At 36.9% G+C, this 72,089-nt stretch overlaps 1 protein-coding gene, 3 non-coding genes and 1 pseudogene across 4 annotated transcripts in view; 3 read left to right on the top strand and 2 right to left on the bottom strand.

Moving 5' to 3' along the window:
- The window catches only part of LOC112785693 (uncharacterized), a 7,104-nt gene extending 706 nt beyond the window's left edge, over positions 1-6,398 (top strand). Inside the window, 3 exon segments of the mRNA XM_025829134.1 lie at positions 29-548; positions 5,725-6,016; positions 6,060-6,398. Coding sequence (XP_025684919.1) covers positions 29-548; positions 5,725-6,016; positions 6,060-6,398 — 1,151 coding nt within the window.
- Positions 6,399-31,732: 25,334 nt separating this feature from the next.
- LOC112785692 (uncharacterized) lies at positions 31,733-42,939 on the bottom strand (annotated as a pseudogene).
- Positions 42,940-52,654: 9,715 nt separating this feature from the next.
- On the top strand, positions 52,655-52,758 carry LOC112788758 (small nucleolar RNA R71). Its single transcript, XR_003196107.1, has one exon. It is a non-coding gene; the product is annotated as a small nucleolar RNA R71 (small nucleolar RNA).
- A 4,898-nt stretch (positions 52,759-57,656) lies between these two features.
- Positions 57,657-57,765, top strand: LOC112787125 (small nucleolar RNA R71). Its single transcript, XR_003194556.1, has one exon. It is a non-coding gene; the product is annotated as a small nucleolar RNA R71 (small nucleolar RNA).
- A 10,612-nt stretch (positions 57,766-68,377) lies between these two features.
- LOC112787339 (small nucleolar RNA R71) lies at positions 68,378-68,485 on the bottom strand. The gene has a single exon (XR_003194757.1). It is a non-coding gene; the product is annotated as a small nucleolar RNA R71 (small nucleolar RNA).
- Positions 68,486-72,089: the final 3,604 nt, after the last annotated feature.

Raw genomic sequence — 72,089 nt, 5'->3', positions numbered from 1 at the left:
TTCTTATCATCTATGGTAACTTAATCAGGCTCACTTGAAAAAGCTGGTAAGGATGATGCATTGAAGAAAACTCTCCAAGTTAGCAATCTGAGTCCACTTCTCGCTGTTGAACAGCTAAAACAACTCTTTGGCTTCTGTAGCACAGTTGTTGAATACACAATTGCTAATTCAAAGCATTTTGCTTATATAGAATATTCAAAACCTAAAGAGGCAACTGCTGCTCTGGCATTAAATAACATAGATGTCAGTCGCCGGCCTTTGAATGTTGAGATGGCAAAATTTCTTCTGCAAAAACTATTTGTTGTGAATTCTTCCCTTGCTTTATCATCTCTTCCTTTGATAATGCAGTAAGCTGTGACAATGCAACAGATGTAATTCCAGCAAGCTCTGCTTATGCAACAAACCATGACTGCACAGCAGACTGCCAGTAAAGCCGCCACCATGAAGCCTGCAATAGAGTTAGCGACAGCCCGAGCTGCTAAAATAAGTAAGAAACTGAAAGCTGATGGACCTGAAATTGAAGAGAAAGAAACAAAACAGAAATCTAGGTTTGTTTACTTTGTCAATTTTTCCTAGTGTAATTGTTTTACGGGTGCTTCTTGACTATTCATTTTCAATATTGTTGAAACTAATTCATTTTAGGGTGCCTTATGTAATACCCGGTCTAACCGAAATTTAGTAAATAATAAGTTAAATAGGAGCGAATATGGTTGGAAGATTTGGCAATTGGAATTTGATAATTTAAATATGATATTTGGATTCAGTGAATTTTTCCGAGTCGGAAAATATAGTTTTCTGCGTAAAAGTGCGCAGTGGAATTTTGACCGGCAGTACCGGCTGAGATCTGTCTGGTACTACAACTGAGGAAATTGATTATGGATAAATAAGATTAAGAAATGAGGAATTATAATTAGGGAAGGTAGAAATAGTTAAAGTGCGATTTAGAGCGCTAATCTTAAAGGTTTTGGCCCAAAATTGGGCCAATGGGCAAAAATAAGTGAACCGGGCCTAAGTGGGCCCAAGACCCAACATATATAAACATTAGTTGTGAGCATTTCAGCTCATTTTACCCTAAAAAGAAGGGTTGGGGCGCTGATTTGAGAAGAGAGAAGAGAAGAGAGAAAACCTAACTCTCTTTGATCTTCAAACCACCATAACTTGAGCTACGGAGCTCCGATTGACGAGCCGTTTGTGGCCACGCGTTGCTCTTCTCATTCTCTACAATTCTATCTAAGTTTGGTGGTGAGTATTTCATTCATCTCTGCTCAGTTTTCGAAATTCCCCACTGTTACACGTTTTTGGGTAGTTAGTGTTGAAATCTTGTGATTTTGGGTGTTTAGGAATACTCCAACATGGATTCTAAGTGGGTTCTATCCCTACTTCATATGGGCTGAGGTAAGAAGTGCTCAAACCCTTGTGATTTGTCATTTTTATGAGCCCTAGGTTGATGTATGTATGTGACATTGGTTATGTTAGTGTATTTGGTGATGTTGGGCACAATTGGGAGATTGGTATTGCTTGAGGAGCTTTGGTAAGACTTGGAGCTAAGGTTGATGAAGAATTCCAAAGAAGAGGCTCAATTGGTTTGGCTACAAGAGGTACGGTTTATGTTTCATTTAAGTACCGTGTGTTGTGATGAGAATTCCTAGGCTAGATGCCCCTAGGATTAAGTTTGGATTGTGTAAATGGTTGGTGCTAATATGCATAGTTGATATGTAATGTGAATTAATGATTGGGTTGAGAATTGTGTGACCTTGTATGCTTGGTGTATTAAGAATTTGATGTACTGGGTAATGAGTATTGATTTGTGGTTTATGCATTTAAATTGTGAAAATTGGGCCGGAGGCCGGAAATAGGTAAGAAAGGTAAGTCGATGTGTGCATTGTATGATGGCACAAGTGATTGGATGAATTTCAGATAATGAATATATGAATGATTAGGTTGGTTATTGAATAATAAGGTTTGAGAAGTTGAAGTGTGGAATTTGGTAATTTTGGGTGAAATTATGTAGACGAGGTATGTTTGGTTTTGTTGAGATATATTATGTGATCATATATGTGATTATGATTATTGATGCCTTGATGGTATGATGATGCATTAGAGATATGTATGTTGTGATATATGCTTGGGGAATGATTAAGGTTGATTTGTGGGTGAAATCACGTGATAGTGAGTATGATATTGATTACGTATAATGATGGTGGATTGGAAATGGTATTATTGGAAATTGGGATGAGGAAGGATGTATGACATGATATTGTGTTTGTCCTTTAGCCATTTGATTGAGAAGTGTTAAAATGGTTAGATGTGGTTTTGGAAATTTTTGGTAAAGTGTCAATGTGTGAGTTGAGGATGGCTTGATGTGGATTTTGGTACATTTTGATTGATTTCAAAAAGGGTTGAAATTGGCATGTTTTGGTTGATTTTGAAAAGAGTTGAAAATGGCTTGTTTTGAAAATGGCACCTAGTGGTTTTGTATGAAAACATGGTTTTTGGGCATACTTTGATGGGACATAACTTGGACTACGGATCTCTGTTTTGTGCCAAATCTGTTTAGAAATGAAATTCGATCCGGGATGTCCATGCCGTTTGAAGAACGGGTGAAAAATGATTTAAAATGAGAAAGTTATGTCCGTCGGAAGATTGGGGGTTGAATCTGTAAATTCTGCAGCTTTTAACTTAGAAAATTTTTAGCAGAATAACCCTCCACGCGTAGGTGCACTTAGCGCGTGCGCGTCGTTCTTCAAGAAGGCACTATCCACGCGTGCGCGTGGTGTGCGCGGGCGCGTCGATGCGCTGCACCAAATGCCCAGCTATTTTCCCGAGAGTTGTGCCAGAGTTGTGCCAGTTTTGTGCCTGGGGCGCAAGAGCACCCATGTGTACGCGTGGCTGACGCTTGCGCGTCGTTTGGCTATTTTTCAACCCGCGCGTCCGCGCGTATGACGCTTGCGCGTCGATGAGTTTTGTGGCCATCCACGCGTGCGCGTGGAGTGCGCGTACGCGTGGTCCTGTTTTCATGCCAAAGTTGATTTTTGAGTTTTAAAAGCCAAATCTCATACTTCTAAGCCTCCGATCTCACCTCTTATGTATTAAATCATTCCGATATGCCTAGCAATGAGCTAGGGGATGTGGTAACTTGCGAGTGAAGCAAGGGGAAAAGTTATGATCAATGATGATCAAAGATGATTATATGAGATATGGAGGATGACGGTGGAAGTACCGTGTATGCCATGAGCCGGAGGGCTATATTTATTGATAAATGGCCCATTCTTGATTGGACCATGAGCCGGATGGCTGAGTTATTGCCGGGTTACGGCAAAGCCATTATTGTTTATGGCTGAGTATAAATGCATATATGATTAATGAATGAATATGTTAAATGGATAATAATGAAAAAATATTGAAATGTGATGTGCGACCCCGGGTAGTAGGCAGTGGCGTTGTCCACTTGCTCCGGGTATGAGACGGGAAAGGAGGATTATGATAAACGAGTTTAATCGTGGGGTTTTGAATAAATGTGTATTTGTGATACCTGGGTAGTAGCAAGGGTCGTGGTTCGTCCCGCTTGCTCTGGGTCATTGTCTGAGGATTGATAATAATGAAGGGTGATTATGAATAAATGTTTATTTGTGATACTTGGGTAGTAGCAAGGGTTGTGGTTCGTCCCACTTGCTCCAAGTTAATGTTTGAGATTTGGTAACAATGAATGTTGATAATATGAATTGAGATTGAATGAATATATGTTTGAGATGCCTGGGCAGTAGCAAGGGTTGTGGTTCGTCCTACTTGCTCCGGGCCAATGCTTGAGATACCTGGGTAGTAGCAAGGGTTGTGGTTCGTCCCACTTGCTCCAGGTCAGAGATTGCGACGCCTAGGTAGTAGCGGCAGTAGTGGTGAATCCACTCGCTCCAGGTTGAGCTTTTAGACACCCGCCTGGGTAGTAGCCGCAGTAGTGATTATTTCACTGGCTCTGGGTTGAGCGGGCAGTAGCAAGGGGGTTGTAGCTCAAACCTACTTGCTCCGCAAGGGGTGTTTCTGTCCAATGGTTAGCTAACAGGACATGTCGGGTTGGCTATATAACCGACAGATGATATCATCAGCCATAGGGCAGGCATTCATCATTTGCATATGTTTGAATTGTTTGGGTTTGCCATTTGTCTTGGATTTCTACATCATATATGCCATGTTACCTGACTATATGCTACTTGTTCTACTTGTATCATGTTTGTGTATTACTTGCCTGTATTGCTTGTGTTTGTACAACTGAGAGGCCCCTCATGCTGGTGTCGGTGGGTGTGAGGGCTGTTCTTGATGGGATGAATTGATGATGCGATTGCATGATGATGTATTGATATAGAACTGCTGAGGCAGAACAACTGGTGATGGTTTTGCTTATGATTCTGAGTCTGATTCGTGGAAGAGTCAGGGAGTTGGGAAACATGTGAAACATGAATTGAATTTAGCACTCCCTTATGACAGTTGCCTATTCATGGATTAGCGAGAACCTAGGATGAATAATTGGTGAAGAAGTTTAGGATGCTTAGTGAGTTTTTGTTGCAGTACATTGAATTTATTTGGCACTTTTACCGTACTGGGAACCCATGGGCCCGGGGTTCTCATTCCGTATATATCTCTTATTTTTCAGATACAGGTCCAGGTGCTCAGAAGTGAATTGTGGGTCGTCTGAGAGACGGCGAAGATCTTTATTTCCTCTACTTTGTGTTTTGATTAGAATCTCTCCACCTTTATTTTGGAAAGTTTATATTATGTATTGAACTCTTTGAATTTGCCTATAGAGGCTCTCATGTTTCCTTCGGGAGAGATTAGGATATACTGTTGTCAACTAATTTCATAATGTACTCTAGCCGACCTAAACTTCGCGGGTCGCGACTAGTAGCTATTTACTTATGTTATATATATCTATCTGTTATCTATCTCTTAATCTCCTCTACGCCTTGTCCATATATCGTTTTCGGCTTCACGGTTTATCTTTTGTTGTCGAAACGTGAGAGATACGTCTTCGCGATTTTATTTCTACTCTTTTCAGGCTTCTCAATTAATACTCCTTTCGAAATTACCTATATTTATTTATTAAAAATCCACCTGAGAGTCGTACCACCGTAATATCATTGACTTATGACTCGAGCATAAGGATTCCGAATATTAGGGTGTTACACCTTACATAAGTATCATGAACCCATTAGAGTAATGCTTGAAATAGATTTATAAGTTTGGTAAAGGTGTTTGAGATTTCTGTCATTTTGATGTTTTAGGAAAAAGAAATCATAATCTTGTCCCCATTTTAAAAGTTTCCATTTGGTGGTATATGTTTTATTATATTTAATAGTTTTGGGTCTAGTGTGAGTGCAATGCATCTTTTGCTTATATATATATATATATATATATTACACAATTGCCTTTATATTATAGAAGCTTGCAATTTTATGTGCCATAGCTGTGAGGTTGAGTAGCATATCTCTTTATTATAAATATGCATTCTCATCGATCTTAAGGGTTCTCCCCACAATGTGTGCAATTACTGTGCATAGTATTTTAAAATTGGTGTATGTTGATCTATCTTTAAAATATATGGCTGAATGGTTGTGGAACAAGGAAAGTTTAGATTGTGGTGACAAAATCTTGTTTGTATATTATTTCTTTTCGTCCTTCATTTTCATATGCTAATAAAGGTCTTAAATTCATTAATTCAATTTCCATTTTCAGGTCTCCTTCTCCTCCTCATGCAAGATCTCGATCAAAGTCAAGATCTCCTGTTAGTTATCGACGAAGGAGGAGGTCTCGTTCCCACTCTCCTGCTCGCTACAATAGGGGTCATCGGTCCATATCACCAGTCAAGTCCCATTATTATTCAAGCTATGAAAGAGATCGAAGGTCCTATAGAGACATCAGAGAACACAATGATAAAAGTAGAAGACATGATTCAGATAGATACTTTGATCGACATTCATCTGCTTCAAGAAGGAATTGGAGTAGGAGCATGAGAAAGTATATCCAGGCATAATAAGCGGTCAAGATCAAAATCTGTGGATGATAAACAGTGCTTGCCTAACAAATCAGATGAAAGCAAGCATAGAAGGTCAAGGCCTAGTGATAAAAGGCATTCCAGATCAAGATCAACAGAAAGTAAGAATGAAATGGATGAAAGAGAGGATGAAAAAAAAATCAAAACTGATAGGTCAAAGCACCATCACACTAAAAGAAACAGGTCAAGATCTATTGAAGGGAAGCATCGCATTAAAGATAAATCGGGTGATAGTAAAGATAAAAAATCAGAGCATCACAATAGAAGACGTTCCATGTCAATATCATTAGAGGTTGAGCATAATAATGGAGGTAGCTCATCACATAAAGAACTGGATGAAAGCATTTTTGAATAGAAAAAACTCAGGTCTAAGTCCCCTGAAGGAAAGTGTGACACTGGTGATAAATATGGAAGTAGATACGAAACATCAGAGAAGGACTTGCTACCTTAGAGACAATGATTGCACATCTGATGGAGATGGAGGTTCGCCAAGATATTTAACTATGAAGGATAAATGCATACTATCTCCACCTTCTATTGCAATTAAAAATATTAGATGCTCAAATTCAGTTATGCAATCCATTTTAGATATGATTTCACTATGTCATCATCCTTGATTGCTGATGTCATGAATCATAACCTTTACGTTATTCATGCCATAACTTAAATATACTCGACTAAAAGTGATTCATGTCTTAATTGATATTGAAGGAAAATGTTGGAATAGAAATTATAGTAGTTTCACTATTGATGTTACTTCTAAATTTTAATTTTGGTTATTTCATGTATCTCTGATTTTTGTTGAAAACAGTTCATGTTTTTCATAATCCTTGATTTTTTTTTGCTGAACAGAATAAGTCAATTATTTATTAATTCTTAATGAAGTAGTTTGGGTGTAAAGTGAAGCCTTCATTTATTCAGATATGTCTCACTTCAGATTTAAATTAATGGGATTCATAAATTTCATCTCTATTGGAATGAGTTTTACCCTTTGCTAGTAACTTTCAATATTATTCCAAAGATGAGGACTTGCCTAGCTTACAAGGCAGTAGTGGTTCAAGGAATAGAAATGCTAGAGTAAAAATTAAGCTTCGTCTAACTATAATTGAACTACAGACAGAAACATGAATTTTCAAAAAGAGTCCACAGAAAATATAGTGCATAATAATTTTTTAAGTAAAAGAGATGAAACTATCAACTCTTAATATAAACCAAACATGACTATATGACAATTACGAATTTTTAATTTTTGTTTGAATCTTTTTGTTTATACTTATTGTAATTCCTGGTAGCAGAGTCAATAACATTATACAGCATCAAGTTGTGGGGTCTTAGACCATCTCCAATAGGGAACTCATCTCAGTTCCTATTTATGGCCCACCTGTCATAAAAAGTAACTCCACATCAGCTTTTGCGTCATAAACGGTAAATAGGAACTCAAAGCATCTCTCTCTTCTCCATTAGGAGGAACTAACTTTAGTCCTTGTTATGGTCCCACTTAATTAATTAATTAAAATACTTAAAATTAATGTAATTGATTTTTTAATAATATTATTTAAATTTATAAATTTAAAAATAATTCACTATTAAAAGATATTAATATTAAATAAATTCATATATAATAATAATACACAATATATAATTCGGGATTACACTAATTTATAGTTTTGTGTTTACAATTGTTAATTTTAATAATATCGTTAGCATTTTAAATTTTAAAAATAAAAATAACTAACTCAACTAAGAATTATTTTGTAAGGTGTAAAAATTAAATTTATTTTTTAATGTAAGTAAATTTAATTAATTATAATTTAATATAATAATATAAATAATATTCAATATTAATTATGATATAAATAATTAATATAAATCATTAATTAAATAAAAATATAATTATTTAATCTAATTAATTATTTTTTAAATAATTAATATAAATTATTAATTAAATAAAAATATAATTATTTAATATAATTTTTATTATAATTATTACTAATTTAATTATTATTTTATTATTTAATATAATTATTTAATTATTTCAGATTTTATATTATTATTTTTTTAAAATAATTTGCCAAATGGCAAGTTATTATTGGTTAACTTGAGTCCCTGTTTAGAGGGACTCCCTCACCTTGAGACCTGTGCGGGAACTCATTCCTTCTCTCCTCTAATGGTTAGAGTTCCTATGTGTCAGAAAAAAGTGAAAGAGGAACTCACCATTGTAGATGCTCTTAGAATCAAATCCAATGCAAGTCGCATCCTTGTACCATCATTAACCTAAAAATATAAATATTTTACTTTACCAACAAAACTATACGTCTTCCTATAGTTTGTCATTCATGTTGCCACGCATACCCCACAATCATTACTATGTTAAATAAGACGCGATTAGCTTATGCAGATAAATATTTCAAAGAGAAAAATACAAATACAGATATTCCTTACGAGCCAGGAGCTTGTTCTCCTATTTCTAGCGTATCCACAAATGCAAAATTAAGTATCTGTGGCCTAAATAAAATATTGTATTTATAGAACCAGTCATACTTGAGTATATCTTCCAGATATTTTGTCTATTCATATAGAAAAAAATTAAATAAATAATAATATTTAAAACCTTTAAAAAAATGTCATAAAAGTGAACATGGAAAAAGTTAATTTGCCAGCTTTACAATACTCGATCTCTTTCCCTCTTTATTTGAAATAATTGTAAGGAGTCTAGCAGAGTTGTTTGATGATTACACAAATAAAAAATAACCAGATACCAATGCGTGTTGTTCTCGTTGAAAGGTAAAAAAATCTAGTAGATAAAGGCCATTAAACAATAAAAAAATAAAAAATACAATAAATCATATACCTTTTTTAGACCTTCATCAAATTTTTTTTATGAATTCTTTTTGATAATATTTCAACAAAACTTCAATTTTGATATCACATTTCAGTATGAATTGCTGAATTTAATAATTAGGGGCTAAGTCAGGGACACCAATTATACAATAAGATAAAATAAATAAAAACTTTAACAAGCCTGAAAAAGACATGGCGTACCAAAAACACAGCTGGCAAAAACCAGTGTGTTTGACATCTTATTCCTTTCTCCTGCACGGTTAGCATAGTAGCACCAAATTCAACATCTATGTGATAATTAATAAATTTATTAAGAATGGAAAGTATGCTAAAGATAATAGTTTAATTATGCACTTACATCCCCATGCACCAATTTCTTGAAAATTAATGACTTGAAGTTGTCATGAGTTCCGCTAAACTTATTTGTTGTCGTCAACACCTCATCACTACAAACATAAAACACATTAATATTGTACCATTTTTTAAAGCTTTAATAGATAGATAGATAGATAAATGAGATACGTAACCTCATTTTAATTATTTTTTTATGATTATATGATATTTATTAATATTATTTTCTCAATAAATATATAGTATATAATAATATAATAAATATAAACTAATTAGTTAGTTATTAAAATTAAAAATAGTTACTTTAATATAAAAATAAAATTAAAAAATTTGAGGGATAAAATCACACTTTTATTATCGCCATTATCTATATATATACACTTTTACTCATTACATAAAATACCAAATACCCAAATCCTAATTAATGGACTTTAATAAGCTATATACATGAAAGTACTTAGGAGTACCTAAAAAATACCTAATTAACAAGGTCAAATACTAACTAAATTTAGATAATTACATATGCTAACTTATAATACTATTATTAATATAGAGTAAATAGTCATTTTTGACCCCTTACTTTACCTTCCTTGTTCTTCCTTTTTTAATATCTTTTCAGAAATTGGTTCTAAGTTCTAACAGAGAAATAATCCTACTGAAGTCTCCATTCATGTTTGTCGCCTCATCCTACTACTACTAAACAACCATCACTAGATTCATCATAGTCAATACCACCTCATAAAGGTTGGGAGACAGCAGAATGTCTTCGGTCGCGTTCTATCTCCATGGCAAAGAAGGTTTCTAGACGTGAAATTGTAGTATGTTGAAATAAATTATTTTATTAATTCAGATCATGCATATTGAATCATATCATAATGCGGAATGTACTTTTACTCATAGAAATTAAAAATTAGAAATCAGAACTTAATGGAAGAATAGTCTCAGTCTTTCTCAATCAAAATCTTCTGTATCCCTATCTGAATTGCAACTTCTCTGATGGAAAAAGAGTTGCTGATGTAGCTTTGGTATGTTGGGGACCAAAACCCTGAAGGCACTATTTATATTTGAGCATGGCACCCATTAAACCCTAAACCCCAAATAAAAATAGTATCTAAAGTCCAAAAGATATTATATCTAAAGTCCAAAAGATAATATCTAGTTTTATTCTCATTTAATTCTAAATCAAAAGTAATTATGACTTGTTTAATTTAGCATTTATAACAATAAATGAGATCACCATTATATAAGTCATTTAATTTGAAATAGCATAATTTGTAATTATAATTAATATATGTATTGCCCACAAACAAATTAGAAAATTAAATAATTTCCTAATAATCTCCCACTTGGGCTATACATATATTCTTTCTTGACATAATCATATCTTATAAACTTTATATCTTATAAACTTTATGCGCGCATCTGAATACTATTTCTCTTATTACTTTAACAATTTGGTCCATCTCATATATTAGATATGTAATTACTGCACCTTTTATCACATTAGTGTCATGACGAAACCACGATAATCACCATACTAATATATTTAACGACATAGATCAAATCTGGATGAGTAATATGGAAATTACATGCCAAGTGATCTCATTAGGGGTGGCAAGCAGGGAAGCCCGTCCCGTCCCGCCCCGCCCCTCCCCGCCCCGCCTAGTGAGGTGATCCTAAAATTCTACCTCGCCTCGCCTAACTGCGGGCTGGTGAGCTGGTGGGCTAAGCCCGCCAAATCTCCTCTTTTTTTTACTATTAACTATTTAATAATATATATAATTTTACAATCATTTTAATAAATTTATAATTTCTAAGATCATAAAAAAATTATAATTTTTATATTCACAAACATTAAAGTCTTTGTAATTATAAATATCTAATAAACATAATTATAAACCAAGTTTTCATCCAAAACATAATTATAAATATTGTCTCCAAAGTAAAATAAATGTAATCCACAACATAATTATAAATACTGTGTCCGAATCAAAATAAACATAATCCAAACCATTCAATTTTCATCTTCATTCTCTTGTAAGTTGGGTTGGGAGAAGTTGGATTTTGGCAAAAAAATTGCAAAGCCAAAAAAACACTAAGCCCAGCAGGGAAGCCTGCCATGCCCCGCCAAAGCCCGCGGTTTAAGCAGTGCGGGTTAGGCGAGCTTTTGTTATTTGGTGGTCCTAATTTTCCAGCCCGGCCCACCTTTCTTGACAAGATACGCAGTCCGTCCCGGCGGGTTTAGACTCGTTTGCCACCCCTAGATCTCATGCATGTCTATTTCCAGTTGGTCCAACTTTAAAATTTTATTGAGATCAAACACAAATAAATATTGCAAAATAAATATTTCACATAACATGAAATAAACCATCAACTTAATTCTGCAGAAAAATAATTCAATATCTATCATAGGACATATAGCATAAAATAAACTTCCACTAAATCAAGGCATCACAAAGATTGATGCCCATCCGAGCAGTATGCTCATTAAAGACTTTAGGGATCAATCCCTTGGTCAATGAGTCTGCTAGCATATACTATGTTCCTATATGTTTTATGAAATCTGTTTTTCTTTAACTTTCTCCTTGACAACTAAGAACTTGATGTCTATATGCTTCGATTTTGTCAAACTCTCATTGTTGGAGTATAGTACTGCTGACTTATTGTCACAAAATATCTTCAATGGCTTTTCAATGTCATCTATTATACAAAGCTCGGTGACAAAGTTTCGCAACCATATTCCATGTTTGGATGCCTCAAAGCAAGCAACGTATTCTGCCTCCATTGTTGAGAAAGCTACAAGAGTCTATTTGTTAGACTTCCATGCAATAGCTTCTCCAGCCAACATGAAGATACAGCCTGTAGTAGAGAGTCTACTATCTTGGCATCCCATAAAATCGAAATCAGAGTACGCAATGATCTCCAAATTTTCTGATCTCCGATAAGTAAGCATGTAATCCTTTGTTCTCTTCAGATAATGCATTACGCGTTTAACAGCTATCCAATGATCTATACCCGAATTGCTCAAGTATCTACCCAACACTCCCACTATAAATAATATATCAGGATGTCTGCAGACTTGAGCATATATTAAGCTCCCTAGTGCTGATGCATAAGGTTTATCATGCATCACTGTCCTCTCAAGATCATTTTTGAGGCATTGCTTGAGACTGAACTTGTCTCCTTTAACTATCAGTGTGTCCATTGGTCTACAAATTTTCATGCCATATCTACTTAAAATCTTTTCGATATAGTTCTTTTGTGATAATCCAAGAATACATTGAGAGCAATCTCTTAGTATCTCGATTTCTAATACAAAAAAGGCATCACCAAGATCTTTCATTTTGAATTTGTTCGATAGGAATTTCTTAGTTTCATGCAATAAGCCTATATCGTTACTGACAAGTAGAATGTCATCAACATATAAGACCAAAAAGATGTATTTACTCCCACTAAACTTGCGGTATACACACTAATCTATGATATTTACCTCAAAACCATATGAGGTAATGACTTGATGAAACGTATGATACCATTGACAAGAATTTTGTTTAAGACCATAGATGGATTTCTTTAACTTACAAATCATAGATTTTGAATTGCCTGATCCAAAATTTTCTGGTTGTACTATATACATCATTTTATCAATGTTACCATTGAGAAACGTTGTCTTTACATCCATCTGATGTAGCTCCAAGTCAAAATGAGTTACCAGTTCCATTATGATTCTAAAAGAGTCTTTCGATGATACCAGAGAGAAAGTCTCTTTATAGTCTATGCCTTCCTTTTGAGTAAAGCCTTTAGCGACTAGACGAGCTTTATATCTCTCGATATTACCTTTAGAATCCCTTTTGGTTTTAAATATCCATTTACAACTAATTGGTTTCACACCTTCAGGTAATTCTACGAGATCCCAAATGTTATTGTCTTTCATAGACTTCATCTCTTCTTTCATGGCATCGATCCACTTTTCAGAGTTAGAACTTTGCATGGCTTGAAGAAAATTGATTGGGTCATTTTCTATCAAACCAATACCATCCTCATGTTCTTGGAGATAGACTACATATTCATCCGAAATTACACTTCCCTTTTTTCTGTTGGATCTCCTTAATGGCACTTCTTAAGGTTGTTGAGCTTGCTGTATAGGTTGGGATTCAGGAGAATTCTCATGATTTTCCTGTGCTGTAGCAGTATCTTGAGTAACAACGATATTCACATTGTTCTCTTGTACTGTAACTGGATCTACAGTAGGATTCTCATTGTACTCTTGTACTATAACTATATCTTGAACAATAATAGGTACAAAGACCGTATCATTATCATTTATAGAATCCTCATCAAAAGCAACATTCCTAATATTTCCTTCCCCTCAAAACTCAACATCCTCAAAAAATCTCACATTTCCCGTTTCAAAAAAGACCTTGATGCAAGATTGTAAAACTTGTACCCCCGTGAACGCTCAGCATAACCAACGAAATAGCAACTAATTGTTCTTGAATCCAATTTTTTTTCATGCGGCCTATAAGGTCGCACTTTAGCTGGACATCCCCCAAATGTGCAAATGCTTTATACTGGCCTTTTCCTAATCCAAATTTCATAAGGAGTTTTGTTAACTGCTTTGCTTGGCACCCTATTAAGGATGTACACTACAGTCTTCAAGGCTTCTCCGTAGAATGATTCAGGCAAGGAAGAATGACTAATCATACTTCTCACCATGTCCTTAAGAGTTCGATCCTTTGTTCTAGAACACCATTCATGCTAGGTTTGCCTGGCGTGGTGTATTGCGGAACAATACCACACTCCTTTAGGAAAAGAGCGAAAGGCCCGGGACGTTGCTTACCTGAACTGTCATATCTTTCGTAGTATTCACCACCACGATCAGATTTGACAACTTTAATTTTCTTCCCAAGTTGAAGTTCAACTTCAGCTTTGAAAGACTTGAAAACATCCAAGGCTTAGGACTTTTCATGAATTAAATATAGATACTGGTGCACGAAATTGTGATCTCCAGGCTCAAACAAATTCTGGTAATGGCTCCAAAGCTTGGTGCTCTGATCTTAATTCATAATTGTCACAACTTCGATACAACTAACCAGCAAGTGCACTGGGTCGTCCAAGTAATACCTTACGTGAGTAAGGGTCGAATCCCACGGAGATTGTTGGTTTAAAGCAATCTATGGTTATCTTGTAAATCTTAGTCAGGAAGTCAATTATGTTTATCAATTGAATTGTGAGTAACCAGTAGAGCATAAATTAAAAGTTACTTGTTGTGCAGTAATGGAGAATATGTTGGAGTTTTGGAGATGCTTTGTCTTCTGAATCTCTGCTTTCCTCTGTTTTCTTGTTCACGCACGCATGTCCTCCTATGGCAAGCTGTGTGTTGGTGGATCACCGTTGTCAATGGCTACCTTCCATCCTTCCAGTGAAAACTACGCTCACGCGCTCTGTCACAGCACGGCTAATCACCGGTTGGTTCTCGATCCGGTTGGAATAGGATTTACTATCCTTTTGCGTCTGTCACTAACGCCCAGCCTTCAGGAGTTTGAAGCTCGTCACAGTCATTCAATCCTTGAATCCTACTCGGAATACCACAGACAAGGTTTAGACTTTCCGGATTCTCATGAATGCCGCCATCAGTTCTAGCTTATACCACGGAGATTCTGATTAAGGAATCTAAGAGATACTCATTCAATCGGATATAGAACGGAGGTGGTTGTCAGGCACACGTTCGTGGGTTGAGGAGGGTGATGAATGTCACAGATCATCACCTTCATCACAGTTAAGCGCGAATGAACATCTTAGATAGGAACAAGCGTGTTTGAATGGAAAACAGAAATACTTGCATTAATACATCGAGACACAGCAGAGCTCCTCACCCCCAACAATGGGGTTTAGAGACTCATGCCGTCAGAGAATACAAAGTTTGGATCTGAAAATGTCATGAGATACAAAATAAGTCTCTAAAAGTTGTTTAAATACTAAACTAGTAGCCTAGGGTTACAAAATATGAGTGGACTATGATGGATGATGCAGAGGTCCACTTCTGGGGCCCACTTGGTGTGTGCTGGGGCTGAGATTTAAGTGAGTCACGTGCAGAGGCCATTTGTGGAGTTGAACGCCAGTTTTTATGCCAGTTTGGGCGTTCAACTCCAGTTTTTGATCCTTTTCTGGCGCTGGACGCCAGAATTGGGCAGAGAACTGGCGTTGAACGCCAGTTTACGTCATCTATCCTTGTGCAAAGTATGGACTATTATATATTGCTGGAAAGCCCTGGATGTCTACTTTCCAACGCAATTGGAAGCATGCCATTTCGAGTTCTGTAGCTCCAGAAAATCCACTTTGAGTGCAGGGAGGTCAGAATCCAACAGCATCAGCAGTCCTTTTTCAGCCTGAATCAGATTTTTGCTCAGCTCCTTCAATTTCAGTCAGAAAAATACCTGAAATTACAGAAAAACACACAACTCATAGTAAAGTCCAGAAATATGAATTTTTCCTAAGAACTACTAGAAATAGACTAAAAACTAACTAAAATATACTCTAAACTATATGAAATTATCCCCAAAAAGCGTATAAAATATCCGCTCATCACAACACCAAACTTAAACTGTTGCTTGTCCTCAAGCAACTAGACAAATAAAATAGAAGACTAATAGGTTGAGAAGCAATAATATCTCAGAGTTTTTGATTGAAGCTCAGATTCTAATTAGATGAGCGGGACTAGTAGCTTTTTGCTTCTGAACAGTTTTGGCATCTCACTTTATCCATTGAAGCTCAGAGTGATTGGCATCTATAGGAACTTAGAATTCAGATAGTGTTATTGATTCTCTTAGTTCAGTGTGATGATTCTTGAACACAGCTTCTTTATGAGTCTTGGCCGTGGCCCTAAGCACTTTGTTTTCCAGTATTACTACCGGATACATAAATGCCACAGACACATAACTGGGTGAACCTTTTCAGATTGTGACTCAGCTTTGCTAAAGTCCCCAATTAGAGGTGTCCAGAGTTCTTAAGCACACTCTTCTTTTTGCTTTGGACCTTGACTTTAACCGCTCAGTCTCAAGTTTTCACTTGACACCTGCACGCCACAAGCACATGGTTAGGGACAGCTTGGTTTAGCCGCTTAGACCAGGATTTCAGTCCTTTAGGCCCCCCTATCCACTGATGCTCAAAGCCTTGGGATCCTTTTTATTACCCTTGCCTTTTGGTTTTAAGGGTTATTGGCTTTTTCTGCTTGCTTTTTCTTTTTCTTTCTATTGTTTTTTTTTTCCTGCAAGCTTTGTTCTTTGCTGCTTTTTCTTGCTTCAAGAATCATTTTTATGATTTTTCAGATTATCAATAACATGTCTCATGTTCATCATTCTTTCAAGAGCCAACATATTTAACAGTCTTAAGCAACAAATTCAAAAGGCATATGCACTGTTCAAGCATTCATTCAGAAGACAGAACGCATTGCCACCACATTTAACTAATCAGAATTTCTCTTATTAAAACTCGAAATTTTATTGCCTCTTATTCAAAAGATCTACTACTTTATTCATGTTTAATGATGATGAGAAAAATAGACTATAACTTAATTGGAGATAAAATCAAAATAGATACTAATTACTACTATATGACTCCTAAGGTAAAACTAAAATAAGAACAGTTATCACAGAGTTAAGGCTAAGATTAGAACTCAACAACCTTGAGGTTTGGGAAGTGGATATTCCTCTAGTCTGTGAGGTGCTTGGTCCTTCAAGAGAGAATTTCTGGCGCTTCAGTTCCTTTAAATCACGCCCTTGCTCCTCTTGGAGTGGGTTGTTTTCCTTTAGGGGCCATGATCTTAGTGATCACGGATAAACACACCAAACTTAGAGGTTTGCTTGTCCTCAAGCAAAAGAAAAGAAAGGAGATGGGTAGAAGGAGAGCTCCTCCCCACCATCCTGGCGTTTGAACGCCCAAACACTGCCTGTTTTGGGCGTTCAACGCCCAATTGCTGCACTTCTGGGCGTTCAACGCCCAGTTGCTGCCCTTTTCTGGCGTTGAACGCCAGATTGCTATCCTTCCTGGCGTTCAGCGCCCACTGGATGCCCATTTTGGGCGCTGAACGCCCAAAATGGCCTTCACTGGCGTTTTCTTGCCAGTGAGCTCCCTATCTCTGTTTTGTGTGCAGATTCCTTCTGTAACCCTGTGGATTTATGAAAATAATGATTTACCTTAGTCTCAATGAATTTTATATAAACAAATAAAAATAAAAATCGGGCAAAATGCTTAGAGGATTGTTGCCCCATGGCTGGGTTGCCTCCCAGCAAGCGCTTCTTTATTGTCTTTAGCTGGACCTTGCTGAGCTTTTAATCTAGCTTCAGCCTTGAGCATTCTTGCTCAGTGTTGCCTTCAAGATAATGCTTGATTCTCTGTCCATTGACAATGAACTTCTTATCAGAATCAATATCTTGAAGCTCCACATAACCATATGGTGACACACTTGTAATCACGTATGGTCCCCTCCACCGGGATTTCAGTTTCCCGGGGAATAGCCTGAGTCTGGAGTTAAACAACAGGACTTTTTGTCCTGGTTCAAAGATTCTAGATGACAGCTTTCTGTCATGCCATTTTTTTATTTTTCTTTATAAAGCTTGGCATTTTCGAAAGCTGTGAATCTGAATTCCTCTAGCTCATTTAGCTGGAGCAATCGTTTTTCTCCTGCTAATTTGGCATCTAAGTTTAGGAATCTGGTTGCCCAGTAGGCCTTATGTTCCAGTTCCACGGGCAAGTGGCATGCCTTACCATACACGAGTTGGTATGGAGAGGTCCCTATAGGGGTCTTGAATGCTGTTCTGTAAGCCCACAGAGCATCATCCAAGCTCCTTGCCCAATCCTTTCTACGGGTATTTACTGTCCGTTCCAAGATTCTCTTTAATTCTCTGTTAGAGACTTCAGCTTGCCCGTTGGTTTGTGGATGATATGGAGTGGCCACTTTGTGGCGAATTCCATACCGAACCATGGCAGAGTAAAGCTGTTTATTACAGAAGTGAGTGCCCCCATCGCTGATTAACACTCTAGGGACACCAAACCTGCTAAAGATATGTTTCTGGAGGAATTTCAGCACTGTTTTAGTATCATTGGAGGGTGTGGCGATAGCCTCAACCCATTTTGATACATAGTCAACTGCCACCAGAATATAAGTGTTTGAGTATGATGGTGGGAAAGGTCCCATGAAGTCAATTCCCCATACATCAAACAACTCTATTTCCAAGATCCCTTGTTGAGGCATGGCGTAACCATGAGGCAGATTACCAGCTCTTTGGCAACTGTCACAATTACGTACAAACTCTCGGTAATCTTTATAGAGTGTGGGCCAATAGAAGCCACATTGGAGAACCTTGGTGGCTGTTCGCTCACCTCCGAAATGGCCTCCATATTGAGATCCATGGCAATGCCATAGGATTCTCTGTGCTTCCTCTCTGGGGACACACCTACGGATAATTCCGTCTGCACATCTCTTAAAGAGATAGGGCTCATCCCACAAGTAGTACTTTGCATCAGTAATTAGTTTCTTTTTTTGTATTCTATTGTACTCCTTGGGTATGAACCTTGCAGCTTTATAGTTTGCAATATCGGCAAACCATGGTGCTTCCTGAATGGCAAATAGATGCTCATCAGGGAACGTCTCAGAGATCTCAAGGAAGGGGAGGGACGTCCCTCCCACTGGCTCTATCCGGGACAGATGATCAGCCACTTGGTTCTCTGTCCCTTTTCTGTCTCTTATTTCTATATCAAACTCTTGCAGAAGCAATACCCATCTGATGAGCCTGGGTTTTGAATCCTGCTTTGTGAGTAGATATTTAAGAGCAGCATGGTCAGTATACACAATCACTTTTGATCCTACTAAGTATGATCTGAACTTGTCAATGGCGTAAACCACTGCAAGTAGTTCTTTTTCTGTGGTTGTGTAATTTTTCTGGGCATCATTTAGAACGCGACTGGCATAATAAATGACATGCAGAAGCTTGTCATGCCTCTGTCCCAATACTGCACCAATGGCATGATCACTGGCATCACACATTAACTCAAATGGCAATGTCCAGTCTGGTGCAGAAATGACTGGTGCTGTGACCAGCTTAGCTTTTAGCGTTTCAAACGCCTGCAGGCATGCTGTGTCAAACACAAATGGCGTGTCAGCAGCTAGCAGATTGCTTAGAGGTTTTGCGATTTTTGAAAAATCCTTTATAAACCTCCTATAGAATCCTGCATGCCCCAGAAAGCTTCTGATTGCCTTAACATTGGCAGGTGGTGGTAATTTTTCAATTACCTCTATTTTTGCTTGATCCACCTCTATTCCCTTGTTTGAGATTTTATGCCCAAGAACAATTCCTTCAGTCACCATGAAGTGACACTTTTCCCAGTTTAAAACTAGGTTGGTTTCTTGGCATCTTTTTAGAACAAGTTTCAGGTGATCAAGACAGGAGCTGAATGAGTCTCCATATACTGAGAAGTCATCCATGAAGACTTCCAGAAATTTTTCCACCATATCAGAGAAAATAGAGAGCATGCATCTCTGGAAGGTTGCAGGTGCATTGCATAGCCCAAAGGGCATCCTTCTATAAGCAAACACTCCGGATGGACATGTGAATGCTGTTTTCTCTTGATCCTGGGGATCTACTGCAATCTGGTTATAGCCTGAGTAGCCATCCAAAAAGCAGTAATAATCACGACCTGCTAGTCTCTCTAGCATCTGGTCTATGAATGGTAAAGGAAAATGATCCTTTCTGGTGGCTGTATTGAGCCTTCTGTAGTCAATACACATGCGCCACCCTATAAACTGTTCTTGTAGGAACCAGTTCATTTTTTTCATTATGAATCACTGTCATGCCTCCCTTTTTTGGGACGACTTGAACAGGGCTCACCCAGGGGCTGTCAGAAATGGGATAAATAATCCCAGCCTCTAGTAATTTGGTGACCTCTTTCTGCACCACTTCCTTCATGGCTGGATTTAGCCGCCTCTGTGGTTGAACCACTGGTTTGGCATTATCCTCCAATGGGATTTTGTGCATTCACCTAGCTGGGCTTATGCCCTTAAGGTCACCTATGGACCATCCAAGAGCTGTCTTGTGTGTCCTTAGCACTTGAATAAGTGCTTCCTCTTCCTGTGAATTTAAAGCAGAGCTTATGATCACTGGAAAAGTGTCACCTTCTCCTAGAAATGCATATTTCAAGGATGGTGGCAGTGGCTTGAGCTCTGGTTTAGGAGGTTTTTCCTCTTTCAGAAGAAAGTTCAGAGGCTCTTTCATGTCCCCTGAATCCTCTAAATCAGGCTGAACATCTTTAAAGATGTTTTCCAACTCTGATTCGAGACTCTCAGCCATGTTGATCTCTTCTACCAAAGAGTCAATAAGGTCAACTTTCATGCAGTCTGTTGATGTGTTTGGATGCTGCATGGCTTTGACAGCGTTCAACTTGAACTCGTCATCGTTGACTCTCAGGGTTATTTCCCCTTGCTGGACGTCAATGAGGGATCGTCCAGTTGCTAGGAAGGGTCTTCCTAGAATGAGAGTAGCACTCTTGTGCTCCTCCATTTCCAGCACAACAAAGTCAGTGGGAAAGGCGAATGGCCCAACTCTGACAATCATGTCCTCAATCACGCCTGATGGGTATTTAGTGGAACCATCAGCAAGTTGGAGACATATCCGGGTTGGTTTAACCTCTTCAGTTAAGCCAAGCTTCCTGATAGTGGATGCAGGTATTAGGTTGATGCTTGCCCCAAGATCGCATAAGGCTGTCTTGGTGCAATCACCTTCCAATATGCATGGTATCAGAAAACTCCCAGGGTCTTTAAGCTTTTCAGGAAAGCTTTTTAGAATGACTGCACTGCATTCTTCAGTGAGGAGAACTCTTTCTGTTTCTCTCCACTCCTTTTTATGACTCAAGATCTCTTTCATGAACTTGGCATAAGAAGGTATTTGCTCAAGTGCCTCTGCAAAAGAAATCTTTATTTCAAGAGTCCTTAGATAATCTGCAAAGCGAGCAAATTGCTTATCCTGCTCCTCTTTCCGGAGTTTTTGAGGATAAGGTATCTTGGCTTTATATTCCTCAACCTTAGTGGTTAAAGAAGCCTTTTTAGAGGGGTTGTTATCAGCACTTGTGTGTGTCTGATCCCTCACTGGCAATTGAGTGCCAGAGTCAGAAGCTGGAGTGACGTTAAACGCCCGCTCACTGTCTGTTCCTGGCGCCTGAACGCCAGGAATGTGCCCATTTTGGGCGTTCAATGCTGGCTTCTGCCCCATTTGGGTGTTCAACGCCAGATTCTTGCCCATTTCTGGCGTTGAACGCCAATCCTGCCTTGTTTCTGGCGTTGAACGCCAGTTTTGGGCATGGTCTGGGCGTTCAGCGCCAGCCTTCCACCCATTTTCTGGTGTTTTAGTGCCAGAATTATTTTTCCCTGGGCTCTTACTGTCCTCAGGGGAATCTTTGGTGGGTTGCTCATTTCTTGAATTTTTGATGCCTTGAGGTGGGGTATTTAATGTTTTCCCACTTCTTAATTGAACTGCTTGGCATTCTTCTGCTATTTGCTTTGATAGCTGCTGCTTTGTTTGCTTAAACTGTTCTTCCATATGTATATTAGCTATCCTTGTCTCCTGTAACCCGTCTTTGAATTCAGCTAGCTGCTTTGTTAGAAAATCTAATTGCTGATTGAATTCAGCAGCTTGTTTTACAGTACTGAATTCAGCAGTTACTGTTTTAACCTCTTCATTCATGGAAGGGTTGCTGCTTAGATACAGATGCTGATTCCTGGCAACTGTATCAATGAGCTCTTGAGCTTCTTCAATTGTCTTTCTCATATGGATAGATCCTCTAGCTGAGTAATCTAAAGACATCTGAGCTCCTTCTGCAAGCCCATAGTAGAAGATGTCTAACTGAACCCACTCTGAAAACATTTCAGAGGGGCATTTCCGTAGCATCTCTCTGTACCTCTCCCAGGCATCATAAAGAGATTCATTATCTCCTTGTTTGAAGCCTTGGATGTCCAGCCTTAGCTGTGTCATCCTTTTTGGAGGGAAATATTGATTCAGGAATTTTTCTGTCAGCTGTTTCCATGTTCTTATGCTGGCCTTAGGTTGGTTATTTAACCACCTCTTGGCTTGATCTTTTACAGCAAATGGAAACAGTAATAGTCTGTAGACATCCTGATCTATTTCCTTATCATGTACTGTGTCAGCAATTTGTAAAAATTGTGCCAGAAACTCTGTAGGTTCTTCTTGTGGAAGACCGGAATACTGGCAACTTTGCTGCACCATGATAATGAGCTGAGGATTCAACTCAAAGCTACTGACTCCAATGGAGGGTATGCATATGCTACTCCCATATGAAGCAGTAGAGGGGTTAGAATATGACCCCAGAGTCCTCCTGGACTGTTCATTTCCACTTATGTCCATGATGGATCTATGGATATAACTTGGACTGATTTATCTTTTTATTTATTTTATTTTATAAGAAGTAAACACTTAAATAAAATAAAATAATTAAAAAGAATTTGAATTTTGAAATAAATTTTTTTTTCGTAAAAAAAAATTAAAAATAATTAGTTAAAAAAAAAAACGAAATTTTTGAAAAAAAGAGGGAAGATATTTTCGAAAATTAGAGAGAGAGAGTTAGTTAGGTAGTTTTGAAAAAGTTAAGAAACAAACAAAAAGTTAGTTAGTTAGTTGAAACAAATTTTGAAAAGATAAGAAGTTAGGAAGTTAGAAGAGATATTTTGAAAAGATATTTTTTTTTTGAATTTAGTGAGGAGAGAGAAAAACAATAAGATAGTACAAGATTTAAAATTTTTAGATCTAATGCTCCTTGTTTTCGAAAAATTTGGAGGGAAAACACCAAGGAACACCAAACTTAAAAATTTTAAGATGAAGACACAAGGAAACTCAAGAACACTTTGAAGACTCACAAGAACACAAGAACATGAAGGAAGAACACCAAACTTAAAATTTTTAGAAAACCAAACCAAAATTTTCGAAAATCAAAGGGGAATCAACAAGAAAACACCAAACTTAAAGTTTGGCACAAGATTTAATAGAAAAAATATTTTTGAAAAAGAAGGTTTTGAAAAGAGTATAAAAGATTCTAACCCAATCAAATTAATGCTCTAGCCAAATGAGTTATGGGACCTTATAAAAAAAATTTTAAGAAAGATTATTTTTGAAAACACCAAACTTAAAGTTTGGCACAGGATTTAATAAAAAAAATATTTTTGAAAAAGAAGGTTTTGAAAAGAGTAATAAAGATTCTAACCCAATCAAATTAATGTTCTAGCCAAATGAGTTATGGGACCTTCAAAAAATTTTAAGAAAGATTATTTTTGAAAACACCAAACTTAAAGTTTGGCACAGGTTTTAATAGAAAAATTATTTTTGAAAAAGGTTTTTAAAAATATGATAGCCAATTATCATGAACATAAACACCACGTTCTAAATAACTGAGCTATAAGTTTAAAGTATTTTAACAAGGGGTAAATAATAAAAGACTCTAAACCAAAAAAAAGAAAGATTTTTCCTAATCTAAGCAACAAAATAATCCGTCAGTTGTTCAAACACGAACAATCCCCGGCAACGGCGCCAAAAACTTAGTGCACGAAATTGTGATCTCCAGGCTCGAACAAATCCTGGTAATGGCTCCAAAGCTTGGTGCTCTGATCTTAATTCATAATTGTCACAACTTCGATACAACTAACCAGCAAGTGCACTGGGTCGTCCAAGTAATACCTTACGTGAGTAAGGGTCGAATCCCACGGAGATTGTTGGTTTAAAGCAATCTATGGTTATCTTGTAAATCTTAGTCAGGAAGTCAATTATGTTTATCAATTGAATTGTGAGTAACCAGTAGAGCATAAATTAAAAGTTACTTGTTGTGCAGTAATGGAGAATATGTTGGAGTTTTGGAGATGCTTTGTCTTCTGAATCTCTGCTTTCCTCTGTTTTCTTGTTCACGCACGCACGTCCTCCTATGGCAAGCTGTGTGTTGGTGGATCACCGTTGTCAATGGCTACCTTCCATCCTTCCAGTGAAAACTACGCTCACGCGCTCTGTCACAGCACGGCTAATCACCGGTTGGTTCTCGATCCGGTTGGAATAGGATTTACTATCCTTTTTCGTCTGTCACTAACGCCCAGCCTTCAGGAGTTTGAAACTCGTCACAGTCATTCAATCCTTGAATCCTACTCGGAATACCACAGACAAGGTTTAGACTTTCCGGATTCTCATGAATGCCGCCATCAGTTCTAGCTTATACCACGGAGATTCTGATTAAGGAATCTAAGAGATACTCATTCAATCGGATATAGAACGGAGGTGGTTGTCAGGCACACGTTCGTGGGTTGAGGAGGGTGATGAATGTCACAGATCATCACCTTCATCACAGTTAAGCGCGAATGAACATCTTAGATAGGAACAAGCGTGTTTGAATGGAAAACAGAAATACTTGCATTAATACATCGAGACACAGCAGAGCTCCTCACCCCCAACAATGGGGTTTAGAGACTCATGCCGTCAGAGAATACAAAGTTTGGATCTGAAAATGTCATGAGATACAAAATAAGTCTCTAAAAGTTGTTTAAATACTAAACTAGTAGCCTAGGGTTACAAAATATGAGTGGACTATGATGGATGATGCAGAGGTCCACTTCTGGGGCCCACTTGGTGTGTGCTGGGGCTGAGATTTAAGTGAGTCACGTGCAGAGGCCATTTGTGGAGTTGAACGCCAGTTTTTATGCCAGTTTGGGCGTTCAACTCCAGTTTTTGATCATTTTCTGGCGCTGGACGCCAGAATTGGGCAGAGAACTGGCGTTGAACGCCAGTTTACGTCATCTATCCTTGTGCAAAGTATGGACTATTATATATTGCTGGAAAGCCCTGGATGTCTACTTTCCAACGCAATTGGAAGCATGCCATTTCGAGTTCTGTAGCTCCAGAAAATCCACTTTGAGTGCAGGGAGGTCAGAATCCAACAGCATCAGCAGTCCTTTTTCAGCCTGAATCAGATTTTTGCTCAGCTCCTTCAATTTCAGTCAGAAAAATACCTGAAATTACAGAAAAACACACAACTCATAGTAAAGTCCATAAATATGAATTTTTCCTAAGAACTACTAGAAATAGACTAAAAACTAACTAAAATATACTCTAAACTATATGAAATTATCCCCAAAAAGCGTATAAAATATCCGCTCATCAGATACCCGTAACGAGAATAATCATCTATGAACATAATAAAATACCGTTGTCCATTCCAAGAGACAGTAGGGAATTGGCCACATATATCAGTATGTATCAGTTCTAAGACATCTTTAGCTCTCTCGGCACCTAATTTCCTTTTGTTTGTCCTCTTTCCCTTTATGCACTCAATGCAGACTTCAAAGTCTGTCAAATTGTAGGGTCCAAGAATTTCATCCGACACGAGATTCTGAATTCTCTATTTAGAGATTTGCCCTAGGCGTTTGTGCCATAATGATGTCGAATTTTCATTTAGTTTTCGTTTTATACCTGTTTGTAGTATTTCATTATTATAGGAATTCAAATCAAACCTATATAGATTATCCATCAAACGACCAGAGCAAATATTATTCGAATTATAAAAGAGTCTGATTTTATTATTTTTGAACGAACAAAAATAACCTGATTTAGCCAAACGAGAAACAAAAACTAAATTCCATCTAAATGACGGTACATAAGATGTCTCAAATAAATCTAAGTAAAATCCACTCGTGGAACATAATCTAAAGGTTCCAATAGCTTCGATTGCAACTATATTGCCGCCTGCCACATAGATGTATCTTTCAGCATCACTTGGTGGTTAACTCCACAGGCAATCTTGCATAGTAACACTTACATGAGTAGTAGCAGCAGAATCTATCCACCAAGTATCAATAGGTGCATAACTTAAACTAGTCTCAGAACAAACAAAAGTAAGAATCATACCCTTCTTTACACGCCAAATGGCATATTTGATACAATTCTTCTTCATGTATCCCACTTTCTTACAGAAGAAACAGGTTGAAACTTGATCCTGTTTCTTAGCCTTTTTCTGCTGAGAAGGTGCATCCACAATAGTATCACGCTTTCTTTTGTACCGAGAAGATGAAACTATGTGAGCACTTTCAGTCTTATCTTGCTATAACCTCTCTTCTTCTTGCACACAGTAAGACATAAGCTCATTTAGGGACCAAATGTCCTTCAAAGTGTTATAACTCACTTTGAATTGTCCAAAGTGTGCAGGAAGGGAGATCAAAATGAAATGCACGAGTAAATCTTCAGACAACTCTAACTTTAGTGCTTTCAATTTAGAAGCAAGATGACATATTTCCATAATGTACTCCCTTATGTTTCCTTTACCTTTATACCTCATGGAGACAAGTTTGCTCAAAAGGCTACTTGTCTCTGCCTTTTCATTCTTAACAAAAAAATTTTCAACATCTTTCAGGAACTGTTTGGCATCTTTATCCTTAGTAATTGAGCCCCAAAATGCCTAAGGAATTGAGCGTTTCATGATCATAATTCTCATTTGATTGGATCTCTCCCACTTCTCTATTTTAACCTCATTGAGATTTTCTAGAATGGAAGCGGGTTTCTTCTCTCAAAAAGCTATATCCAGATCCATACAACTGATGACAATCTCCACAGTATCCTTCTAAACCTTAACATTTGAACCATTCAGCATAGGAATATTGCTAATTTGTGCAGAAACATTGGTAGCTGAAGCCATAGTTTCTGGATTAGAACAAAAAAAAGGAAGCAAACATTAGTTAAATAATGAAAAAAAATTCATATTGAGATATCTAGAACAACATTAATTTTTAATTTTTGGATAGGAAAAAATAACTTTAAGTGATACTCTCATTGTAGTAATCAAATATTGTCAAAATTTCTGTCACACATTAAGCCTTTTTTGTTTACCGACTGAATGCGCACATGGAAACTTAAACTTCACAACCTATTTATTATCGCATATATTTTCGAATAATTGGCTAAATAATAACCTTCCTTTGGGCTGATTATTTATCACATAATTAATAGAAAATAAAAAAAAGTGTATAATGCTTATTATTTGGCCAAACAATAAACTTTCTTTGGGCCGATTACTATTTGCATAAACAATGAACATTATTTTCTGTTACTCAAATATTATCAATGTATATACATAACTTGGCCAAATATAAATCTTCCTTTGGATAGATTAATATTCACATAAGTGATATATACATAATAATCTTTATATCCTAAAAGGATAATCAATTCACTGTATACTAAATTAATGGTGCACACACTAATTAAAAGGAATCAATATAATTCAATAATACTCTATTGATTTAACAAAAGGTGGAGATCGTATATAAATCATCAATTTATGAGCATCATTTTATATATATATATAAAATAACTAAAACATGCTTAGCTTACATTATAAGCACGCAAAATATATATATATATAAATGGCCATGTCAGTACATATATAAAAGCACTACAACCCAAACGACATCCACGACGTCAAAAGGAGAATTATATATTATATATGTGCAACAATAATTGACAGGACCGTAAAAGAATATTGTGTTTATCCATAATATATATAACTTTGCGGTGCTATAATATTAATGTAAACTATGAAAATATTAACATATTCTAAATAAAAGAATAATAAAATTGAATATTTTTATGATTAAATTATGGATGGTTCTAATACCACTTGTTGAAATAAATTATTTTATTAATTCAGATTATTTATATTGAATCACTAAAAATATATCATAATGTGAAAGCATACCTTTATTTATAGAAATTAAAAATTAGACATCAGAAATTAATGGAAGAGTAGTCTCAGTCTTCCTCAACCAAAACCTTCTCTGTATCCCTAATAGGGCGACTGAATTGCAACTTCTCTAATGGAGAAAGAGTTGCTGAGGCGGTTTTGGTATGTTGGGAATCGAAACTCTGAAGGCACTATTTATATTTGAGCATAGCACCTATTAAACCCTAAAATCTAAATAAAAATAATATCTAAAGTCCAAAAGATAATATTTCTAAAGTCCAAAAGATAATATCTGGTTTTATCCTCATTTAATTCCAAATCAAAAGTAATTATGACTTATTTAATTTAACATTTATAACAATAAATGAGATCACCATTATATAAGTCATTTAATTTGAAATAACTTAATTTGTGATTATAATTAATATATATATTTCAAACAAATTAAAAAATTAAATAATTTTCTAACATAATATCCTACAATGAATGCCCAAATATTGTTCGGTTATTTTGATTGAAACAAGGTATGATTATACGAAAACAAAGTATAATAACAGTTCAAATTTCAGTTCTTAAATGCCTTTTCAAAGTGTATGACATTATGCATTTCTCTTTCCAGATTTGTTTATGAAATCTGACATTATTATTATTATTATTATTATTATTATACATTTTTACTCACTACATAAAGTATCAAATATCCAAACTCAAATAAGTTTATAATTAGATATTTTTTAAGTACTCTAATATATACAACATATTTGAGTTTGGGTATTTAGTACTCTATGTAGTGAATAATAATAATAATAATAATAATAATAATAATAATAATAATAATAATAATAATAATAATAATGTTAGATTTCATAAATAAATCTGAGGAGGAGAATATACAATGCCATACACTTTGAAAAGACATCTAAGAATTGAAATTTGAACTGCTATTATAATTTATTTTGGCATTGTCATACCTTATTTCATTCGAAATAATCCAGTCTAGGAACAAGTATTTGGGTATTCGTTGCGGAAACTACAAGTTCACATCCAAAAACTTCCTTTGTTATGGAGATAGGACGAGTCAGAAGACATTCTGCTGTCTCCCTACCTTTATGAGGTGATCTTGACTATGATGAATCTAGTAATGATTATTTAGTAGTAGTAGGACGGGGTGACAAACATGAATGGAGATTTCAGTGGGATTATTTCTCTATTAAAACTAATTCCAAAAAAGATATTGGAAAAGAAAGAATGAGGGAGGTGAAATGAGGGGTCAAAAATGACTATTTACTCTATATTAATAATAGTATTATAAATTGGCATATATAATTATCTAAATTTAGCTAGTATTTGACCTTGTTAATTATGTATTTTTTAGGTCTCCTAAGTACTCTAATGTATAATTAGGTCTTTCTATTTGACCTTTTTCAGGCTTGTTATCGTTTTTATTTATTTTATCTTATTATATAATTGGTGTCACTGATTTAGTCCCTAACTATTAAATTTAGCAATTCATACTAGAATGTGATACCAAAATTGAAGTTTTGTTGAAATATTATAAAAAAGAATTCATAAAAAAAGTTGATGAAAGTCTAAAAAAGGTATACAATTTATTGTATTTTTTAATTTTTTTATTGTTTGATGGCCTTTATCTTTATGATCTGATTTGTACTTTTTACTTTAAATTTTTTGTATCTTGTAATATTCTAATATGTGAAAGTTGGTACTAGATTTTTTTACCTGTCAACAAGAACAACACGCATTGGTATTTGGTTGTGTTTTATTTGTGCAATCATCCAACAATTTTGCTAGACTCCTTACCAATTTTTTCAAATAAATAGGGAAAGAAATCGAGTATTGTAAAGCTGGCAAATTAACTTTTCCCATCTTCATTTTTATGACATTTTTTTAATGGTTTTAAATATCATCATTTATTTAATTTTTTCTATATGAATAGGCAAAATATCTGGAAGATATGCTTAAGTATGACTGGTTCTATAAATACAACACTCCATTTAGGCCACGGATACTTGATTTTGCATTTATGGACACGCTAGAAATAGGAGAACAAGCTCCTAATTCGTAAGGAATATCTGTATTTGTATTTTCCTCTTTGAACTGTTTATCTGCATAAGCTAATCGCGTTTTATTTAACACAGTAATGATTGTGGGGGTATGGGTGGCAACGTGGATGACAAACTACAGGAAGACGTATAGTTATACAATAAATGTAATTTTTTTTTGCTTTAAAAAATGGTGCCTCATTTACTAATGTTTATGATTTTGTTGATAACCTAAAATATTTATATTTTTAGGTTAATGATGGTATAAGGATGCGACTTGCGTTGGATTTGATTCTAAGGCCCCACAACTTGATGCTGCATAATGTCATTGACTCTGCTTCCATGAATTACAATAAATATAAACAAAAAGATTCAAACAAAAATTAAAAATTCCTAATTGTCATATAGTCATATTTGGTTTATATTAAGAGTTGATAGTTTCATCTCTTTTACTTAAAAAATTATTATGCACTATATTTTCTATGGACTCTTTTTGAAAATTTATGTTTTTGTCTTTAGTTCAATTATATTTGAATTTAAATGAAACTTAATTTTTACTCTAGCATTTCTATTCCTTGAACCACTACTCTATTGTAAGTTAGGCAAGTCCTCATATTTCGAATAATATTGTAAGTTACTAGCAAAGGGTAAACCTCATTCTAATAGAGATGAAATTTATGAATCCCATCAATTTAAAATATGAAAGGAGACATATCTGAATAAATAAAGGCTTCACTTTACACCCAAACTACTTCATTAAGAATGAATAAATAATTGACTCATTCTGTTTAGTGAAAAATATCAAAGATTATGAAAAACAGGAACTGTTTTCAACAAAAATCAGAGATACATGAAATAACCAAAGTTAAAATTTAGAAGTAACATCACGAGTGAAACTACTATAATTTTCATTCCAACTTTTGCCTTCAATATCAATTAAGACATAAATTACTTTTAGTCGGGTATATTTAAGTTATGGCATGAATAACGTAAAGGTTATGATTCATGACATCAGCAATCAAGCATGATGACATAGTGATCTAAAAATGGATTACATAACTGAATTTGAGCATCTAATATTTTTAATTGCAATAGAAGGTGGAGATAGTATGCATTTATCCTTCATAGTTAAATATCTTGGCGAACCTCCATATCTATCAAATGCGCAATCATTGTCTCTGAAGTAGAAAGTCATTCTCTGATGTTTCATATCTGCTTCCATATTTATCACCAGTGTGACGCTTTCCTTCAGGGGACTTAGACCTGAGTTTTCTCTGTTCAAAATTGCTTTCATCCAATTCTTTATGTGATGAGCTACCTCCATTGTTATGCTCAACCTCTAATGATATTGACCTAGAACCTCTTCTATTGCGATGCTCTGATTTTTTTTATCTTTACTATCACCCGATTTATCTTTAGTGCGATGCTTCCCTTCAACAGATCTTGACTTATTTTTTTTAGTGTGATGATGCTTTGACCTATCAGTTTTGATGTTTTTTTTTCATCCTCTCTTTCATCAATTTCATTCTTACTTTCTGTTGATCTTGATCTGGAACGCCTTTTATCACTAGGCCATGACCTTCTATGCTTGCTTTCATCTGATTTGTTAGGCAAGCATTGCTTATCATCCACAGATTTCGATCTTGACTGCTTATTATGCCTGGATCTACTTTCTCACGCTCCTACTCTTATTTCGTCTTGAAGCAGATGAATGCCGATCAAGGTATCTATCTAAATCCCTTCTTCTGCTTCTATTATTGTGTTCTCTGATGTCTCTATAGGACCTTCGATCCCTTTCATAGCTTGAATAATGATGGGACCTAACTGGTGATCTGGACTGACGACCCCTATTATAGCGAGCAAGAGAGTGGGAAGGAGACCTCCTCCTTCTTTGATAACTAACAGGAGATCTTGACTTTGATAGAGATATTGCAGGTGGAGGAGAAGGAGGCCTGAAAATAGAAATTGAATTAATGAATTAAAGACCTTTGTTAGCATATGAAAATGATGGAAAAAAAGAAATAATATACAAATAAGATTTTGTCACCACAATTTAAACTTTCCTTGTTCCACAACCATTCAGCCATATATTTTAAAGACAGATCAACAATAAAGAGATATACTACTCAACCTCACAGCTATGACACATAAAACTGCAAGCTTCTATAATATAAAGGCAATTGTGTAATATATATAAAAAATAGCAAAGGATACATTGCACTCACCCTAAACCCAAAACTATTAAATATAGTAAAACATATACCATTGAATGGGAACTTTTAAAATGGGGACAAGATTATGATTTTTTTCCCCTAAAACATCAAAATGATAGAAACCTCAGGCACCGTTACCAAAGTTATAAATCTATTTCAAGCATTACTCTAATGGGTTCATGATACTTATGTAGGACACCCTAAAATGAATTAGTTGCAACAATAAAAATATTGAAAATGAATAGTCAAGAAGCACCAGTAGAACTATTACACAAGGAAAAATTGGCAAAGTAAACAGACCTGGATTTCCATTTTGTTTCTTTCTCTTCAATTTCAGGTCCATTAACTTTTAGTTTCTTACTTATTTCAGCAGCTCGGGTTGCTGCTAACTCTGTTGTAGACTTCATGGTGGCGGCTTTATTGGCAGCCTGCTGTGCAGTCATGGTTTGTTGCATAAGCAGAGCTTGCTGAAATTGCATCTGTTGCATTGCCACAGCTTCCTGCATCATCAACGGAAGAGATGATAAAGCAAGGGAAGAATTCACAACAGATGATTTTTGTGAAAGAGATTTTGCCATCTCAACATTCAAAGGCCGGCCACCGACATTTATGTTATTTAATGCCAGAGCAGCAATTGCCTCTTTAGGTTTTGAATATTCTATATAAGCAAAATGCTTTAAATAAGCAATTGTGCATTCAACAACTGTGCCACAGAAGCCAAAGAGTTGTTTTAGCTATTCAACAGTGAGAAGTGGACTCAGATTGCAAACTTGGAGAGTTTCTTCAATGCATCATCCTTACCAGCTTTTTTAGGTGAGCCTGATTAAGTTACCATAGATGATAATAATAAAGCAAGAAATACTTAAATAGAAAACAAGAACAACATAAAAAAATGTAACTACTGAACATGACAAAAAGTTACTAACAGATAACACTTCTTGTATAAGAGCTCTGTAATACCAAACACAACAATAAACAAAATTAACATGCCACAATATACCAGTGGAATCTTTTACTGACTGAGCTTGCACCTGAGTTGCATGGGCTTGAAGTGCTTGGACAATGACCATTGCCTATGTAACAGCCATTATAGCAGCAGACGGAGCCATAGGAGCTTGGCTAAGTGTTCCCATTGAGATCATTGCAGCTAATGCAGGCATTAGCAAATTATGAGGTGGGTGATTCCACTTACAATCGACTTTTATACATTGCCCATTAAGATAATCACGGCAAACTTCCCCTAATGAGGCCCCAATTCTAGGCAAAATAGCACCCCCAGAAGCTCCAGCAACAATCCCTCAAATTGATGCTTAAGTTTTTCATTTTGTCAAAATTAACAACAACTAATATAAAATCACAGAAATCAAACTAAATTACAAAAATCACGACAATGCTATAATAATTAAAATCACAGAAATCACAAAGACGATGTTACCGAAAGGGAGAGGCTGACGACGGTGATAAAGAACAAGAAAGACGGCGAGGAAGACGGTGACGCTCTCTGACGTGACGACGTTCTACTCGGCTAGGTGACGCGCGCGCGAATGCTGCAGTGACCTTGACCGGGCACCGTGGAGGAAGCTTCTTCGTCTTCTTCCCAGAGAGAAGAGACGAGTTTGAAGAGAAGAGAGGGAGTTGGGTGAGAAACCCAGGATAACAAAGAACAGGTGATATTTTTTGTTATTTTTAGATTTGTTTATTTTTCTTGGTATGAATGATTGATTAGAGTTCATGGAGGATGTCAATAAGATTGAAATAATCTCTTTTAGTATAGATAAATAATTAAATATGTTTTCGTTTTTATTTTTTAAATTATTAAATTTTGACATGGTAAAATTAAATAATTTGATTAATTTAAAAGGTAATTTTCGTCTAACATAAAGAAAAGGTATTTAAATCTTATAAAAAAAACTAAATAAAAAATATTTTTTATTTTTATTAAATTATAAGGGTGTTTTAGTAAAAGTGGTGATATAATATATATTTTAAAAAAATTAGATACTAATATGAAAAATAAATTTCACATGGCTTATTGTTATTTGTCCATATTTTAAACGTATCGATATGTATGAATTTATTATTGTACCGAAGCAAACACCTTTATTTAATCCAAAAACTGCTTTGCTTTTTGCTCCTTTTTGTAAACCCCGTAAAATTAATAAATAATTAGCCAATAAATTGATTATTATTCAAAGAAACTAGAAAAATTAATTTTTATAATTTATAGGAGTAGAAATATTAAAAAACAAAATTTGATACTAATTTTAAAGATTTTGGCCCAAAACTGGGCCAACGGGTCAAACTGGTTAGACCAGGCCCAAACCAAACCGAAGCCCAACCTATAAACCCTCTGTAACGAGCCATCTCCATTTTTATTTCTGAAGATACGTTGAGGGAGAGAGGGATTAACGTGAAAACACCATAACCCTCGTTCCAATTTTAATTTCACGTAATTTTCGATCCGGAGCTCTGATTGACGAGCCGTCAGTGGCCACGTGTTCATCTCAGAATTCTCTTCGATTCTATCTAAACAAAGTGGTAAGAAATTATCATTTCTCCCCCAGATCTCCCTCTCCTTAATTTCGTGATTTTAGGGTTTGGGTATTGAGGAATTGAATGATTTTGATGGTTTAGGAGAACTCTAGCAGCGGATAATCACTAGGTTTTGTCCAATAGATCTGTGGGTAAGGTAAAAAACTGTTAAACTCTTGTGAATCATTGAATTAGTAAACCCTTTGATGATTAAAGTGATATTGTGTGAAATAGATTGTGTTATGGTTGATTTGGAGTTTAATTGGGCATATTGGAACGAAATCCGAGTAATTAGGTTTGAGGAATTGACGTTTGGAGGCTTGGAGCTTGTGAAATGAGAGGTTTTTGAGGTGTTCCAAGCTTAGGGAGGAATTGATCAAGGTATGGTTTTGGTTTCTCATAGATAGTATATAATGTTTTGTGAAAACATAGGCTAGATGACCATAGGATAGGTTGGAAATGTAGAAATATGTTAATGCTAGTAACCTTGATGGAAATGTGGAATTATATTGCGAATGAGTTGATGAATGATGATTTTGTGAAGTTGGTTGTAAGAATTGTGTTAATTAAAGTTGTTGATGAATGATTATTGATGAATGTGAGTATTGATAATGAAAGATTGAGGATTGATTGAGTTATGTATATATATGTATATGTGTGTTTGTTGAATAATGAATGAATTGAGAGTTGGAAATGATTTTGATATTGGAATTGGTTTGGCTTATTGGAAATGATTTGAAAGGTGGTCTGGTTGGGACCCGGAAGGGTGGCAAAATCTGAATTTTAAAGGAGATGCTGTCGAAATTTTTATGAAAATTGGAGATCTGGTTTGAAGTATTATTTAGACAAGTATGGGTAAAAGAATTATATTATTTGACTTTAGTTTATTAAAAAAGAAATGCATTATGTTTTGTAACTTGATTTATTAAGAAAATTATTATGTTGGAGTTTCAATTTGTCAAGAAAAGTATTATGTTTTGAGTTTTATTTAGTTAAGAAGAGAATGATGGTGAGTGTGAATTATTGATGAATGAAATGGGAGGTATGATGATGATAATTGTTGAATGAATTGAATGATGATGAGGATGAATTTGATATGGAATTGTTTTGTGGGGATTGTGGTTATTTATCGCCCACCAGTTTTTAAATGAATATGCTTACGGGATCGTGGTTATTTACCGCCCACGTATGTGTTGTTTTCTAATTGAAAACGTATGTGGGGATCGAGGTGATTTACCACCCGCAGATGGTGGGGATCGAGGTGGTTTACCGCCCACCAGGTGAGGATCATGGTACTGTACCGCTCACCAGTTTTCAAGAGGACGATGTCCGGATTAGCTACCGGACATGTCGGGTTGGCTATATAACCGACAGATGAGACTCATCAGCCACAGGGCTGACATACATCATATGCATATGTGTGTTTTGTTTGATTGTGCATTAATTGGGCTTGCCTATGTGATTATTATGCTTACCTGCTATATTTGCCGTCTGCTGTATCTGTATCTTACTTATGTTTGCTTTGTCTGTATTGCTTGTCCGTGCACCGGAATTTTAGAGGAAGGCGGAAATTAGGGCTTAAGTTAGAAAGGAATTAGAAATAAGAACCTTAGGTAACCTACCCTGTTTATGATTTTCCATTTATAAACTTTAAGATTTAAAGCTGAGTATCGGAGTTCTAGGATCGCCTCTGGCTTTCCCGGGACCTTATATATTATGTATGTGGGCACCATTACCATGCTGAGAACCTCCGATTCTCATTCTATATCTATGTTGTTATTTTCAGATGCAGGTCGAGATGTGCCTCGGTGAGCATTTGGAGGTTTCTCCAGCAAGCGAAGTTGGAAAGTTATATTTTGGGGTTATCTGTTATGTATTTTCTATTCATAGAGTCTCCTCTGTGTGTGTGTGTGTGTGTGTGTGTGTGTGTGTGTGTGTGTGTGTGTGTGTGTGTGTGTGTGTGTGTGTGTGTGTGTGTGTGTGTGTGTGTGTGTGTGTTGGGTTATCTTGAGATATATACTTATGTTTATATATGTATTTATACTCCGACCAGCCTTAGTTTCGCAGGTTGCATCCAGAGCTTGATATTCTGTATTTTGGTACTCAACTCTTTATATATACTCACGTCTTACCCTTATCTTTTCTTCGGTTTTACATTTACGAGTGTAATGCACTTTTCTTTTCGTGGTTTTTGCTTAAACCTTTCTTCAAGGCTCTTCGAATATTATAATCCTTCAATTATATTATGTATGTATATTTTATTCTTAGATGTAGTAATACCTCACCACCTCTATTTTACGACTTAAGCGTAAAGCTCTGTGTGGTAGGGTGTTACACTTTTTATTTCCCTTTCTGTTTTGGTTCAAAATGAGTTTTGGAAGCTGATTTAGATTTTAAAAATTAGAAATCTGTTTAAAGATAGTTTTTTAACTTTTCATCATGGTAAAGGGACCCAATGAATGAGGAGGGAAAAAAGAGAATAGATTAAATCGATGACCTGGAGTATTATGCCACGTGAGCAAAGTTTTCATATCCGAAACTGTGAAGAGCAATCCCGGTGGTTTTGGGTGGAGTTTCTGACAAAATAGAGTAGAAAATTGGAAATTAAATATATAATATTGTGAGAAAATGACAAATCAATCCCTAATTTTTTAGTTCGCAGATATTTAAGTCTTTAATGATTTAAAAATATATTTAAATTCCTTACTTTTTCAAAATCTGGACACATCGATCCCTAAATTTAATTTGTCCCATTTTAAAAATTCTTCCACGTGTCCATCCGTATCAACCAGGTCCGTACAAAGGGAGTCACATTTGATTTTTTTGTTGGACCTAACAGACCCAAGTGAACATGAGGGATCGATATGTTCATATTTTGAAAAGGTCAGTGATTTAAATGTATTTTTAAATTCTCGAAAACTTAAATGTTCATAGATCAAAACTTCAAGGACTTATTTGTGCTTTTCTCTATTGTGTATGATAAATAATATAACAAGAAAATGTTAATAATACTAACTCATTTTCATAATTATTTTTTAATTTGTAAATAAAAATATTAAATTTTTACTTTTTGATGTTTTTAAAAAATAATGGTTAACTTAAATTTTTTTATTTTTAAATATTAAAAAATAATTAAAACTAACCATAATTATTCTAATACAAAATAGTGATATTTTTATTAATATTTAAATAAATTTAATTAATTCAAAATCTTATTTATTATTTTTATTAATTTAAAATTATATTTAATCATAAAGTACAAATATATTATGTCATACTTCTAATTTTATTATTTTTGCGTAGTGTTTTGGCGCATGTGGTTGTAGGTGCCATAGTCCAATAACATAATTCATAAAAGCTAATAATGTGAAAATTTCAGTAAAAAGGTCAGATGGTGTGAATATAGAAATTGGTTGTATTTCCACTTTCTAATTTTAAAATACATGTAAGAATAATGTATTACAGCGTTATTGGAGAGTATGGTGCTTAACACCATTGTGATGACTGCATAAAGCAAATCGAATGATTTGAGTTGACAGTGAAATAATTGGATGATCCGATTTTGGTATGCAAATCAGATGATCTAATTTGTATACCAAGGTCATCTCTCTCCCATGCAACGGACCGTGTCTCACCCGTTTCCTCTCTCACATTTCTTTCAACAAAAATTTTTCTCCTACATTCTCACTCTTTGAAAGCCAAAGGCACCAACACTCTCTTTTTCAAAATTCCTTCTTCAAATTAAAACTCAGAGAAAAAGATCTTCTTTTTTCATCAAAAACACCACATACAATGCCTAGGAGACTCAAAATAAAATATGTTAATTGTCGTGAGCTTTACGTTATTAATTATCTCGACTATCTTAATTATATAAATTATTATTTTTAAATTATTTGATTTAATAAAAATAATAGTAATAAAATTATAGATTAATATTATTTATAACGATTAAATGATAGGAGTACGAGTAAAAGTTAGGTTGGAGTTAGATTATGATTATGAATGAGGTTAAAATTAAAAAAAGAGAATAATTTGACTCATTGTTGACTGTTAAAAAATATTAATAGTAAGAAAAAAATTAAAATTTATTTTAGACGTTAGGGACATAATTGATCAAATTAAATATTAGAGATAATTTTAATAGACTGCGAAAACGTACAGTAAAAAAATATACTTTACCCTTTCAAATAATTCCCCCTCTCTCTCTATCTCTCTATCTCTCTCTCTCTCTCTCTATATATATATATATATATATATATATATATATATGGTGTGGTCTATAGTGGTTTCTTTTTTGGTGGCTAAGATGGCCAAGGTGAAGTAGCCCACCCAAAATGGACACGTGCAAAGTTTGATCAAAGCTGAAGCATAATTTAACCTTTGCAACGACAACAATTCCTTTAATTAATGACGATAAAAATACTCTAACACTAAAGTTAATGTAATTAAGGATTTGATGATGTGGGTGAATTATTACAGAGATATTTATTAAATTCCAAACATTGAAAATAGAAAAACTGATAAAGGCATTTCGAAGAAATCACAAAATTTCCAAATCGATGAATGGAATGATTGGTTCTATTTAGAGGGGATGAAGAATTAGGGTTCCAACTATGATTGGTGCCTAAACATTGGAGGGTGGAGAACTGGAAGCTCTTGTAAACTTTGAGTAATTAGTGAATAATTAGCTAATAAATTTATTATTATTTAAAGAGATTAGAAAATTAAATTTGATAAGCTAGAAGAGTAAAAATAATTAAAACACAAATTTCGATACTAATTTTAAAGGTTTTGGCCCAAAGTTAGACCAACGGCCCGAACCGATTGGACCAGGTTCAAACTGGACCCAACGACTAACATATAAGAAGCCACATTCGGTCTTCTTTCCCATTCATTCATTGAAATCACGCTGAGGAGAAGAGGGAAAATGTAGAACCCTAGCCTTCATTCCTTCCTTAACTTCAATTCCACGTAACTTTCATTCTGGAGCTCCGATTGATGAGCTATTAACGGCCACACATTTGTCTCGGAGTCTTCTTCAAGTATAACTAAACATTGTGATAAGGAACTATAAATTCTATACCCAGTTCTTCCTTCTTTGCATTTTCGCGCATTTGGATTTTGGTATTGAGAGATTTTGTGATTTTGATGGTTTAAGGAGATACTCTAGCAGTGGATAATTGTTGGGTTTTGTCCCATTAATCTATGGGTAAGGTAAGAAAACTCTAAATCCTTGTGGTTTGTCCAATTATGTGAACCCTAGTTATTAATTTGGTGACTTTAATGAAAATAGATTGAATTATGTTGAATTTGGTATTGAATTGGCAAATTGGAGCTTGTTGGAATCGATTTGGAGTCTTGGAAGCTTGACGTTCGATGTTTTGAGCTTAGGGAGGAATCAGCTAATGTATGGTTTTAGTTTCTCGTAGTTAATATATAATGTTGCGTGAAAACTTAGGCTAACAATCCGTAATATAGGTTGAACGGTATGAGTTGATTGAGTAATGTGGTTAGTAAATGAGTATTTGTATATGTGTGTATGACATTGGTGGTAGTATTGTGAAATTGAATTATTAATATAATGAGTTGATGATGATTGGGAATTGTTGATATAAATGTTGAGTTTGGTGGAAAATTATGCATGGGATTGGTGAATAACAGAAAGGGTTTGTATGTTGATATGTGATGGAAAGATTGAGTGACATGAGGAAGTGGTTAGAGGTATTTGGTATTGATTTTGAATATGAAATGGTTGGTTAGATTGCTTAGAGGTGGTATGTACATGTATCATGAATTGTTGATATTTGATGTTGATGTTGGTGGTGATTATGAGTAGGAACTGTGGCTTTGGTTGATGAATTTAGGTGTTGAGATGATGGGATTGTATGTATTGATGATGAGAAGTATTTGGAAAATAGGTGAATGTGATTTTGTTAGAATTGGAGTTGTTTTGGATGTAAAATAATGGTATAAGAATTAAGGTTTTGGAAATATAAAGGTTTAGTGATTTTTGGTAAAACTTGATTTTTAACCAACTTCGGTGGACTATAACTTGAGCCTCGGTTTTTGGATTTAAATGAAATTTATTTCAAATTAAAGATAATTTTAAAAGCTTTAAAACATTTTAGTAGAGGAAGTTATAAATGTCGAAAGTTGGGTACAGAAAACTGAATTTGGCTAAGTTCCAAAAAATCTGAAATTCTAGTGTACGTGCATACGCATACCCTGAGGATTTTGCAAGTGTGCGTACACGCACTATGATATGTACGCATAGGTTGGAAAGGTCTCTTTGTTGCGTGCGTATGCATGGTGTAGAGCGTATGCACACTTTAAGAAAATTTGGTGGTGCGTGCATCAATGCGTGCGCACAGTATCCTGTTTTATACTAAAATCCTGTTTTTCACTGTTTGACCTTCTCGTCAAGTCTGTAAAACTACGAAACTACTGTTTTGATGAAAATTCACTATTTTTGAACCATCAACCCTTCTTTTAAGTTTTCCAAACCTTTGAAAACTCTGTTTAAGGTCCAATGGCTAGGTTTTAGGTTTTGAAATAGGGGTAAGGATGTTGATGGGGCTAGTTTTGGTACCAAAGGAGATTCGAGAAGTGAATGATTAATTCGATGAGATGTTGAAAGTGATGAATGAGATATGATGAGAATGGTTATGAGATGATGATGAATGAGTTTGATTGAGATGATGATGACATATTATGATTGAGATATATGTGACCGGGTAAGAGGCAGTTGGCGTTGTCCAAGACCAATTTTATCATATAGACACAAGATTGACAGTAAAATTCTACCAAACTAAGCTAACTAAGAAGAACAAAAATCAATACACAAATGCTAAAAGAGAATAAGAGTTAGAAGGATGTTACCATAATGGGGTGTCTCCCACCTAGAACTTTTCTTTAATGTCCTTAAGTTGGATGGACATGAATTCACTTATTAGCTCTTGGGGCATCCTCAAGGAGAAACACCTCCACCTCTTTGTTGAATGATTGTTTATGGTGAGGCTTCACCCTATGTCCATTGACTTTGAATGTTGTTCTATTAACAGGGTGAGCCACTTCAACTATACCATATGGCCTCACATCCACCACCTTGAAGGATCCATCGCGTCTAGACCTCAGCTTTTTGACTTGGAAAGAATTGAACGAGTAGCCATATGAGGTGAAAATCTCATGTACGGTTCTGTAGAGTGGCAGTAAGAGTGACTTATCTGTCATTTTTTCCACTATCACCCCCAAAAAACCAAACTCTGCCTTACGTAAAGTTGCCAAAGTACGCTTAACCTCTGGATTTGAAATTACTGCTTATATACCTGGTATTGGCCATAATTTACAAGAACATTCTGTAGTCTTAGTAAGAGGGGAAAGGGTTAAGGATTTATCCGGTGTGAGATATCACATTGTTCGAGGAACCCTAGATGCTGTCGGAGTAAAGGATCGTCAACAAGGTCGTTCTAGTGCGTTGTAGATTCTTATCCAAGACTTGTATCATTTGATAATGCCATGTGAATCGCTAGAAACATGTGAAGTGTATGGCTAACCCAATAATGAAAGTTTCGTAAGGGAACTGGAGTAGGCTACCATGAGACAAAAGATCTTCTTTCTAAAGAGATTCGATTCAGAACTATGATATGTCCAAGGTCCAGTATTGAAATAATTTCAGAGATAAGAGTCTTGAATTATACACTAGCACATTATTACCAATCTTAAAATTCTTTCTCCGGATATTCTGGTCATGGAATGATCTAGCTTTTTCCTTGTAAAACCTCGCATTTTCATAGGCCTCTAGCCTAATACTTTCCAATTCCTTCAACTGAAGTTTCCACTCAACACCCGCGCCTTTCAAATCCAAGTTGCATTGTTTTACCGCCCAATACGCCTTTTGCTCAATCTCCACTAGGAGATGACAAGCTTTTCCATATACAACGTGAAACAGACTCATCCCTATTGAAGTCTTGTAAGTCGTCCCGTATGCCCAAAGAGCATCTCCTAATCTGAAGCTCCAATCTTTTCTTTGTGGATTGACCACTTTTTCAAGGATCCGCTTGATCTCTCTATTAGACACTTTCGCTTGGTCGTTGGTTTGTGGATGGTAAGTAGTGGAAACCTTATGCATACTCCATATTTCCTTATCAATACATTTATCTTCCTATTACAAAAATGAGTTCCTTGGACGCTCACGATTGGTCGTGGTGACCCAAATCTACAGATAATGTTGTTCCTCAGAAAGAATACAATTGTGTTAGGGTCATCACAACGGATTAGAATTGTTTCCACCCATTTCAATACATAATCCACAGCTAACAGAATATAAAAAAAATCCATTAGAATTCAGAAATGGGCTCATGAAATCGATACCCCATACATAAAAAATTTTGCAAAAGATCATGGGTTGTTGAGGCATCTCATCCTTTTGAGAGGTGTTTCCGAATTTCTGGCATTCATGACAAGACTTACAAAATTGGTTTGCATCTCTAAACAGAGTCGTCCACTAGAATCCACAATCTAATACTTTTCTTACAGTTTTTTGTGGGCCAAAATGGCCTCCATAAGATGAGTGGCAAAAATGAAGTATTGATTGGAATTCTGTTTCTGGCTCACATTTTGTAATTACTTGGTCAGCTCCATATTTCCACAAATGTGGATCATCCCAAATATAATATTTTACATCACTCCTCAACTTATCTTTTTGATGTTTGGAAAAGTTGGGAGGAAAGATGTGTGCGACCAAATAGTTAGCAATTGAGGAAAATCAAGGAGTGCTTTGAGAGATTGCATGCAAAGTATCTAAAGAAAATGAATCATTGATAGGAGTGGGATCTAAGTTTAAATGCTCAAGGTGATTCAAATGATCTGCCACTAGATTTTGGGATCCATTTCTATCCTTGATTTTCAAGTCACACTCTTGCAAAAGTAAGATCCATCTAATCATCCTAGGTTTTGACTCATTCTTTTTCAAGAGATACTTTAGAGTGGCAAGGTCCAAATACACCACTACTTTAGAGCCTAGCAAGTATGGTCAAAACTTATCAAGCACAAAAAAATAGCTAGTAACTCCTTCTCAGTAGTAGTATAGTTAGACTGGGCCGCATCTAGAGTTTTCAAAGCATAAACAATAGAGTAAGGGACATTACCAACATGCTGTGCTAGTGCGGCACCTACAGCATAATTGGAGGTATCGCACATGATCTCAAATGGACAATTCCAACCCGGTCCTTGTACAGTAGGCGTCGTGATCAATGCACCTTTTAAGGGCTATTGGCTTTTTGCTCTTGCCTTTTGGTTTAAAGAGCTTTTGGCTTTTTCTGCTTGCTTTTTCTTTTTCTTTCTCTTTTTTCGCCATTTTTTTTCGCAAGCTTTTGTATTCACTGCTTTTTCTTGCTTCAAGAATCATTTTTATGATTTTTCAGATTATCAAATAACATGTCTCCTTTTCATCATTCTTTCAAGAGCCAACATATTTAACATTCATAAACAACAACTTCAAAAGACATATGCACTGTTTAAGCATTCATTTAGAAAACAAAAAGTGTTGCCACCACATCAAAATAATTAAACTAGTTTCAAGGATGAATTCGAAACAATGTACTTCTTGTTCTTTTGTAATTAAAACATTTTTCATTCAAGAGAGGTGATGGATTCATATTCATAACTTTAAGGCATAGACACTTAGACACTAATGATCATGTAATAAGACACAAATATAAATAAACATAAAGCTCAAAAATCGAAAAACAGGAAAATAAATAAATAAGGAGATTAAGGAATGAGTCCACCTTAGTGAGGGTAGCGTCTTCCTTTTCTTGAATAACCAATGGTGCTCTTGAGCTCCTCTATGTCTCTTCCTTGTCTTTCTTGCTCCTCCCTCATAGCTCTTTGATCTTCTCTAATTTCATGGAGGATGATGGAGTGCTCTTGATGCTCCACCCTTAGTTGTCCCATGTTGGAACTTAATTCTCCTAGGGAAGTGTTAATTTGTTCCCAATAGTTTTGTGGAGGGAAGTGCATCCCTTGAGGCATCTCAAGGATTTCATGGTGAGGAATCTCCTCATGCTCTTGTTGAGGTCCATGATCTCTTGTTTGCTCCATTCTTTTCTTAGTGATGGGCTTGTCTTCTTCAATGAGGATGTCTCTTGCCTTAGGTGCCATAGATGGTTATGGAAAAACAAAAAGCAATGATTTTACCACACCAAACTTAGAAGGTTTGCTCGTCCTCGAGCAAAAGAAGAAAGAAGTGAGTAGAAGAAGAAGAAAATGGAGGAGATGGAGGTGTGTGAATGGTTCGGTCAAGGGGGTTTTAGGTGGTTATGATGTGTGATGGTTTTGGAGGAGTAATGGAGGTGATTGGTGGAGGTTAATTGAGGAAGAATGTTATGAAAAGGTGTGAAGATGAGAAAAGAAGTGGTAGGGATCCTGTGGGATCCACAGATCCAGTGGGGCCAAGGACTTAACATCCCTGCTCCAATTAGGTGTGTAAAACGCCCTTGCTGTGCAATCCTGGCGTTTAACGCCAGACTGCTACCTGTTTCTGGCGTTAAATGCCTAAATGTAGCTTGTTTCTGGCGTTTAACACCAGGCAGATGCTTCTTTCTGGTGTTAAACGCCAGCTTGGTGCCTGTTTCTGGCGTTAAACGCCAGACATATGCTTATTTCTGGCGTTTAAATGCCAGACTGCTCTCCTCCAGGGTGTGCTATTTTCAATGCTATTTTTCATTCTGTTTTTGATTTTTCAGTAGTTTTTGTGACTCCACATGATCAACAACCTAATGAAACACAAAATAACACAAGGAAAATAAAATAGATATAATTAAATAACATTGGGTTGCCTCCCAACAAGCGCTTCTTTAATGTCAATAGCTTGACAGTGAGCTCTCATGGAGCCTCACAGATAATCAGAGCAAGGTTGGAACCTTCCAACACCAAACTTAGAGTTTGAATGTGGGGGTTCAACACCAAACTTAGAGTTTGGTTGTGGCCTCCCAACACCAAACTTAGAGTTTGACTGTGGGGGCTTTAGTTGAATCTACAGTGAGAGAAGCTTTTCATGCTTCCTCTCCATGGTTACAGAAGGAGATCCTTGAGTTTGAAACACAAGGTTGTCCTCATTCAGCTGAAGGATTAATTCTACTCTGTCCACATCAATCACAGCTCATGCTGTGGCTAGGAAGGGTCTTCCAAGGATGATGGATTCATCCTCATCCTTCCCAGTATCCAGGATTATGAAATCAGCAGGGATGTAAAGGCCTTCAACCTTTACTAGCACGTCCTCTACTTATCCATAAGCCTGTTTTCTTGAGTTGTCTGCCATCTCTAATGAGATTTTGGCAGCTTGCACCTCAAAGATTCCCAGTTTCTCCATTAGAGAGAGTGGCATGAGGTTTATCCCTGACCCAAGGTCACATAGAGCCTTCTCAAAGGTCATGGTGCCTATGGTACAAGGTATTAAAAACTTTCCAGGATCCTGTTTCTTTTGAGGCAATTTCAGTTGATCCAGATCACTTAGTTCATTGATGAGCAAGGAAGGTTCATCTTCCCAAGTCTCATTACCAAATATCTTGGCATTCAGCTTCATGATTGCACCAAGGTACTTGGCAACTTGGTCTTCAGTAACATCTTCATTCTCTTCAGAAGAAGAATACTCATTAGAGCTCATGAATGGCATAAGGAGGTTCAATGGAATCTCTATGGTCTCTAGATGAGTCTCAGATTCCTTTGGTTCCTCAGAGGGAAACTCCTTGTTGATCACTGGACATCCTAGGAGGTCTTCCTCACTGGGATTCACGTCCTCTCCCTCCCTTGTAGGTTCGGCCATGATGGTTAATTCAATGACCTTGCACTCTCTTTTTGGATTCTCTTCTGTATTGCTTGGGAGAGTACTAGGAGGGGTTTCAGTGACCCTTTTACTCAGCTGGCCCACTTGTGCCTCCAGATTTCTAATGGAGGACCTTGTTTCATTCATGAAACTTAAAGTGGCCTTAGATATATCAGAGACTATATTTGCTAAGCTAGATGGATCTTGCTCAGGACTCTCTGTCTTTTGCTGAGTGGATGATGGAAAAGACTTGCTATTGCTAAACTTGTTTCTTCCACCATTGTTAAAGCCTTGTTGAGGCTTTTGTTGATCCTTCCATGAGAAATTTGGATGATTCCTCTATGAGGGATTATAGGTGTTTCCATAGGGTTCACCCATGTAATTCACCTCTGCTATTGTAGGGTTCTCAGGATCATAAGCTTCTTCTTCTTCTCCATAAATCCACTTTGAGTGCAGGGAGGTCAGAATCCAACAGCATCAGCAGTCCTTCTTCAACCTCTGAATCTGATTTTTGCTCAAGTCCCTCAATTTTAGCCAGAAAATACCTGAAATCACAGAAAAACACACAAACTCATAGTAAATTCCAGAAATGTGAATTTAACATAAAAACTAATAAAAACATCCCTAAAAGTAACTAGATCCTACTAAAAACATACTAAAAACAATGCCAAAAAGCGTATAAATTATCCACTCATCACAACACCAAACTTAAATTGTTGCTTGTCCCCAAGCAACTAAAAATCAAATAGGATAAAAAGAAGAGAATATACTATAAATTCTAAACTATCAATGAAACATAGCTCCAATCAGATGAGCGGGACTTGTAGCTTTTTACCTCTTGAATAGTTTTGGCATCTCACTTTATCCATTGAGGTTCAGAATGATTGGCATCTATAGGAACTCAGAGTTCAGATAGTGTTATTGATTCTCCTAGTTCAGTATGATAATTCTTGAACACAACTATTTTATGAGTCTTGGCCGTGGCCCTAAGCACTTTGTTTTCCAGTATTACCACCGGATACATAAATGCCACAGACACATAATTGGGTGAACCTTTTCAGATTGTGACTCAGCTTTGCTAAAGTCCCAATTAGAGGTGTCCAGGGTTCTTAAGCACACTCTTCTTTTGCTTTGGACCTTGACTTTAACCGCTCAGTCTCAAGTTTTCACTTGATACCTTCACGCCACAAGCACATGGTTAGGGACAGCTTGGTTTAGCCGCTTAGACCAGGATTTTATTCATTTAGGCCCTCCTATCCACTGATGCTCAAAGCCTTGGGATCCTTTTTATTACCCTTGCCTTTTGGTTTTAAGGGTTACTGGCTTTTTGCTCTTGCCTCTTGGTTTTAAGAGCTTTTGGCTTTTTCTGCTTGCTTTTGCTATCTCTTTTTTTTTTCGCTATTTTTTTTTTCTGCAAGCTTTGTTCTTTGCTGCTTTTTCTTGCTTCAAGAATCATTTTTATGATTTTTCAGATTATCAAATAACATGTCTCCTTGTCATCATTCTTTCAAGAGCCAACATATTTAACATTCTTAAACAACAACTTCAAAAGACATATGCACTGTTCAAGCATTCATTCAGAAAATAAGAAGCATTGTCACCACATCAATATAATTAAACTAAGTTCAAGGATAAATTTGAAACTCATGTACTTCTTGTTCTTTTGAATTAAAAACATTTTTCATTTAAGAGAGGTGATGGATTCATAGGACATTCATAACTTTAAGACATAGTTACTAACTACTAATGATCATGTAATGAAGACACAAACATAGATAAGCACTTAACATAAAGAAAATGAAAAACAGAGAATGTAAGAACAAGGAATGAGTCCACCTTAGTGATGGTGGCGTTTCCTTCTTGAGGAACCAATAATGTCCTTGAGCTCTTCTATGTCTCTTCCTTGTCTTTGTTGCTCCTCCCTCATTGCTTTTTGATCTTCTCTAATTTCATGAAGGATGATGGAGTGCTCTTGATGTTCCACCCTTAGTTGTCCCATGTTGGAACTTAATTCTCCTAGGGAGGTGTTGATTTGCTCCCAATAGTTTTGTGGAGGAAAATGCATTTGAGGCATCTCCGGGATCTCATGGTGATGAGCTTCATGCGTCTCTTGAGATCCATGAATGGGCTCTCTTGCTTGCTCCATCCTTTTCCTAGTGATGGGCTTCTCTTCCTCAATGGGAATGTCTCCTTCTATGAAAGCTCCAGCTGAGTAACATAGATGGCAAATAAGATGAGGGAAAGCCAGCCTTGCCATGGGGGAGGACTTTTCGGCTATTTTGTAGAGTTCAAGGGAGATGACTTCATGAACTTCTACTTCCTCTTCAATCATGATGCTATGAATCATGATGGCCCGATCCACAGTAACTTCAGATCGGTTGCTAGTGGGGATGATGGAGCGTTGGATGAACTCTAACCATCCTCTAGCCACAGGCTTGAGGTCCAGTCTTCTTAGTTGAACCGGCTTGCCTTTGGAGTCAATCTTCCATTGAGCTCCTTCCATACATATGTCCATGAGGACTTGGTCCAACCTTTGATTAAAGTTGACCCTTCTAGTGTAGGGGCGTGCATCTCCTTGCATCATGGGCAAATTAAACGCCAACCACACGTTTTCCGGACTAAAATCTAAGTATTTCCCCCGAACCATGGTGAGATAATTCTTTGGGTTCGGGTTCTTACTTTGATCATGGTTCCTAGTGATCGATGCATTGGCATAGAACTCTTGAACCATTAGAATTTCGACTTGTTGGATGGGGTTTGTTAGAACTTCCCAACCTCTTCTATGGATCTCATATCGGATCTCCGGATACTCATTTCTCTTGAGTTTGAAAGGGACCTCGGGGATCACCTTTTTCTTGGCCACAACATCATAGAAGTGGTCTTGATGGGCTTTGGAGATGAATCTTTCCATCTCCCATGACTCGGAGGTGGAAGCTTTTGTCTTCTCTTTCCCTTTATTAGAGGATTCTCCAGTCTTGGGTGCCATCAATGGTAATGGAAAAAATGTTTTCCGGACTAAAATCTAAGTATTTCCCCCGAACCATGGTGAGATAATTCTTTGGGTTCGGGTTCTTACTTTGATCATGGTTCCTAGTGATCCATGCATTGGCATAGAACTCTTGAACCATTAGAATTCCGACTTATTGGATGGGGTTTGTTAGAACTTCCCAACCTCTTCTATGGATCTCATGTCGGATCTCCGGATACTCATTTCTCTTGAGTTTGAAAGGGACCTCGGGGATCACCTTTTTCTTGGCCACAACATCATAGAAGTGGTCTTGATGGGCTTTGGAGATGAATCTTTCCATCTCCCATGACTCGGAGGTGGAAGCTTTTGTCTTCCCTTTCCCTTTATTAGAGGATTCTCCGATCTTGGGTGCCATCAATGGTAATGGAAAAATAAAAAGCTTATGCTTTTACCACACCAAACTTAGAATATTGCTCGCCCTCGAGCAAAAGAAGAAAGAATAGAAGAAGAAGAAGAAGATACGGAGAAGAAGGAGAGAGATGTGTTTCGGCTAAGAAGGGAAAGAGAGGGTTGTGTTGTGTGAAAATGAAGAAGAATGGAGGGCTTTATATAGGGAAGGGAGGGGGGTAAGGTTCGGCCATAAGGGTGGGTTTTGGGTGGAAAATTGATTTTGAATTTTGAAAGTAGGTGGAGTTTATGAGGTAGGTTTATGGGGAAGAGTGGATGATATGAGTGGTGAAGTGGTGATAGGGAAGAGAGATTGAGGTGATTGGTGAAGAGTTTTGGGGAAGAGTATTTATTGGGAAGAGAGAATGAACATTGAGAAGAGGGAAGAGAATGAGTGGTGGTAGGTGGGGATCCTGTGGGGTCCACAGATGCTGAGTTGATCCTGTGGGGTCCACAGATCCTGAGGTGTCAAGGAATTGCATCCCTGCACCAATTAGGCATGTAAAATGCCTTTGCATGCAATTTTGGCGTTTAAACGCCGAATTGATGCTTGTTCTGGGCGTTCAACGCCCAGATGCAGCATATTTCTGGCGTTGAACGCCAGCCAGATGCTTGTTTCTGGCGTTCAGCGCCAGCTCTTCATCACTGTGCATTTCTGGCGTCTGGACACCAGAATGCTGCTTGTTTCTGGCGTTCAACGCCAGAAACATGCTCTGTTCTGGCGTTGAACGCCAGACAGATGCTCCTTACTGGCGTTTAAACTTCAGTGAGCCCTTCTTCCATGGTGTGATTTTTCTTCTGCTGTTTTTTATTCCGTTTTTAATTTTTATATTTGTTTTGTGACTCCACATGATCATGAACCTAATAAAACATGAAATAACAATAAAAATAAAATTAGATAAATATAAATTGGGTTACCTCCCAACAAGCGCTTCTTTAATGTCAATAGCTTGACAGTGGGCTCTCATGGAGCCTCACAGATGTTCAGAGCATTGTTGAGACTCCCCAACACCAAACTTAGAGTTTGACTGTGGGGGCTCTGGTTGACTCTGTTTTGAGAGAAGCTTACTGTGCCTCTTTTCCATGTTTATAGAAGGATGTCCTTGAGTTTTAAACTTAAGGGAGTCCTTATTCAATTGAAGGACTAGTTCACCTCTGTTAACATCAATCACAGCTCTTGCTGTGGCTAGGAAGGGTCTTCCAAGGATGATGGATTCATCCTCATCCTTCCCAGTATCCAGGATTATGAAATCAGCAGGGATGTAAAGGCCTTCAACCTTTACCAACACGTCCTCTACTTGTCCATAAGCTTGTTTTTTTGAGTTGTCTGCCATCTCTAATGAGATTTTAGCAGCTTGCACCTCAAAGATTCCAAGTTTCTCCATTACAGAGAGTGGCATGAGGTTTATTCCTAATCCAAGGTCACATAGAGCCTTCTCAAAGATTATGGTGCCTATGGTACAAGGTATTAGGAACTTTCCAAGATCCTGTTTCTTCTGAGGCAATGTCAGTTGATCCAGATCACTTAGTTCATTGGTTAACAAGGGAGGTTCATCTTCCCAAGTCTCAATACCAAATAATTTGGCATTCAGCTTCATGATTGCACCAAGGTACTTGGTAACTTGCTCCTCAATAACATCCTCATTCTCTTCAGAAGAGGAGTACTCATCAGAGCTCATGAATGGCATAAGGAGGTTTAATGGAATCTCTATAGTCTCTAGTTGAGTCTCAGATTCCTTTGGTTCCTCAGAGGGAAACTCCTTATTGATCACTGAACGTCCCAGGAGGTCTTCCTCCTTGGGATTCACGTCCTCCCCTTCTTCCTTGGATTCGGCCATGATGGTCATTTCAATGGCCTTGCACTCTCCTTTTGGATTTTCTTCTGTATTGCTTGGGAGAGTACTAGGAGGGATTTCAGTGACTCTTTTACTCAGCTGGCCCACTTGTGCTTCCAAATTTCTAATGGAAGACCTTGTTTCATTCATGAAACTTACAGTGGCCTTAGATAGATCAGAGACTAAGTTTGCTAAATTAGAGGTATTTTGTTCAGAGTTCTCTGTCTGTTGCTGAGTGGATGATGGAAAAGACTTGCTATTGCTAAACCTGTTTCTTCCACCATTATTAAAGCCTTGTTGAGGCTTTTGTTGATCCTTCCATGAGAGATTTAGGTGATTTCTCCATGAGGGATTATAGGCGTTTCCATATGGTTCACCCATGTAATTCACCTCTGCTATTGCAGGGTTCTCAAGATCATAAGCTTCTTCTTCAGAAACTGCCTCTTGAGTACTGTTGGATGCAGCTTGCATTCCATTCAGACTCTGAGAAATCATATTGACTTGCTGAGTCAATATTTTGTTCTGAGCCAATATTGCATTTAGAGTATCAATTTCAAGAACTCCCTTCTTCTGAGGCGTCCCATTACTCACAGGATTCCTCTCAGAAGTGTACATGAACTGGTTATTAGCAACCATGTCAATGAGTTCTTGAGCTTCTGCAGGCGTTTTCTTTAGGTGAATAGATCCACCTGCAGAAGTATCCAATGACATCTTAGCTAATTCAGACAGACCATCATAGAATATATCCAGGATGGTCCATTCTGAAAGCATGCCAGAAGGACACTTTTTGGTCAGTTGCTTGTATCTCTCCCAAGCTTCATAGAGGGATTCACCTTCTTTCTGTCTGAAGGTTTGAACATCCACTCTAAGCTTACTAAGCTTTTGAGGAGGAAAGAACTTGGCTAAGAAAGCCGTGACCAGCTTATCCCAAGAGTTCAGACTATCTTTGGATTGAGAGTCCAACCACACTCTAGCTCTGTCTCTTACAGCAAAAGGGAAAAGCATGAGCCTGTAGACTTCAGGATCTACTCCATTAGTCTTAACAGTATCACAGATCTGCAAGAATTCAGTTAAGAACTGAAAAGGATCTTCAGATGGAAGTCCATAAAACTTGCAGTTTTGTTGCATTAGAGAAACTAATTGAGGTTTCAGCTCAAAATTGTTTGCTCCAATGGTAGGGATGGAGATGCTTCTTCCATGTAAATTGGAATTAGGTGCAGTAAAGTCACCAAGCATTCTCCTTGCATTATTATTATTTTTGGCTGCTATCTCCTCTTCTTGTTCGAAAATTTCTGAAAGGTGCTTGCTGGATTGTTGTAATTTAGCTTCTCTTAGTTTCCTCTTCAGAGTCCTTTCAGGTTATGGATCTGCTTCAACAAGAATGTTCTTGTCCTTGCTCCTGCTCATATGAAAAAGGAGGGAACAGAAAAATAATAATAATAGGGATCCCTTTTACCCAGGTATAGAGGTTCCCTTGTTGTGAGTAGAAGAAGAAAAGAATGTAATGTAAAGAAAGAGAAGGGGGGAGAATCCAAACACAAGGGTGAAGATACCAGAGATGTGAGATGTAGAGAAGTGTTAGTAAATAAATAAATAAATAGAAGAGGATGAGAGAGGGAAGAGAATTTTCGAAAATAATTTTTGAAAAAGAGTTAGTGATTTTTGAAAATTAAAATTAAAATTAAAAGTTGAAACAATTAATTAATTAAAAAGAATTTTTGAAAAAGAGGGAAGAGATTTTCGAAAATTAGGGAGAGATAGTTTGTTAGGTAGTTTTGAAAAAGATAAGAAACAAACAAAAAGTTAGTTAGTTAGTTGAAACAAATTTGAAAATCAATTTTGAAAAGATAAGAAGATAAGAAGATAGAAAAGATATTTTAAAATCAAATTTTTGAAAAAGATATGTTTTAAAAAGATATGATTAAAAAGATATGATTTTGAAAAAGATAAGATAAAAAGATATTTTTGAAAAGATATGATTGAAATTAGTTTTGAAAAAGATTTGATTTTTAAAATCACAATTAATGACTTGATTCACAAGAAATCACAAGATATGATTCTAGAATTTAAAGTTTGAATCTTTCTTAGCAAGTAAGTAACAAACTTGAAATTTTTGAATCAAAACATTAATTGTTGATGATATTTTCGAAAATTATGAGATAAAATTGAGAAAAATATTTTTGAAAAATATTTTTAGAATTTTCGAAAATAAATAAGAAAAATGAAAAGATTTGATTTTTGAAAAAGATTTTGAAAAAGATAAGATTTTTAAATTGAAAATTTGATTTGACTCATAAGAAACACTAGATTTTAAAAATTTTGAAAAAGTCAACTCAAATTTTTGAATTTATGAGAGAAAAGAGGGAAAAGATTTTTTTTTTTTTATTTTGGAATTTTTATGATGAGAGAGAAAAACAACAAAAATACTCAATGCATGAAAATTTTTGGTTCAAAACAATGAATGCAAGAAAGAATGCTATGAATGTCAAGATGAACACCAAGAACACTTTGAAGATCATGATGAACATCAAGAACATATTTTTGAAAAATTTTCAACGCAAAGAAAACATGCAAGACACCAAACTTAAAAATTTTTCATGTATAGACACTATGAATGCAAGAATGCATATGAAAAACAAGAAAAGACACAAATCATGAAAATGCAAAGATCAAACAAGAAGATTTACCATGAACAACTTGAAGATCATGAAGAACACTATGAATGCATGAATTTTTCGAAAAATGCAAGATGAGTATGCAATTGACACCAAACTTAAAAATTGACTCAAGACTCAAATAAGAAACACAAAATTTTGTTTTTGATTTTTATTATTTTATGATTTTTTTGGATTTTTCGAAAATTATTTGAAAAAGAAAAATAAGGATTCCAAAATTTTTAATATGAATTTCAGGAATCTTGCATTCTTAGTCTAAAGCTCCAATCTGAGGGTTAGACATGGCTTGATAGCCAGTCAAGCTTTAGCATGTAAATCAGGTGGATCTGGAACAGCAGCAGGTGGATTAGCAACAACTAGCTTGCTCTTGATAATATTGGGTTGGGAGTCCCAGTCAAATGAATTTAGACATGGCTTTACAGCCAGTCAGGCTTCAACATGCTTTATGAAACACTAGAATTCATTCTTAAAAATTCTGAAGAACATAATAAAAATTTTTGAAAAGAATTTTTAATAATTTTTTTTTTGAAAATAAAGGAAAATTTTTGAAAGATTTTTGAAAATAAAACAAAAAGAAAATTACCTAATCTGAGCAACAAGATGAACCGTCAGTTGTCCAAACTCGAACAATCCCCGGCAACGGCGCCAAAAACTTGCAGGGTTGTGTTGTGTGAAAATGAAGAAGAATGGAGGGCTTTATATAGGGAATGGAGGGGGGGTAAGGTTCGGCCATAAGGGTGGATTTTGGGTGGGAAATTGATTTTGAATTTTGAAGGTAGGTGGAGTTTATGAGGTAGGTTTATGGGGAAGAGTGGATGATGTGAGTGGTGATAGGGAAGAGAGATTGAGGTGATTGGTGAAGAGTTTTGGAGAAGAGTGTTTATTGGGAAGAGAGGATGAACATTGAGAAGAGGGAAGAGAATGAGTGGTGGTAGGTGGGGATCCTGTGGGGTCCACAGATGCTGAGTTGATCCTGTGGGGTCCACAGACCCTGAGGTGTCAAGGAATTGCATCCCTGCACCAATTAGGCATGTAAAATGCCTTTGCATGCAATTCTGGCGTTTAAACGCCGAACTGATGCTTGTTCTGGGCGTTCAACGCCCAGATGCAGCATATTTCTGGCATTGAACGCCAGCCAGATGCTTGTTTCTGGCGTTCAGCGCCAGCTCTTCTTCACTGTGCATTTCTGGCGTCTAGATGCCAGGATGCTGCTTGTTTCTGGCATTCAACGCCAGACAGATGCTTCTTACTGGTGTTTAAACGCCAGTGAGCCCTTCCTCCAGGGTGTGATTTTTCTTCTGTTGTTTTTGATTCCGTTTTCAATTTTTATATTTGTTTTGTGACTCCACATGATCATGAACCTAATAAAACATGAAATAATAATAAAAATAAAATTAGATAAATATAAATTGGGTTGCCTCCCAACAAGCGCTTCTTTAATGTCAATAGCTTGACAGTGGGCTCTCATGGAGCCTCACAGATGTTCAGAGCATTGTTGAGACTCCCCAACACCAAACTTAGAGTTTGACTGTGGGGGCTCTGGTTGACTCTGTTTTGAGAGAAGCTTACTGTGCCTCTTTTCCATGTTTACAGAAGGATGTCCTTGAGTTTTAAACTCAAGGGAGTCCTTATTCAATTGAAGGACTAGTTCACCTCTGTTAACATCAATCACAGCTCTTGCTGTGGCTAGGAAGGGTCTTCCAAGGATGATGGATTCATCCTCATCCTTCCCAGTATCCAGGATTATGAAATCAGCAGGGATGTAAAGGCCTTCAACCTTTACCAACACGTCCTCTACTTGTCCATAAGCCTGTTTTTTTGAGTTGTCTACCATCTCTAATGAGATTTTAGCAGCTTGCACCTCAAAGATTCCAAGTTTCTCCATTACAGAGAGTGGCATGAGGTTTATTCCTAATCCAAGGTCACATAGAGCCTTCTCAAAGGTTATGGTGCCTATGGTACAAGGTATTAGGAACTTTCCAAGATCCTGTTTCTTCTGAGGCAATGTCAGTTGATCCAGATCACTTAGTTCATTGGTTAACAAGGGAGGTTCATCTTCCCAAGTCTCAATACCAAATAATTTGGCATTCAGCTTCATGATTGCACCCAGGTACTTGGTAACTTGCTCCTCAGTAACATCCTCATTCTCTTCAGAAGAGAAGTACTCATCAGAGCTCATGAATGGCATAAGGAGGTTTAATGGAATCTCTATGGTCTCTAGTTGAGTCTCAGATTCCTTTGGTTCCTCAGAGAGAAACTCTTTATTGATCACTGGACGTCTCAGGAGGTCTTCCTCCTTGGGATTCACATCCTCCCCTTCTTCCTTGGATTCGGCCATGATGGTCATTTCAATGGCCTTGCACTCTCCTTTTGGATTTTCTTCTGTATTGCTTGGGAGAGTACTAGGAGGGATTTCAGTGACTCTTTTACTCAGCTGGCCCACTTATGCTTCCAAATTTCTAATGGAGGACCTTGTTTCATTCATGAAACTTACAGTGGCCTTAGATAGATCAGAGACTAAGTTTGCTAAATTAGAGGTATTTTGTTCAGAGTTCTCTGTCTGTTGCTGAGTGGATGATGGAAAAGGTTTACTATTGTTAAACCCATTTCTTCCACCATTATTGAAGCCTTGTTAATGCTTTTGATCCTTCCATGAGAGATTTGGGTGATTTCTCCATGAGGGATTATAGGTGTTTCCATATGGTTCACCCATGTAATTTACCTCTGTTATTGCAGGGTTCTCAGAATCATAAGCTTCTTCTTCAGAAGATGCCTCTTGAGTACTGTTGGATGCAGCTTGCATTCCATTCAGACTCTGAAAAATCATGTTGACTTGCTGAGTCAATATTTTATTCTGAGCCAATATGGCATTCAGAGTATCAATTTCAAGAACTCCCTTCTTCTTAGGCGTCCCATTACTCACAGGATTCCACTCAGAAGTGTACATGAACTGGTTGTTAGCAACCATGTCAATGAGTTCTTGAGCTTCTGCAGGCGTTTTCTTTAGGTGAATGGATCCACCTGCAGAAGTATCCAATGACATCTTAGCTAACTTAGACAGACCATCATAGAATATATCCAGGATGGTCCATTCTGAAAGCATGTCAGAAGGACACTTTTTGGTCAGTTGCTTGTATCTCTCCCAAGCTTCATAGAGGGATTCACCTACTTTCTGTCTGAAAGTTTGAACATCCACTCTAACCTTACTCAGCTTTTGAGGAGGAAAGAACTTGGCTAAGAAAGCCTTGACCAGCTTATCCCAAGAGTTCAGGCTATCCTTAGGTTGAGAGTCCAACCATATTCTAGCTCTGTCTCTCACAGCAAAAAGGGAAAAGCATGAGCCTGTAGACTTCAGGATCTACTCCATTAGTCTTGACAGTTTCACAGATCTGCAAGAATTCAGTTAAGAACTAAAAAGGATCTTCAGATGAAAGTCCATGAAACTTGCAGTTCTGCTGCATCAGAGAAACTAATTGAGGTTTAAGCTCAAAATTGTTTGCTCCAATGGTAGAAATTGAGATGCTTCTTCCATGTAAATTGGAATTAGGTGCAGTAAAGTCACCAAGCATCCTCCGTGCATTATTATTATTTTCGGCTGCTATCTCCACTTCTTGTTCGAAAATTTCTGAAAGGTGCTTGCTGGATTGTTGTAATTTAGCTTCTCTTAGTTTTCTCTTCAGAGTCCTTTCAGGTTCTGGATCTGCTTCAACAAGAATATTCTTGTCCTTGCTCCTGCTCATATGAAAAAGAGGGAACAGAAAAATAATAATAGGGATCCTTTTTACCACAGTATAGAGGTTCCCCTAGGTGAGTGGAAGAAAAGAAGAGTAGAAGAAAAGAAGAAGAAAAGAATGTAATGTAAGGAAAGAAACACAAGGGTGAGGAGAGCAGAGATGTGAGATGAAGAGAAGTGTTAGTAGATGAATAAATAAATAGGAGATGAGAGAGAAAGAGAATTTTCGAAAATTATTTTTGAAAAATGGTTAGTGATTTTCGAAATTAGTTTTTGGAAAAAGTTAGTAATTTTCGAAAATTAGGAATAAAATTAAAATAAAAAATTAAAATAATTAGTTAATTAAAAAGAATTTTTGAAAAAGAGGGAGATATTTTCGAAAATTAAAGAGAGAGAGTTAGTTAGGTAGTTTTGAAAAGATAAGAAACAAACAAAAAGTTAGTTAGTTAGTTGAAACAAATTTGAAAATCAATTTTGAAAAGATAAGAAGATAAGAAGTTAGAAAAGATATTTTAAAATCAAATTTTTGAAAAAGATATGATTTTGAAAAAGATAAGATAAAAAGATATTTTTGAAAAGATATAATTGAAATTAGTTTTGAAAAAGATTTGATTTTTAAAATCACAATTAATGACTTGATTCACAAGAAATCACAAGATATGATTCTAGAATTTAAAGTTTGAATCTTTCTTAACAAGTAAGTAACAAACTTGAAATTTTTGAATCGAAACATTAATTGTTGATGATATTTTCGAAAATTATGAGATAAAATTGAGAAAAAGATTTTTGAAAAATATTTTTATAATTTTTGAAAATAAATAAGAAAAAAATTTGATTTTTGAGAAAGATTTTGGAAAAGATAAGATTTTTAACTTGAAAATTTGATTTGACTCATAAGAAACAACTAGATTTTAAAAAGTTTTGAAAAAGTCAACTTAAATTTTTGAATTTTATGAGAGGAAAAAGGGAAAGATATTTTTTTTATTTTTTTGAATTTTTATGATGAGAGAGAAAAACATGAAAATGATGCAATGCATGAAAATTTTTAGATCAAAACAATGAATGCATGCAAGAATGCTATGAATGTCAAGATGAACACCAAGAACACTTTGAAGATCATGATGAACATCAAGAACATATTTTTGAAAAATTTTTAATGGAAAGAAAACATGCAAGACACCAAACTTAAAAATTTTTCATGTATAGACACTATGAATGCAAGAATGCATATGAAAAATAAGAAAAGACACAAAACAATAAAACATCAAGATCAAACAAGAAGACTTACCAAGAACAACTTGAAGATCATGAAGAACACTATGAATGCATGAATTTTTCGAAAAATGCAAGATGAGTATGCAATTGACACCAAACTTAAAAATTGACTCAAGACTCAAACAAGAAACACAAATTTTTTTTTTTGATTTTTATGATTTTATGATTTTTTTGAATTTTTCGAAAATTATTTGAAAAAGAAAAATAAGGATTCCAAAATTTTTAATATGAATTTCAGGAATCTTGCATTCTTAGTCTAAAGCTCCAATCTGAGGGTTAGACATGGCTTGATAGCCAGTCAAGCTTTAGCATGTAAATCAGGTGGATCTAGAACAGCAGCAGGTGGATTAGCAACAACTAGCTTGCTCTTGATAATATTGGGTTGGGAGTCCCAGTCAGGCTTCAACATGCTTTATGAAACACTAGAATTCATTCTTAAAAATTCTGAAGAACATAATAAAAATTTTTGAAAGATTTTTGAAAAGTTTTTGAAAATAAAACAAAAAGAAAATTACCTAATCTGAGCAACAAGATGAACCGTCAGTTGTCCAAACTCGAACAATCCCCGGCAACGGCGCCAAAAACTTGGTATGCGAAATTGTTACTCAGGTTGTAAAATTTGTTGTTCGTTCTCTCCCTGGCAATGGCGCCAACAAACTGGTGCACAATACCATGGTCCAAACATAACTTCACAACTTCGCACAACTAACCAGCAAGTGCACTGGGTCGTCCAAGTAATAAAACCTTACGTGAGTAAGGATCAATCCCACGGAGATTGTTGGTATGAAGCAAGCTATGGTCACCTTGTAAATCTCAGTCAGGCGGATATCAAATGGTTATAGTATTTTTGAATAATAATAATAAATAAATAGAAAATAAAGATAGAAACACTTATGTAATTCATTGGTGAGAATTTCAGATAAGCGTATAGAGATGCTTTCGTTCCTCTGAATCTCTGCTTTTCCACTGTCTTCATCCAATCAGTCTTACTCCTTTCCATGGCAAGCTTTCTGTAAGGGCATCACCGTTGTCAATGGCTACATCCCATCCTCTTGTGAAAAAGGTCCAAATGCTCTGTCACGGCACGGCTAATCATCTGAGGTTCTCGATCATACTGGAATAGGATTCACCCTCCTTTTGCGTCTGTCACTACGCCCAGCACTCGCGAGTTTGAAGTTCGTCACAGCCATCCCTTCTCAGATCCTACTCGGAATACCACAGACAAGGTTTAGACTTTCCGGATCTCAGGAATGGCCATCCATGGGTTCTAACTTATACCACGAAGATACTAATAACTCGGACTCGGTCCCCTGTATTAGATATCTAAGAGATATTCATTCTAGCTTGTTTGCATGTAGAACGGAAGTGTTTGTCAGGCACGCGTTCATGAGTGAGAATGATGATGACTGTCATGATCACCACATTCATGTTGAAGTGCGAATGGATATCTTAGAAACGGAATAAGTTGAATTGAATAGAAAAACAGTAGTACTTTGCATTAATCTTTGAGGAACAGCAGAGCTCCACACCTTAATCTATGGAGTGCAGAAACTCTACCGTTGAAAATACATAAGTGATGAAGGTTCAGGCATGGCCGAATGGCCAGCCCCCAAGCGTGATCAATATGATCCAAAGATGAACTAAAAATCATAAGATGAAAATACAATAGTAAAAAGTCCTATTTATACTAAACTAGTTACTAGGGTTTACAGAAGTAAGTAATTGATGCATAAATCCACTTCCGGAGCCCACTTGGTGTGTGCTTGGGCTGAGCTTGAAGTTTACACGTGGAGAGGTCATTCTTGGAGTCGAACGCCAGTTTGTAACGTATTTCTGGCGTTCAACTCTGGCTTGTAACGTGTTTCTGGCGTTTAACTCCAGACTGCAGCGTAGAACTGGCGTTCAACGCCCATTTGCGTCATCTAAACTCGGCCAAAGTATGGACTATTATATATTGCTGGAAAGCCCTGGATGTCTACTTTCCAACGCAATTGAAAGCGTGCCATTTTGAGTTCTGTAGCTCCAGAAAATCCACTTTGAGTGCAGGGAGGTCAGAATCCAACAGCATCAGCAGTCCTTCTTCAACCTCTGAATCTGATTTTTGCTCAAGTCTCTCAATTTCATCTAGAAAATACTTGAAATCACAGAAAAACACACAAACTCATAGTAAATTCCAGAAATGTGAATTTAACATAAAAACTAATAAAAACATCCCTAAAAGTAACTAGATCCTACTAAAAACATACTAAAAACAATGCCAAAAAGCGTATAAATTATCCGCTCATCACTCCACTTTGCAACCTGTTTCTGGCGTTTGACTCCAGAATGCAGCATGGAACTGGCGTTCAACGCTGGTTTAAGTCGTCTATCCTTAATCAAAGTATGGACTATTATATATTTCTGGAAAGCCCTTGATGTCTACTTTCCAACGAAATTGAGAGCACGCCATTTGGAGTTCTGTAGCTCCAGAAAATCTACTTTGAGTGCAGGGAGGTTAGAATCCAACAGGATCTGCAGTCCTTGTTCAACCTCTAAATCTGATTTTTGCTCAGGTCCCTCAATTTCAGCCAGAAAATACCTGAAATCACAGAAAAACACACAAACTCATAGTAAAGTCCAAAAATGTGATTTTTATTTAAAAACTAATAAAAATATACTAAAAACTAACTAAATCATACTGAAAACTATGTAAAAATAATGCCAAAAAGCGTATAAATTATCCGCTCATCAAGGGGGAACTGGCTCCTGTGGTGGTGCATCTCCAAGCTCCCTAGCATGCTCCATACCCCTCCTAGTGATAGGTCTATCAACATCAATGAGGGTATCTCCATCAATATAGACTCGGGCATCGTCACACAAACGGAAGATGAGGTGGGGGAAGGCCAATCTAGCAGAGGTGGAGGACTTCTCGGCTATTCTATACAGCTTCTGAGGGATCATACAATGTACGTCTACCTCATTACCGAGCATGATGCAGTGAATCATCACGGCTTGGTCAACAGTAACGTTGGACCAGTTTCTCGTAGGAATAATAGAGTGCTAAATAAACTCCAACCATCCCTGAGCCACCGGCTTCTGATCGTGCCTTCCCAGCTGATACGGCTGGCCTCTAGCATCTCTTCTCTACTGTGCTCTAGGGAGGTAGATATTAGTAAGGACCCGGTCCAATCTCTGGTTAGTGTTGACCCTCTGACTATAGGAGTGAGGGTCGTCTCTGGATGGTGGCAATTGAAATATTTCCCTCACTCTCTCCGAACCGAACTTGAGGATCCTCCCTCAGACTATAGTGCGTCAATTCTTCAGGTCTGGTTTCACACCTGTGACATGCTTGTAAGTCACCCAAGCATTAGTGTAGAACTCTCTAACCATTAGCACGCCCACGTTAGTCGAGGGGTTGCATAGCACTTGCCAACCCCTCCTCAAAATCTATTCCCAGATTTTTGGGTACTCGCCCGGCTGCAGATCAAAGCGGACTTCTGGGATCACTTTCTTTTTGCTGACAACTTCATTAAAGTGATCCTCGTGGGTCTTAGAGAAAAAACGGGTGAAGTCATACAGACCAGATGCAGGAGCCTTCTCTTTTCTCTTCCTTGAGGAGGATTCGCCGGTTTTGTGTGCCATATGGATAATGATAATGAAGAAAAGCTTAGTGCCCCAACACCAAACTTAAGGCTTTTGCTAGTCCTCGAGCAAAGTAAAAGAAAAATAATGGGGAAAAAATGAAAAGAGATGAGGAATAGGGTAAAAAGAATGATGAAAAAGAGAATGTATGGAGGTAGGGAGAAGAGGGGTTGCGGTTATGAGAGTTTAAGGAAGGGAAGGGATGGAAAGGGAAATGAAGAATATGGGAAGTGAAAGGAAGAAGAATGAAATGTAGAAGAAGTGGGAATGTGGGTGTGGTAAGAAGGAAAAAAGGATGGTATATATAGAGAGGGGGCACGGTTAAAGGGGATGGAATAGTATTGGTGGGGAAATGAAAGTAAAAGGATGAGACTTGATGCTAAACGCCCAGCTGGCATTTAGCGCTCTATGAGACTGAGTTTCCTTGAGAATTAATCCATCCATGGCGTTAAACACCCTCCCTGGCGTTTAACGCCAGCACCAATGCTGCCACTCCTGGCGCTAAACGCCCATCCTGGAATTTAGCGCCACCCTTCAGCGAGCTTCTTGAAATTAGTGCTTTCACTGGCGTTGAACACCCATCCTGGCGTTAGCGCCAAGGCACTCGAGTGAACTGCTCCTCAAGGTGTTATTTTCTTCCTCCGGATTCTTTCTATTCGTGTTCTAAACACTTTGCATGACTATAAACATTAGTAAACCAAGGAAAACTAAGAGTAATAGTAAAAATTAAACAAGCAAATAAAAAGAAATCAAAATCAAACTAAGCATGAAAGTAAGGATACTAAAAGTTGGGTTGCCTTCCAACAAGCGCTTCTTTACCGTCACTAACTTGACGGTCAGCTCCACTAGGGAGGGGGGTGATCATAGGGGCTTAGTTCTTCGCCTCTCATTGTGAACTTCTTCCCTGTGCTATCATGGATTAACTCATCATGCTCAATGATGAGCGGATAATTTATACGCTTTTTGACATTGTTTTTAGTATGTTTTTAGTAGGATCTAGTTACTTTTAGGGATGTTTTCATTAGTTTTTATGTTAAATTCACATTTCTGGACTCTACTATGAGTTTGTGTGTTTTTCTATGATTTCAGGTATTTTCTGGCTGAAATTGAGGGACTTGAGCAGAAATCAGATTCAGAGGTTGAAAAAGGACTGCTGATGCTGTTGGATTCTGACCTCCCTGCACTCAAAGTGGATTATCTGGAGCTACAGAACTCGAAATGGCGCGCTTCTAATTGCGTTGGAAAGTAGACATCCAGGGCTTTCCAGCAATATATAATAGTCCATACTTTGGCCAAGAATAGATGACGTAAACTGGCGTTCAACGCCAGTTTTCTGCCCAAATCCGGCGTCCAGCGCCAGAAAAGGATCCAAAACCAGAGTTGAACGCCCAAACTGGCACAGAAACTGGCGTTCAACTCCACAAATGGCCTCTGCACGTGCTACACTTAAGCTCAGTCCAAACACACACCAAGTGGGCCCCGGAAGTGGATTTATGCATCAATTACTTACTCATGTAAACCCTAGTGACTAGTTTATTATAAATAGGACCTCTTACTAGTCTTTTTTGACCATCTTTGATCAGTTGTATGCTATCTTAGATCACAATAGGGGGCTGGCCATCTCGGCCATGCCTGGACCTTCACTTATGTATTTTCACGGTAGAGTTTCTACACTCCATAGATTAAGGTGTGGAGCTCTGCTGTTCCTCAAAGATTAATGCAAAGTACTACTGTTTTCTATTCAATTCTTCTTATTTCTCTTCTAAGATATCCATTCGCACCCAAGAACGTGATGAAGGTGATGATTATGTGTGACACTCATCATCCTTCTCCCTTATGAACGCGTGCCTGACAAACACTTCTGTTCTACATGAATTAAGCTAGAATGAATATCTCTTAGATCTCCTAACCAGAATCTTCGTGGCGTAAGCTAGATTGATGGCGGCATTCAAGAGAATCCGGAAGGTCTAAACCTTGTCTGTGGTATTCTGAGTAGGATTCAATGATTGAATGACTGTGACGAGCTTCAAACTCGCGATTGTTGGGCGTTAGTGACAGACGCAAAAGGAGGGTGAATCCTATTCCAGCATGATCGGGAACCGACAGATGATTGGCCGTGCTGTGACAGAGCATGTGAGCATATCTTTCACTGAGAGGAGGGGATGTAGCCACTGACAACGGTGATGCCCTTGCATAAAGCCAGCCATGGAAAGGAGTAAGACTGATTGGATGAAGATAGCAGAAAAGCAGAGGTTCAGAGGAACGAAAGCATCTCCATTCGCTTATCTGAAATTCTCACCAATGAATTACATAAGTATCCCTATCCCTTTTCTATTATTTAATTTCGAAAACACCATTATCACTTTATATCTGCCTGACTGAGATTTACAAGGTGACCATAGCTTGCTTCATACCAACAATCTCCGTGGGATTCGACCCTTACTCACGTAAGGTATTATTTGGACGACCCAGTGCACTTGCTGGTTAGTTGTATCGAAGTTGTGACAAATCATGAATTAAGATTAGAGTACCAAGTTGCTCACGTTGCCAGGAATAGTTTGAGCCTGGACATCACAATTTCGTGCACCAAGTTTTTGGCGCCGTTGCTGGGGATTGTTTGAGTTTTCGGCAAGCTTTTGGTCCGGTAACATCAGTGCCAAATTCTCTTTTGGTCCAGCAACAACAGTGCCCAGTTCCAAGTTTTGATCCGGCAACAACACCAAGTTTTTGGCGCCGTTGCCGGGGATTGTTCCAGTTTGGACAACTGACGGCTCATCTTGTTGCTCAGATTAGGTAATTTTCTTTTCGTTTTCTTTTCAAAAATTTTTCAAAAATATTTTCAAAATTTTCTCATCTGTTTTCGAAAAAAAAAATTGTTTTTTTTAAAAATTTATTCAAAATTTTTAAGAATGAATTCTAGTGTTTCATGAAGCATGCTAAAGCCTGGCTGGCTGTAAAGCCATGTCTAAATTTATTTGGACTGAGGCTTGCAATTTGTTATCAAGAGCAATTTAGTTGTTGCTCATCTACCTGCTGCTAATCCATGATCACCTGCTGAAGCTTGGCTGGCCATTGGCCATGTCTAGTGTTTTGGACTGGAGCTTTCTTTGAAAGCTTGGCTGGCTAGTGAGCCATGTCTAATTCCTGGACTGAAGCTTTAGACTAACATGGCAAGATTCCTGGAATTCATATTAAAAATTTTGGAATCCTTATTTTTCTTTCTTTCTAAATAATTTTCGAAAAATATAAAATAAAAATCCAAAAAAATTAGAAATCATAAAAAATCAAAAATATTTTTGTGTTTCTTGTTTGAGTCTTGAGTCACATTATAAGTTTGGTGTCACTTGCATATGCATCTTGCATTTTTCGAAAATTTCATGCATTCATAGTGTTCTTCATGATCTTCAAGTTGTTCTTGGTAAGTCTTCTTGTTTGATCTTGATGATTTTTTATTTTGTGTCTTTTCATGTTTATCATATGCATTCTTGAATTCTTAGTGCCTAAGCATTAAAGAATTCTAAGTTTGGTGTCTTACATGTTTTCTTTGCATCAAAAATTTTTCAAAAATATGTTCTTGATGTTCATCATGACATTCAAAGTGTTCTTGGTGTTCATCTTGACATTCATAGCATTCTTGCATGCATCACATGTTTTGATCTAAAAATTTCATGCATTGCATATTTTTCATGTTTTTCATTAAAAATTCAAAAATCAAAAAAATATCTTTCCCTTTTGCTCTCATCAAATTCGAAAATTTGAGTTGACTTTTTCAAAAATTTTTAAAATCAAATTATTTCTTATGAGTCAAATCAAATTTTCAATTTGAAAACCTTATCTTTCTAAAAATCTTTTTCAAAAATCAAATCTTTTTCAAAATTCTTAGTTATTTTCGAAAATTCCAAAAATAATTTTCAAAAATCTTTTTCTTATTTTTATACCAATTTTTCGAAAATAACATAATCAATTAATGTTTTGATTCAAAAATTTGAAGTTTGTTACTTGCTTGTTAAGAAAGATTCAAACTTTAAGTTCTAGAATCATATCTTGTGATTTCTTATGAATCAAGTCATTAATTGTGATTTTAAAAAATCAAATCTTTTTCAAAACTAATTTCAATCATATCTTTTCAAAAATATCTTCTTATCTTATCTTTTTCAAAAATATCTTTTCAAAATATCTTTTCTAACTTCCTAACTTCTTATCTTTTCAAAAATTGTTTCAACTAACTAACTAACTTTTTGTTTGTTTCTTAACTTTTTCAAAACTACCTAACTAACTCTCTCTCTCTCAAATTTTTGAAAATATCTCCCCTCTTTTTCAAAAATTTCTTTTTTTTTATTAACTAATTATTTTTATTTTTAAATTTTAAAAATTTTTCGAAAATTTCTAACATTTTTCAAAAACCATTTTTCAAAAATCACTAACTCTTTTTCAAAATAATTTTCGAAAATTATACCTCCCCCATCTTATTCTATTTATTCATTCATATCCTAACATCTCATCTCACATCTCTTCCATCCGTACAGTTGTGCTTCTTCCTTTACATCACATTCTTTGTCTCCCCCTCTTCCTCCACTCACACAGGGATCCCTATACTGTGGTATAAAGGATCTCTATTATTATTATTATTTTTCTGTGCCTTCTTCTTTGTCATATGAGCAGGAGCAAGGATAAGAACATTCTTGTGGAAGCAGATCCAGAACCTGAAAGGACTCTGAAGAAAAAATTAAGAGAAGCTAAAATACAACAATCCAGAGATAACCTTTCAGAAATTTTCGAACAGGAAAAGGAGATGGCAGCCGAAAATAATAATAATATAAGGAAGATGCTTGGTGACTTCACTGCACCTAATTCCAATTTACATGGAAGAAGCATCTCCATTCCTTTCATTGGAGCAAACAACTTTGAGCTGAAACCTCAATTAGTTTCTCTGATGCAGCAGAACTGCAAGTTTCATGGACTTCCATCTGAAGATCCCTTTCAGTTCTTAACTGAATTCTTGCAGATATGTGATACTGTTAAGACTAATGGAGTAGATCCTGAAGTCTACAGGCTCATGCTTTTCCCTTTTGCTGTAAGAGACAGAGCTAGATTATGGTTGGATTCTCAACCTAAAGACAGCCTGAACTCTTGGGATAAGCTGGTCACGGCTTTCTTAGCCAAGTACTTTCCTCCTCAAAAGCTGAGCAAGCTTAGAGCTGATGTTCAAACCTTCAGACAGAAAGAAGGTGAATCCCTCTATGAAGCTTGGGAAAGATACAAACAGTTGACCAAAAAGTGTCCTTCTGACATGCTTTCAGAATGGACCATCCTGGATATATTCTATGATGGTCTGTCTGAGTTATCTAAGATGTCATTGGATACCTCTGCAGGTGGATCCATTCACCTAAAGAAAACGCCTGCAGAAGCTCAAGAACTCATTGACAGGGTTGCTAATAACCAGTTCATGTACACTTCTGAAAGGAATCCTGTAAGCAATGGGACGCCTATGAAGAAGGGAGTTCTTGAAGTTGATACTCTGAATGCCATATTGGCTCAGAACAAAATATTGACTCAGCAAGTCAATATGATTTCTCAGAGTCTGCATGGAATGCAAGCTGCATCCAACAGTACTCAAGAAGCATCTTCTGAAGAAGAAGCCTATGATCCTGAGAACCCTGCAATAGCAGAGGTAAATTACTTAGGTGAACCTTATGGAAACACCTATAACTCAACATGGAGAAATCATCCAAATTTCTCATGGAAGGATCAAAAGCCCCAACAAGGCTTTAATAATGGTGGAAGAAACAGGTTTAGCAATAGCAAGCCTTTTCCATCATCAACTCAGCAACAGACAGAGAACTCTGAACAAAATGCTTCTAATTTAGCAAATCTAGTCTCTGATCTATCTAAGGCCACTGTAAGTTTCATGAATGAAACAAGGTCTTCCATTAGAAATCTGGAAGCACAAGTGGGCCAGCTGAGTAAAAGGATCACTGAAATCCCTCCTAGTATTCTCCCAAGCAATACAGAAGAGAACCCAAAAGGAGAGTGCAAGGCCATTGACATAAGCGCCATGGCCGAACCTGCGAGGAGAGGAGAGGACGTGAATCCCAAGGAGGAAGACCTCCTGGGACGTCCAGTGGTCAATAAGGAGCTTCCCTCTGAGGAACCAAAGGACTCTGAGGCTCATCTAGAGACCATAGAGATTCCATTGAACCTCCTTATACCCTTCATGAGCTCTGATGAGTATTCCTCTTCTGAAGAGAATGAGGATGTTACTGAAGAGCAAACTGCCAAGTTTCTTAGTGCAATCATGAAGCTGAATGCCAAATTATTTGGCATTGATACTTGGGAAGTTGAACCTCCCTTGTTCATCAATGAACTAAGTGATCTGGATCAACTGACATTGCCTCAGAAGAAACAGGATCCTGGAAAGTTCATATTACCTTGTACCATAGGCACCATGATCTTTAAGGCTCTGTGTGACCTTGGTTCAGGAATAAACCTCATGCCCCTCTCTGTAATAGAGAAACTGGGAATCTATGGGGTGCAAGCTGCTAAAATCTCACTAGAGATGGCAGACAGCTCAAGAAAACAGGCTTATGGACAGGTAGAAGATGTATTAGTAAAGGTTGAAGGCCTTTACATACCTACTGATTTCATAGTCCTGGATACTGGAAAGGAAGAGGATGAATCCATCATCCTAGGAAGACCTTTCCTGGCCACAGCAAGAGCTGTGATTGATGTTGACAGAGGTGAAATAGTCCTTCAATGGAATGAGAACTCCCTTGTGTTTAAAACTCAAGGATCTCCCTCTGCAACCATGGAGAGGAAGCAGAAAAAGCTTCTCTCAAAGCAGAGTCAACCAGAGCCCCCACAGTCAAACTCTAAGTTTGGTGTTGGGAGGCCACAACCAAACTCTAAGTTTGGTGTTGAACTCCCATATCCAAACTCTAAGTTTGGTGTTGGAGAGTCTCAACAAAGCTCTGCACATCCATGAGGCTCCATGAGAGCCCACTGTCAAGCTATTGACATTAAAGAAGCGCTTGTTGGGAGGCAACCCAATGTTTATCTAATTCTTATTTTTATTATTTTTCATGTTTTCTTAGGTTCATGATCATGTGGAGTCACAAAATAAATATAAAAATTGAAAACGGATTCAAAAACAGCAGAAGAAAAATCACACCCTGGAGGAGCATCTGTCTGGCGTTCAGCGCCAGAACAGAGCATGGTTCTGGCGCTGAACGCCCAAAATGGGCAGCTTCTGGGCGCTGAACGCCAGAACAGGCATGGTTCTGGCGTTCAACGCCAGAAATGGCACACAAATGGGCGTTGAACGCCCAAAATGGCCACCAACCTGGCGCTGAACGCCCAGAGTTGGGTACAAAGGCATTTTTACATGCCTAATGGGTGCAGGGATGTAAATCCTTGAACACCTCAGGATCTGTGGACCCCATAGGATCTACTCAGGATCTGTGGACCCCACAGGATCCACTCAGGATCTGTGGACCCCACAGGATCCCCACCTACCTCCACTCACTTCTTCTCACTACTCTCTTTCACACAACCCCATAAACACTCTTCCCTAAAAACCCTTCACCAATCACCTCAATCTCTCTTCCCCACTAAACCTTCACCACTCACATCCATTTCCTCTTCCCCATAAACCTACCTCATAAACTCCACCTACCTTCAAAATTCAAAACCAATTTCCCACCCAAACCCACCCATATGGCCGAACCAATACCCCCCCTCCCTTCCCTATATAAAGACCTCCATTCTTCATCAAATTCACACAACACACCCCTCTACACTCCTCTTGGCCGAAACCACATCTCCCTCTCCCTCTCCATATTTCTTCTTCTTCTTCTTCTATTCTTTTGTTTATTGCTCGAGGGCGAGCAATATTCTAAGTTTGGTGTGGTAAAAGCATAGCTTTTTTGTTTTTCCATTACCATTGATGGCATCTAAGACCGGAGAATCCTTTAGAAGAGGGAAAGGGAAGACAAAAGCTTCCACATCCGAGTCATGGGAGATGGAAAGGTTCATCTCCAAAGCCCATCAAGACCACTTCTATGATGTTGTGGCCAAGAAGAAGGTGATCCCTGAGGTCCCTTTTAAACTCAAAAGAAATGAGTATCCGGAGATCCGACATGAAATTCAAAGAAGAGGTTGGGAAGTTCTTACAAATCCCATCCAACAAGTCGGCATCCTAATGGTTCAAGAATTCTATGCCAATGCATGGATCACCAAGAACCATGATCAAAGTAAGAACCCGGATCCAAAGAACTATGTTACAATGGTTCGGGGGAAATACTTAGATTTTAGTCCGGAAAATGTGAGGTTGGCGTTCAACTTGCCATACATGGAAGAGAACGCACGCCCCTACACAAGGAGAGTCAACTTTGATCAAAGGTTAGACCAAGTCCTTATGGACATATGTGTAGAAGGAGCTCAATGGAAGATTGACTCCAAAGGCAAGCCGGTTCAACTAAGAAGATTGGACCTCAAGCCTATAGCTAGAGGATGGTTGGAGTTTATTCAATGCTCAATCATTCCCACTAGCAACCGGTCTGAAGTTACTATAGACCGGGCCATCATGATCCATAGCATCATGATTGGAGAAGAGGTGGAAGTTCATGAGATTATACCTCAAGAACTCTACAAGGTGGCTGACAAGTCCTTTACTACGGCAAGGTTAGCCTTCCCTCACCTCATTTGCCATCTATGTTACTCAGCTGGAGCTTTCATAGAAGGAGATATCCTCATTAAAGAGGACAAGCCCATCACTAAGAAAAAGATGGAGCAAGCAAGAGAGCCCAGTCATGGAGCTCAAGAGGCGCAGGAGGCTCATCACCATGAGTTCCCGGAGATGCCTCAAATGCACTTTCCTCCACAAAACTATTGGGAGCAAATCA

Source organism: Arachis hypogaea, chromosome 20, assembly GCF_003086295.3.
Source record: "Arachis hypogaea cultivar Tifrunner chromosome 20, arahy.Tifrunner.gnm2.J5K5, whole genome shotgun sequence".
Lineage (NCBI taxonomy): Eukaryota > Viridiplantae > Streptophyta > Magnoliopsida > Fabales > Fabaceae > Arachis > Arachis hypogaea.
This window is presented reverse-complemented; position numbering and strand designations above follow the sequence as displayed.